General features: G+C 40.6%; 1 protein-coding gene across 1 annotated transcript; it reads left to right on the top strand.

Annotated features, from left to right (window-relative positions):
* The first annotated feature begins 48,373 nt into the window (after positions 1 to 48,373).
* Positions 48,374 to 48,778, top strand: LOC138871879 (uncharacterized). Its single transcript, XM_070149797.1, has one exon. The coding sequence runs from the start codon at positions 48,374 to 48,376 to the stop codon at positions 48,776 to 48,778; it is 405 nt and encodes a 134-aa protein (XP_070005898.1).
* The last annotated feature ends 23,311 nt before the right edge of the window (positions 48,779 to 72,089 follow it).

Raw genomic sequence — 72,089 nt, 5'->3', positions numbered from 1 at the left:
TTTTATCTCTTTCAAAAAAAAGAAAAAAAAAGAATAAATAGTTTAGATTTAGTTACAAATAACTCACAAAATTTTCCTAGTGAAAACTGTGACAGAAAAATTTCGTTCGTTTGATTGTTTCGGTGTTTGAGCAGGTTTGGCCTCAAGGAACACGGTCCGAGACGACCAAAAGAATGAGTCTCAATCCAAATAAAGAAAAGAAGAAAAAAAGTAAAAGAAATGAACTCAAAGTGTTGAGGTTGAGAAGGATGCAGACTGCTCAAGATATGATTGAAGTCATAGGCTTCGCATGTCCTGTCTGGATCCAAAGCTGAAGAAAGAACCAGCACCTACGGCTGATGAGCATCAAGATTCAGATTAGAGTTTACAGCAAGAACCAGCTAAGACTCAAGATCAAACTTCAAGAGGTCTATAGATAGGAATCTTGTAACTCGTAGTTGATAGGTTTAACTAGTTTAGCTTTTTATTTTTTCCATTTTTCAGTGTAATAAGGAGCTCAACAAGCAGAAACAGCAACAACAACAGTGAAATCATAGCTTCCTGGTAGTTCCAGCTACCGAAACTTTCAAAACTACATTGACCTGATTCTTTTATAGCCAGGGATATATAGGCAACCTTTGAAGCAAGGTTCGGTCAGGCTTTTTTCCAAAAAATGCTTCCCATAGAGTTTCAAACGGGCAAAAATCCCTTATAATTGCTCATTTTATCTTTGCCCGAAAATTCTTCATGTCTCCGAGCAAAGAGAGGTAGTTGTGAGAACATGATTTTTGCCCTATACGAATTACTCCTATAAAATCCCAAGAAAATAGATTTTTTCCTAATTATTTGCCATTTTTAGGAATTTTTGTAGAATTTTATTAATTGTTTACACTTTCTATGCATGTTTAATTTTTATTTAAATCAGGAAAAAAATGCCAAAATATCATGCATCGCATTTAGGATTTATTTTTACATTTTTAGAATTAATCAGTAACTATTTGCTTTATAAAAATTTGAAAATCATAAAAAATAGCTCTTTTTTACATTTTTTTGTCTTTTAATTTTACTTTATCGATTTTTCTCTTTCAATTTAGAATTATGTATTGTTTATAATTTTATAATTAGTGAATTAGTTTAATTTCACATTTTTAGATAATCTAGGATTTTTAATTAAAGAAGAAGAAAAAGAAAAACAAAGGAAAATGAATGAAAGAAGGGTTTTAATATGAATTGGGCTACTTCTTGTACCCAAATCAGGCCCAAATCCCAGCCTAAAAACTACCCAAACCCGTCCAAACCACCTAGGCCCAAAAACCGACCCGCCTGGCCTGGCCCAATAACCCATTCCCATCTCATTAAATCCCAACCCTAAAGACTTTACCCATCAGATCCCTTCCCCATTTTTGGAGACCTAGCGCAGCTTTCCCTTTTTTCTTCACTACAAAGAATCAGATCCCATGCACAAGAGAAGGAGAATTTTCCCTCTTTAGAAAAATGAAAAACAACGGCTCTCTCATCTTGAAGGAGGCCGAGCAGAACCTCTGACTCCTCTCTTCTTCAGCAACAGACGAACCGAGTTGTTACCTTCCATCCCCAATTTCCCATATAAGTGAGACCATTTCCCTTCTACAACCAAAATCGAGCAGCCCCATTCTAAAAGAAAGGAGCAATAGAGTTTGAATGAGATAGTTATATGGTTTCTCAAGTTATTGGGCTATCAAGGCTACTGTGTTAGGTTCAAGGAATTTTCTGTGCGATTTCATTTAAGTTGAAAACTGAGTTCAAAATTGGCTGCTTCTGCTGGAATTTGCTGAGCTCCTACCCACTGGTGTCGTTGCCTTTATTTGGCTTCCCTTTGCTTTCCAGATTTAATCTTTGTACCATTAAGTATGTCTTCTATGAACTATCTTATATTTGTTTTTGTTATGGAGTTGTAGTTGATGTTTAATCGCCTTTTATTATAAAGATTGAGGGGGTGTTTAATTCGTCTGCTTTGTTATTACAATTGATGGTTGGCTTATCTACTATTGTCATATGGATCTATTAGTTACTTGAGCCTTCGGCAGTTTCAAAAAATCGATCCTAGGGCTAGTGTTATAATTGATCTCATGTGTTTAATTAGCATTCAATCCGTATATCCTAGCATCAAAGTTTGGCGCATGGTATGACGAGATGTTTTCCAACAGTTATAGTTTGGAATTTTGCGAGAAGTTTGGAGCTTCTTTTCCAGAGATTTCATCTTCTGCCTTTTGTTTTTGAGATGAGCAGTAGATTGTCTAATTTATGAGTTACAAGAATCATAAGCATGAAGAGCTATTAATTATTTGATTTTGAGTTCTATCCTTGTAATATATTTCATTTTTAAAAATTTTAAGACGTTCCATGTTCCCAGGTTCTCATTTTTGAAGGTTCACAAGCTTTAATTAATATTTTTATATATACCTTACCAAACACATGAATTACGTAGTTCTTGTACTTCCACATCAAACAATGATCCATACATTAGTACTCGAATTAGTTCAGAAAGATGATTTATAAACACATGTAACATGAGTATGGGTGTATGTTAATTATAGGTTGTGCTAACATAGCTACTGAGTTGGAAGATGATACGGAGGCAAGTTTTCTTGGCATCTTGACTAGTATTTTGTTTCTTTCGCTACTTGTAGAGTAGCTTAATGCTTTCATGTTAATGTGCAGTGTTGTGTATTTTTCTCAAAATGTAGTCAACAGGAATCAGTTTGGGTTTGGAATTTGATTGCTTAAATAATAGTCCTAAAATCGAGGTGTGTCATTAGTTGAATTTCCATGGCCCTCGCAAACTTGAAAGTGCGTAGTTGCTTTAGGCGTGTTATTTAAATTAATTTCCTTAAACTCGGGTGTGCATTTCATGTGACCCAACTCCAATTCTCAACAATTTTAAATAAAATATGTCGTGGATTGCGGGTGCATTTCATGTGGCGTGGTTCAAGGTGTGTTTCAAATAACGTTGAATCTTCCTAAAAATAATTAAGAGCGATTTAATAAGTTAAAATATACTATAGAAAAAAACATACATTAAAATCAGATAATAAGCCAATTGTAATAGTTTAAGCGACCGTGCTAGAACCACGAAACTCGGGAATGCCTAACACCTTCTCCCGGGTTAACATAATTCCTTACTTAGAATTTCTGGTTCGCAGACTTCAAAAGGAAAGTCAAGTTTTCCTCGATTTGGGATTTAAAATAAACCGGTGACTTGAGACACCAATAAATATTCCAAGTGGCGACTCTGAAGAATTAAATAAATTAATTTAATTTCGAATAATGTCACTTAAAGTGGAAAAACTCCCCTTATATACCTTCGGGTGTGTAAAAAGGAGGTGTGACATAGTCTGGCTTCACATCCGTACTTCACAAGGTCAAAAGGAAGTATTAAAATGTCTTCGGAAAGTCATCTGCCAACAGATCCTATTTCGGAGGATAGCCCGATCTAGGCCATCCCAACTTCTGAGTCAGCAACTGCTGAGGAAAATAGAATTCTGCGTCTCCGCATGATGGAAATGTGGGACGCTTGGGCCAACGGTAGGGAATTACCAAGTGCGATACCTGGATTCCCTGAGCTATTTCCCAGGGCAAATGGGACTTCCAACATCCCCATAAGTTATCCAAACAGCCCACTGGGATATCCTACCATCTCAGCCCACTTTGCTGGAACACCTTCTAAGGCTCTCCCCCAGATGTCAATGTCAGGTGCGGCCTCAAGCATATTCACTGCGCTACCTTGTTCAGCTACGGCACAACCCACTCTACCCAGGCCTAGCTTTGATCCATCATCTTTCACCTTTCAAGCACCATCTTTCCCAATGGAACCAGCCCAGTTCACTACTAATTCTTACCCTCAGCCACCCTGGTACGAGTTTACCATGGGGCAGGAGAAAACCACAAAAAAACCCTAAACAAGAGGAAATTACCAGAAAGATGAGGAGCATAGAGCAGAGTCTCAAAAATATACAGAGTTTGAGCAGGAAAAAGAGAGTGTCCTACACTGACATGTGTATTTTCCCACACGTGCACTTACCCTTGGGTTTCAAAACCCCGAAGTTTGAAAAGTATGATGGGCATGGGGATCCCATAGCCCACCTCAAGAGGTACTGTTGTCACACCTCCTTTTTGCGCGCCCCGCCCCGAGGGGTAAAATGCGCGGGTGGAGTTTTTCCAATTTAAGTGACAATATTCGAAATGAGATTATTTATTTAATTCAGAGTCGCCACTTGGGAAAGGTTTGGCTTTTGGTGTCCCAAGTCACCGGTTTATCTTGAATCCCAAATCGAGGAAATTTTCGACTTTTCCAAATGAAGTCTGCGAACCAGAAATTCTAAGTAAGGAATTCTGTTGACCCGAGGGAAGGTGTTAGGCACCCTCGAATCCCGTGGTTCTAGCACGGTCGCTTAAATTGTTATAATGGCTAAATATCTGATTTAAATACATGTTGTGACTTATGTGCTTTTATTAAGTTTAAACCGCTTTTATTATTATCATTTATTTTTATAGAATTGCAACGTCGTGAAAATGCATCTCGAACCACGTCACAATCAATGCACCCGTGGTCGTCGACACATTTTGACTCCGTTGAGATTCGGATTTGGGTCACATCAATGTGCACCCGTGTTTAAGAAGGTTAAATTATTAAAGGTGCGCCTAAAGCAACTAGCGTATTGTTATTTTGGGAAGGCCGTAAAATTCGCTAAACGGCCTGTCCCGAATTCTAAGTATTTTAATATATACATTTAGAGGGCCCCGCAGCTTGTGCATTTTTGTTTGTCGAGGCTCGTCTCATTTTTATTTAAAAGGATAAACCTACAGTGACTATATTTTCCTATTAAGTTCGTCTCTAAAATAAAAGAAAATCTCTTAATTAATTACATGCTAAAAACGTAACTTATTAATTATTAGTTTACGGCTAATGCGAATGGAAAATTGCGACCGAGTTTGTACAAAGAAAAACTGCTTTCATTCTATATTCTATTATTCAATAATACTAAAACGTGAGATTGACACACCATAATATCAAAACAGATTAACTATTCTTTGATTAATTTAAACTAACATTATTAGATGAAGAAGTTATACATATGTGACATCGTTACTAATTTAATCAATCAACTACATTTTTATACAAAGAAAAGAAAATTATATTCAACCACAAATCTAAACAGGAGGAATTCAACAGGAACAAAGCTAAAACACAAAAGGGTAAACTCTGTCGAATATTAGTACATACTTTCGAACCGTTGAATAAAACTGATCAATTTTCACAGGCCTGTTAATGTACTATGAGTATTACAAAAAATACTTAAACTTCTTCAACCTTTTTCATTTCATGCTTTCAAACTGATTCAATTACATCCGTATGGGACTTGAAATGTGTACCTGGAAATGCTGAAAATGCAAAGGAGAAGAAGAAGAAGATGTGGAAATCAGCAGCAAAAGAAACAGGACTAGCAATAGCAGCAGGACAGGGCAGCAACAAACAAAGCAACACAGCAGGACAGGCTCAAACACAGAAATGCAACTATGGCCGATAGAAAGAAGCAGCCAAATGACAGCAACACCCAGTGGAGTAGAATCAGAACTCCAGGCAAACCAAACCAGTAGTAAACCAATGAAAAACACTCGACTAATAGACATAACTGGAACTCCAAAGAATCAGAATTGATTTAACAAGTTGAACAACTGAAAAAGCCCAAATAACAACAGGAAGAAACAGTTTCTGAATGTTGATTGTATACTTGCTATCTCTTAACCTCCCTCTATCTGTGCTTTCCTAAAATCAATCCTATCCTTTTTCAATCCCCTCAGTCTAGGTATCCCTCTCTGTCTGTATCTCTTTGGATGTATTTCAAACTCTCTCTCTCAAAACTCCTCACTGTGTGTGTATATTTTCTTTCAGCTCCTCTTCTGTATCTCCCCTAATTCTGTATATCTATCCCTTTATAAGCCTCAAAACTATCTCTTTTAACAGCCTGTTTTCAGAATATCACAGTACCCTCCCATGTGCCTTCCATTTTCAATTCCAACTTTAGCTAATTAAGTATTAAACCCCATCAACATTCCCTGGCAGATTTAACTTTTAAAAGGTTTAAATACTTCTTTAAACTAAAGCCAAGTATGGGCAGTAGAATGTATCTGACAGCATATGCTGTCAAATTGTTTAAAACTTAACAAAGACCTTTATGCAGGCCACAGGCTGTGCACAAAGCACATGAGGTGCACCAATGCACATGCTGTGCACGAGTGCACATGCCTCCCAATTCAGAATTTAAACCAAACATCCCTTTTTACATTACTGATCAATTCAACAGCTATAAGTAAACAAAAACTGGTTCTTAATTGACTCAACACATGCTTAGCAGAAGTAAGTCGATTTGTTATTGTTCGGATAGTTGAAACTAATTGACGACACATGTCGACTCGACTATATTAGCATTAACATACACAATCGTAGCCAAAAATCAGACATTTAAAGTATGGGACACATGACTCGACTTATACTGATTAAACAAAATTATACTTCGAGGAATCAGTTAATCAATACAAATTTGGAACACAACCAATACACATGCCTTATCAGAATAGGAGGGGTTCAAACAAACACAGTGGTTCAGGCAAAGTGGACAAACAGAAGTTGGTAAAATTAAAACAAATATGAACAGACTTTTAAAAACAAATCACACGGACTAAAACAAAAATAAAGAAAAGAAAACAAGACTCACCTCAAATCTTTGAAAAATCAAAACCTTGACTCGGATTCGGACAGACCTTTCTTAAGGCTGAATGGACTTTAATCGAAGTGTTTCTCAGATGAGAAACACTTTGATTAAAGTCCATTAGACCTTAATCTCTTCGGTTGAACCGGTATGAACCAGTGACGAAGAACTACAAAAATTTCCAAAACTCAGATCCGGGATTCATGCTTCCCTGGTCAGATTCGGACCAAACCAAGTATGGTTTGGTCACGAGGGGGGTCTGGGGAGTGTCTGGTGTGAAGCTGGTGTTAAACTGTGTAGATCGAGTTTTGACTCGAATCTTCAAATGAAGATTCGAGAAGGTGGGGAGGGATTCGAACTACAGGGTTAACAGATTCATGTTCAGGAAGGCAAGGGGATTCTAGGGTGTTAAGGGGAAGGTCACCGACGTTCATGCCGCCGGTTTTCATGGTGGGGGATACAGGGGCGGCTCTAGGGTTTGAAGGGGATGAGGTTGAAGACGAAGGCTGGGGTTCGGATAGGGGGGGGGGGCAGGGTAGGATTATGGGCTTATATAGTTAGTGGGTTGACGAATCTCGACCGTTACATCAATTTAGATCTATGGTCTGGATCTGATGGTTAAGTGGAACGGTGTCGTTTCAAGTGTTGAGGGTTTGGGTTCGGTCCGGGTGTAAACGGGTCGGGTTCCTCAGTGGGTTGTGGGGAAGTGATCTTGGCCGTTGATCAATCTGAGATCAACGGCCCAGATCACACTGGACCAAAACGTCGTCGTTTGGACGTCCTGGGTATCAGGTGGTGTTGGACCTGGGCAGGCTTGGGTTTTGGGCTGTTTGTTTGGGCCAATTTTAACAAATTGGCCCAAGTCCGGGAGGGAAGGGACCTTTTCTTATATTATTTTTTTTCTTTTTCTTTTATTATGAAAAATACAAAAATAAGTAAAATCAAATTAAAAAATAAACACCTAGTACAATTATTTGCACACACATTAAAATAATTCAAAACAGGTAAAATTAAACAAAACAAAAATCACGGACAAAGATGCTTGTTTTATGCTTTTCTATTTAAACCGTGTTACGGTTCAGATTATGCATGACCCGTACACACATTTTTTGAATTTTGTTTTAACAAAGTAAATAAATAAAAATGGGCCAAAGTCACAAATAAATCAACAAAGTGCCGCACAAAAAAAAATCCAAAAATTGTACAGCAGGACCAATTTTTATTCTTTTGGAGCGACTGTCGCGCAAAAACAAAAATCACGTGCTCACAGCTGCCCCTCTTTGTTCGGAAACACGAAGAGTTTTCGTGCAAAGATAAAGTGAGCGTATATGAGCGATTTTTGCCTATGGGCCACTCCGTATGAAGCATGTTTTTGAAAGATCTGACCGAATCTTGCTTCAAAGATTTCCTACATATCCTGGGCTAAACAGGAATCAGGTCAATGTAGTTCGAGAAGTTTTGGTAGCTGGGACTACCATGGGACTGCAATGCTTGCTGTTACTGCTGCTGCTGTTGTCACCGCTACGTCACTGACCGCCTTATTACAACCAAACGAAAATTGGAAACTGAACTAACTACTTATATGCATGTCAACTGCTAGTTACAAGATTCCTATCTATGATTCTTTTACGACTTGATCTTGGGTCTTAGCTGATTCTGCTTGTAGACTCCGATCTGAATCTTGATGCTTGCGAGTTGCGGCGACTTGTTTAACCTCGGGGATACTGAGTGAGACGCGATTGGCAGGGTTCAGGCCCTTAATTAAACGTTGGAGTCAATCCTCCTTGCATTTACTCCGATATCTCGGGACATCTTCTCTTTTTTTTCTTTTTTTCTTCTTTGGTTCCGAACTGGGATTCATCTCGTGGGTCATTTCGATCCATGTGGCTCGAGGTCAGACCTGCGGGAGGGTTTAAAACCCTAATGCTGACTAAAAGGAAAATTCAGTTTAGGGTTTAAAACCCTAATGCTGATTGCATGGAAAAGCTCAGTTTAGAGTTTAAAACTCTAATGCTGGCTGAAAGGAAAAAGTTCAGTTTAGGGTTTAAAACCCTAATGCTGACTAAAAGGAAAATTCAGTTTAGGGTTTAAAACCCTAATGCTGATTGCATGAAAAAGCTCAGTTTAGAGTTTAAAACTCTAATGCTGGCTGAAAGGAAAAAGTTCAGTTTAGGGTTTAAAACCCTAATGCTGACTAAAAGGAAAATTCAGTTTAGGGTTTAAAACCCTAATGCTGATTGCATGGAAAAGCTCAGTTTAGAGTTTAAAACTCTAATGCTGGCTGAAAGGAAAAAGTTCAGTTTAGGGTTTAAAACCCTAATGCTGACTAAAAGGAAAATTCAGTTTAGGGTTTAAAACCCTAATGCTGATTGCATGAAAAAGCTCAGTTTAGAGTTTAAAACTCTAATGCTGGCTGAAAGGAAAAAGTTCAGTTTAGGGTTTAAAACCCTAATGCTGACTAAAAGGAAAATTCAGTTTAGGGTTTAAAACCCTAATGCTGATTGCATGGAAAAGCTCAGTTTAGAGTTTTAAAACTCTAATGCTGGCTGAAAGGAAAAAAGTTCAGTTTAGGGTTTAAAACCCTAATGCTGACTAAAAGGAAAATTCAGTTTAGGGTTTAAAACCCTAATGCTGATTGCATGAAAAAGCTCAGTTTAGAGTTTAAAACTCTAATGCTGGCTGAAAGGAAAAAGTTCAGTTTAGGGTTTAAAACCCTAATGCTGACTAAAAGGAAAATTCAGTTTAGGGTTTAAAACCCTAATGCTGATTGCATGAAAAAGCTCAGTTTAGAGTTTAAAACTCTAATGCTGGCTGAAAGGAAAAAGTTCAGTTTAGGGTTTAAAACCCTAATGCTGACTAAAAGGAAAATTCAGTTTAGGGTTTAAAACCCTAATGCTGATTGCATGAAAAAGCTCAGTTTAGAGTTTAAAACTCTAATGCTGGCTGAAAGGAAAAAGTTCAGTTTAGGGTTTAAAACCCTAATGCTGACTAAAAGGAAAATTCAGTTTAGGGTTTAAAACCCTAATGCTGATTGCATGAAAAAACTCAGTTTAGAGTTTAAAACTCTAATGCTGGCTGAAAGGAAAAAGTTCAGTTTAGGGTTTAAAACCCTAATGCTGACTAAAAGAAAAATTCAGTTTAGGGTTTAAAACCCTAATGCTAATTGCATGAAAAAGCTCAGTTTAGAGTTTAAAACTCTAATGCTGGCTGAAAGGAAAAAGTTCAGTTTAGGGTTTAAAACCCTAATGCTGACTAAAAGGAAAATTCAGTTTAGGGTTTAAAACCCTAATGCTGATTGCATAAAAAAGCTCAGTTTAGAGTTTAAAACTCTAATGCTGGCTGAAAGGAAAAAGTTCAGTTTAGGGTTTAAAACCCTAATGCTGACTAAAAGGAAAATTCAGTTTAGGGTTTAAAACCCTAATGCTGATTGCATGAAAAAGCTCAGTTTAGAGTTTAAAACTCTAATGCTGGCTGAAAGGAAAAAGTTCAGTTTAGGGTTTAAAACCCTAATGCTGACTAAAAGAAAAATTCAGTTTAGGGTTTAAAACCCTAATGCTGATTGCATGAAAAAGCTCAGTTTAGAGTTTAAAACTCTAATGCTGGCTGAAAGGAAAAAGTTCAGTTTAGGGTTTAAAACCCTAATGCTGACTAAAAGGAAAATTCAGTTTAAGGTTTAAAACCCTAATGCTGATTGCATGAAAAAGCTCAGTTTAGAGTTTAAAACTCTAATGCTGGCTGAAATAGAAGATAAGAGGGAGTTTCGTGGAAGCTTACCTTTTGAGTGAATTCATCATTGCCGAAGTACTTCCTGTACCCGTGTACCTTCTTCTTTGGGCGACACCTGCTTCTTGCACGGTTGTCTTGGATTAGACCTGTTTCAACCTTTCAAACAAAGAATCGTTTGTTAGTTCGGAAATGACGGTCGGTTTGGTGACCTTGATCGTTCCCAGTTGCTTTCTTGCGTCTTTATTCCTGTTGTGAAGTTCCGCCATTGATTTGATTCGAATGGCGAAACCCTTCTAGGCTGTTCAGGCTTGTATTTCTAGATTCCGCGATGATTTGCCTCGTAAGGCCTTTTTTTTTGTCCCGTTTTGATTGAAGGTTCTCAACGGGGATTTTATTGGAGGTGTTCTGTGGGGATTTGTACAAAAGGAAGCTCTGTGGGGGGAATATTTACAAAGGGACTCGCTGGGGACGTGCTGAGGATTTGTTTCAAAGCGGGCTTTCTAGGGTTCGTTGGAGTAAGCTTGTTGGGGAATGTTTACAAAAGGACTCGCTGGAGATGTGCTGGGGATTTTTTTTTTTTTTTAATTATTGGGGGAGACCCTGCGGGAGATTGTTCAAAAGGGGAGACTCTGTGGGGATTTGTACAGAGGGAGACTCTGTGGGGGTTTGTCCAAAGGCGGACTTGCTGGGGAAGATTTCAAGATTTCTCTCTTTCCTCTTTACTCTGAAACGCCATCAAACGTCATGATTCATCATGCTTGGGCAATCATACCAACGAGATGAGGCACTTTCCTTCATGAGACGGGATTCCGTGCAAACAAACCATGCCACCTGTCCTTTCCGGTGTGTCCTGAACTTGGGGTTAAAATGCAAAAAGGGATTCGAAAAGAAACAAAGAAAGGGGAAAACAAATCAGAAAAGGAATACCCTTTTCGGGACGAGAAAGACTTATCTGAGGGAGATAACGTTGGCTTTAAATGACATGACATGCTCTTTGGACTGGACGTCCGACCTTCCATGAACTTGCGTTTTCCTGAACCAGTACAAATCTGTGATTCCAAAACCGGTGGAACTTTTGCCGAGACCTTCTTGGGGTAGAGTCATTCTTTTTCGGCCAACAGCGCCCTTTGCGGGTTTTCGCTGGCTGACCTCTCTCATTTCTCTTCCTGTCATCGCTTGATAGCACTCTTTGCGAGTTTCTACTAATCAAACTCTCTCTCATTTTGGTTTCTCTACTCCCGTCGCCTCGTGGTGCCCGAAGGTTTTCACCGCCGAGACTCTCTCATTTTATCTCTCTCAATTCAGAGTGTGATGGTCTTCATTTGTGACCCTTATTGATTCCCCACCATATTTGGTAATTGATTTGAAAGCTTGTGCTTGGTAAAGAGAGGTAGTGATACTAACTTCTCAACTGCTCGACGTGCCCCGGTTTTCAATTTCAGGGTGAATGGGATTTTATTGTTGATGTGACTGAACCTCAGGGAGAGGCTGCCTACGTATCCTTTCGGAATCAAGTCAAACGTAGTTCAGGCCTCAATCAATGTTTTGTTTTTGCTGCTGTTTTTTTTTTGTGTTTTGTAAGTGGCTCAAAAATTGGTGGAGAGAATTGGGTAGTGTTTGGGGAGTAGTGGGGAATAAAACCTTTGCCATTTTCAAGCGTGTCAGGACCATTGGAGTACGATTTAGACGTAGTATCTCTTGACTGCATCTGCATTTACTGCTGTGTCGGGGTCATTTCCTTCGATATCACCTAAATACAATGCTCCTCTCGGCAATATCTTCCTTACGATGTACGGGCCTTTCCAATTTGGGGCAAACTTTCCTTTTGCTTCTTCATGATGCGGCAGAATACGCCTTAGTACCAGCTGACCTACTTCGAAATTCCGGGGTCGGACTTTCTTGTTATAAGCACGGGCCCTCCTTTGTTGGTATAACTGTCCGTGACAAACTGCGGCCATTCGCTTTTCATCAATCAACGTCAATTGCTCCAGTCGAGCCTTGACCCACTCGCTGTCTTCGATTTCTGCTTCGACAATAATTCGAAGCGAAGGAATTTCTACCTCTGCCGGTATTACAGCCTCGGTCCCATAAACCAAAAGATAAGGAGTCGCTCCCACCGATGTGCGTACCGTAGTGCGGTACCCCAATAATGCAAAAGGTAACTGCTCATGCCACTGTCGGGAACTTTGGATCGTTTTCCTCAAAATCTTCTTGATGTTTTTGTTTGCCGCTTCCACAGCACCATTGGCTTTCGGCCGATAAGGAGTGGAATTTCTGTGCGTTATCTTGAATTGCTCGCATACATCTCCCATCAAGTGACTGTTCAAGTTCGCTGCGTTATCTGTAATGATAGTCGCAGGAATACCGAAGCGACAGATAAGATTTGAGTGTACAAAATCCACCACAGCTTTCTTAGTGACCGACCTGAGAGTGACAGCTTCTACCCATTTTGTGAAGTAATCGATGGCAACCAGTATAAACCTGTGTCCATTCAAGGCCTTTGGTTCAATTGGTCCAATGACGTCCATGCCCCAGGCGACAAATGGCCAAGGCGCAGACATGGGATGCAGTTCTGTGGGAGGTGCATGAATCAAATCACCGTGCACCTGACACTGATGACATTTCCGAACGAAGCTGAAGCAATCCTTTTCCATGGTCATCCAGTAATAACCTGCTCTAAGGATTTTCTTCGCTAAGACATACCCGTTCATGTGAGGTCCGCACACACCTGCGTGTACTTCGTGCATGATCTTTCTCGCTTCCTCGATATCGACACATCTTAGGAGATTGAGGTCCGGGGTCCTCTTATACAACAATTCGCCGCTCAGAAAGAAACCACTTGCATGTCGCCTAATGGTCCTTTTTTGATCTCCAGTAGCGTGCTCGGGGTATTCTTGTGTCTTCAGGAATTTCTTGATGTCATGGTACCAAGGCTGCGTATTTGATCCCGCCTCGATTACACTGCAGTAACCGTGTCTTTCCTTGATTTGGATTTCCAAAGGATCGACGTGGGCGTTGCCCGGGTAGGGTAACATTGAAGCCAAAGTAGCAAGTGCATCTGCCAGTTCATTGTGACACCTCGGAATATACCTGAACTCTATTGAGGTAAAGCGCTTGCTGAGGTCCTCCACATGTTGTCGGTATGGGATAAGTTTGACATCCCGAGTTTCCCATTCACCTTGGACTTGCCGGATAATCAAGTCAGAATCTCCCATAATCAGTAAGTCTTCAACATCCTGATCGATTGCCATATGCATGCCCATGATGCAGGCTTCATACTCAGCTGTATTATTTGTGCAAAAGAAACGAAGTCTAGCTGTGGCGGGATAATGCTGACCGGAAGGCGAGATCAAAATTGCCCCAATCCCTACACCCTTGGCGTTCACGGCTCCGTCAAAGAACATCTTCCAAACATGTGCTTCCTCCGAGATCGCTTCTACGGTGTTTACCTCTTCATCTGGAAAGTAGGTATCCAATGGTTGGTATTCCTCATCAACCGGATTTTCGGCCAAATGATCCGCTAACGCCTGAGCCTTCATCGCCGTGCGGGTGACATAAACTATGTCGAATTCCGTAAGCAAGATTTGCCATTTAGCCAGTCTCCCAGTAGGCATTGGTTTCTGAAATATATACTTCAAAGGATCCAACCTGCTTATGAGGAATGTAGTGTGGGCTTGGAGATAATGTCTCAGCTTTTGTGCAACCCATGTGAGAGCGCAGCATGTCCTTTCCAGCAGAGTGTATTTGGCCTCGTAGCCGGTGAATTTCTTGCTCAAGTAGTAGATTGCTTGCTCCTTCTTTCCGGTTACGTCGTGTTGCCCGAGGATGCAGCCGAAAGAGTTCTCCAAGACTGTCAGATACAAGAAAAGTGGCCTCCCTGGTTCTGGAGGGACCAAGACTGGGGGATTCGAAAGGTATTCTTTGACTTTATCAAAGGCTTCTTGACACTCAGGTGTCCATTTGATCGCCGCATCTTTCCTTAACAGCTTGAATATGGGCTCACACGTGCTTGTCAGCTGGGCGATGAACCGACTGATGTAATTCAACCTGCCCAACAGACTCATCACGTCTTTCTTTGTTCTCGGGGGAGGCAGATCTCTGATGGATTTTATCTTAGTTGGATCTAGCTCGATACCTCTCCTGCTTACAATGAAGCCCAAAAGTTTGCCCGACGGAACTCCGAAAGCGCATTTGGCTGGGTTTAAGCTTCAAGTCATACTTCCTTAATCTCTCGAAGAATTTCCTCAAGTCTTGGATGTGATTATCCTGCGTCCTGGACTTGACTATCACGTCGTCCACGTACACCTCTATTTCCTGATGCATCATGTCATGGAAAATGGCAGTCATGGCCCTCATGTAAGTAGCCCCCGCATTCTTCAAACCAAACGGCATAACTCGGTAGCAGTAGGTGCCCCGAGGCGTGGTGAAGGCAGTTTTCTTGGCGTCCTCTTCATCCATCAGTACCTGATGATACCCGGCATAACAATCTACAAAAGACTGTATCTCGTGCTTGGCGCAATTATCAACGAGGATGTGGATGTTGGGCAGCGGGAAATTATCTTTAGGACTTGCTCTATTCAGGTCTCGGTAATCTACACATACCCGAGTTTTCCCGTCCTTTTTTGGTACTGGAACCACATTTGCCAACCATGTTGTATATTGGACTACCCGGATCACTCCTGTTTTCAGCTGCTTGGTGATTTCCTCTTTAATCTTGTCGCTGACCTCAGTTTTGAACTTTCGTTGCTTTTGTTGAACCGGAGGACAGTCAGGATGAATCGGCAATTTATGAACCACCAGATCAACACCTAGTCCCGGCATGTCATCATATGACCAAGCAAACACATCTTTGAATTCAAAAAGAAGTTGAATTATCGCCTCTCGCGTTTTCTTGTCCGTGTGAATGCTTATCTTGGTCTCCCGGATTTCTTCCGGGGTTCCCAAATTTACCGGTTCAGTGTCATTTAGATTTGGCTTAGGTTTATTCTCGAAATATTCCAACTCTCGATTTATTTCCCTAAAAGCCTCCTCCGCATCATATTCTGGTTCTGGGTTCGTTAATTCGCAGTTAAATAGCTCATTGTGATCTGGGCGTGAAGTCCGCAAGCATGTCATATTTAAAGCCGCATTATTAGGACTGAAAAGAAAGATAAAAGGAAAAAATAACAAAAAATTAGAACAAAAGAATGAATGGGAAAGCAATGACGATTTTTTTTTTATTTTCTTTGGAAAATTGGAAGACAACAATGTTTACAACTAGGAATTCAAAACAACAATTGAAAAGAAGAAAACGTTCAAGTTATGTCCCGGAGATAACTTGTGATACATGAAAGGTGGCAGGACAGGTCTACCCGGACTTCCGTCTAGTCGGGAATGGCGTGGCCTCCCAGTTTTGAAGTTGGGCGTTCGGTCCCATGTACAGCATCTCAGCAGTGCTTGTGCCTTCACCTGGTTGAACCATGTGGACCTCGTAGAGCATTTCTCTCATCGCCCCACATATTTCCTCGATTTCCTCAGCTGTGAAGACCTCATCATCTTCTTCTTCAGCGTACCTTGGCCTGACGAAAGTCGCATATAAATCCGGCAGTGGTTGAGGCAACTTCGAGCCCTCATCTCTCCTTTTCTTTGCCCATTTTTCGTCTGCTGGAGTAGGTTTGAAACCTAGTCCAAAAGGTTTCTTGATGACTGGCAAAGTAATGGGTTCTGTTATTCCCTGAAGGGTTCGTCCAAGTCCCTTCCCTGGCCTAAATCCGTGCCGGATCATCTCTTTGGCCACCATGACCGAGGCGTTAGACAAGAAAGGCTGGGGGCAAGGTATTCCCTCTTCGTGCTGCTCTGCCAGTACAACCTCGAAAGCTTGATAGACCGTATGTTCGCTCCCTTCTCTTGGTTCAAGATACGGGATGGATGGGTCCCGATAAATGGCATGCTCATCTTCCCCATGGACCACGATCTCTCGGTCTTCGTACTCGAACTTCACCATCTGGTGAAGAGTGGAAGGCACGGCTCCTGCCGCATGGATCCAAGGTCTGCCAAGGAGAAAATTGTAGGATGTGTCCATGTCGATCACCTGGAAGGTTACTCGAAATTCGACTGGTCCTATGACCAACAACAGGTCTATTTCTCCCATGGTATCTCTCTTGATGCCGTCGAAAGCTCTCACGCAGACGTTGTTGGGTCGGATTCTTTTGGTCTCAATTTCCATTCTTTGCAGCGTGGAGAGCGGGCAAATGTCAACGCCTGAGCCTCCATCCAACATTACCCGCTTGACATAATAGTCTTCGCATTTAACTGTTAGATGCAAAGCCTTATTGTGTGCCGCTCCTTCCGGGGGTAAATCATTCTTGCTGAAAGAGATTTGGTTGACGGCGAAGAATCTTTCTGTCATCCGCTCTAGTTGCTCCACCGAAGTTTCGACCGGTACATATGCTTCATTCAGGGTTTTCAGCAGGATCTTTTGATGCTCGGTTGACCTCATTAATAATGACAGCATGGATACTTGCTCAGGGTGCTTGCGCAGCTGATCTATCACTTCGTAATCCGGCATCTTCATTTGTTGGAAGAACACTTCCGCTTCTTCAACACTCACGGGCTTCTTTGGAGGGAAGCGCCTTTGCGTGGCGTTGTTCAGTTCTTGGGTATTTGAGTACCCTCCAACGAAAGTATTTTCTGGAAGTTCTCCCGTGACCTCTTTACCTTTGTACATTACCAAAGTCTTTTGATAATTCCACGGTACCGTGGACGGGTTGGTCATTGGCTTTTGTGGCACGCGTCCGATAACCACTGGCTCATTCAGCCGAGGTGGTTGAATCGTCCCCCGGACCACATAGGCTCCTTTTGGCACGTACATAGGTTTTGTCTTTTTGATCCCGAAGTTCTGCGCCTTCTCAGCTCGACCTCGTGGTATGTAAAGAACTTCATTTTTTACAGGTACCACTTTCTTCTCTACCTTCTTTTCAAGCTTGTTCTTTATAGCCTTGACCTCTTCCCCCTTTTCTGGTTTCTGGTCCATTTCAGGCCTCTTCCCCGTGTCGACAATGTCAATTATAGCTTTCAAAGCAGGGTCAAACTCTTTGTCTTCGCAAATCATTCCGATCAGCGGCCCATTATTGTGAGCAGGTAATAGATTGTTAGTTACGTTCGGGATTTCCTCGTCCCTTAGCACTATTTTCCCTTGCTCTATCAAATTTGCGACCACTCTCTTCAATGACCAGCGGTCGTTTGTATCATGTCCCTCGGCCCCTGAATGATAGGCGCATCTGACTCCGGCTTTGTAAGAAGGCGATGTTGGGTTTTGCCTCGTTTGGGGAATTGGTTGCAAGAAACCCAACTGGACTAGCTTAGGGAACAAAGTAGAGTATTGTTCACCGATGGGCGTGAAAGTCCGCCGTCGAGGTGGCTCCTGGGGGCGGTAGTTATTCTGCGGGGGTTGTGGGTTATAGTGGTTGCGGTAAGGAGGCTGATTTCTGGGAGGTGGAGCTGGGCCTCGGTTGGCTTGTTGTGGTGGATGGTTATAAGGTTGGGCATTCATGACCATATAAGGTTGATGAGCATATGCCAAATTTGAGTGGGGGTAGTAGTGTTGTGGGGCTCTTTCCGGAAAATGGGGCCTGGGATGACGATACTCCCTTGCTTCAGAGGCTGCCATAGTCGTTTCTTCTTTCTTCTTCCCCCTTGTCGTTCCTCCAGACCCGCTTTGGACGGCCTGGGAAGTTGCCCTTATGGCTGCTTGACTCAGAATCCTACCCGTTTTCAAACCATTTTCCACCATCTCTCCAATCTTGATCGCTTCCGCGAATGGCTTACCCATGGCCGACATCATGTTTTGGAAATAGTCAGACTCTTGAGCCTGGAGAAAGGTAGTGACCATTTCCACTTCATCCATGGGAGGCTTCACTCTCGACGCCTGTTCACGCCACTTAATAGCATACTCTCTAAAGCTTTCCGAAGGCTTCTTCTTCAAATTCGACAGAGAGTTTCGGTCTGGCGCAATGTCGATGTTATACTGGAATTGTTTTACAAAATCTCTGGCGAGATCATCCCATATATGCCATCGGGACATTTCCTGATCCATATACCATTCCGAAGCTATCCCTACTAGGCTTTCCCCAAAATATGCCATTAGCAGTTCTTCTTTTCCGCCGGCTCCCCGCAATTGGTTGCAGTATTTCCTAAGATGCGCAATGGGGTCACCGTGCCCATCGTATTTCTCGAACTTAGGGGTCTTGAAACCCGTTGGCAGGTGCACGTGAGGGAACATGCACAGGTCGGCGTAAGAGACGCTCTTTTGTCCGCTCAATCCTTGCATATTCTTCAAACTTTGTTCAAGGCTTCTCATTCTCTTGGCAATCTCATTTTGTTCTACAACTCTGGGGTTCTGATCCTGTCCTGGTGCGAGCTCGCACTGAGGCGGTAGAGGATTAGTACTGGTAGCGAACCTAGTTGGTTCCATTAAGAACGATGGTGCTTGGAATGTAAAAGAGGATGAGTCAAAGCTTGGCTTGTACGTGGCAGGCTGTGCCGTAACTGGGCAAGGCGATGCAGTAAAGATGTTCATGCTTGCATCAGTGGCCGACATTCGGGGATGAGGCTCAGAAGGTGATCCGGCAGAGAAAGCGGAGGTGGCTGGGTACCCAAATGGGGTAGCAGGGTAATTTATGAGGACATTAGAAGTCCCACTTGACCTGGAGAATAATTCAGGGAATCCGGGGACGACACTTGGTGGCTCTTTCCCATTGTTCCAATCATCCAGCATTTCCAACATGCGGAGCCGTAGGATTCTATTTTCCTCCGCAGTTGCAGATTCAGGTGTGAGGACGGCTGAGATTGAGCTCTCCTCAGAAACAGGGATCGTTTGTAATGGAATTTCTGAAGACATTTCCACACTTCCTTTTGACCTGGTGAAGTAAGTGTGAGTACTGCTTCTGGCCCTAACCACAGGTAGTTGAACACTTCTCTTTGACCTCGTGAAGTATGAGTGCGAGGCCAGACTTTCACCAAACCAACCGTCTTTTCAAAAAACCCTGGGATGCTCAATGACAAACACACGGTTAATTTGCAGCAAATAACAGATAGTTAATCTCACGTTGGGCATGATGCACCTATTCAGTTAAGTGGATCACCATATGTTTGCTGCGAGAGCATGCGTCATTCCGGCGTTTTTATTAGTTCTTTTTTTTATTAGTTTTTTTTTCTTTCTTTTCTTTTTCTCTTTTGTTTTTCTTTTATGTGTTTTTTTTATTTTGCAGTAAAAGAAATGTGACCGGATCCGATGAGGATTGCCTACGTATCACGATGCCTACGTGAATCAGATCATTACGTAGTTCGAAATACACAAATGAGCGTAAAAGAAACAAACTCTTTATTGTTGAAACAGTCTATTACATTTTTCAAAAGAAAAAGCAAACTTTGAAAATAAACCTAGACTCAAAATAGACTGAAAATCACCTTGATGAAAAAACAGGCAGAAGATGCTAAAATACAGATTTGACCTATGAATGCATTATGGTTTTAAAAATTGGTTTCCGCGGGGCATCGTTCGGCCTCGCCGCGGTCCTAGGCGTGAGATCCCTCTCAAGTTGCTCCAGCTCGTGCATAGTCTGCTTGACATAACCCATTACTGCCGAGAGGACGGTAGCGCTGGACATGTTCTCACATCGTAGACATCGTCTGGTGATGGCATGGGCAATGGCCTTGATCCTATCTCTGGTTTGCTTCTTCTCTATGAGTAGGCGTTTTATCTGATCGCTGCATATCTTGAAAACTTGAGCATCTTGTACATGCTGATGCTTCAGTCGCCATACTTCCAACTTCATCTGGGCTATTGAGTCGTACCAGTATCTGCTCTCAATTTGGAAATCCTTGGCCTGATTAACTGCTTTGATCTCAAGTGCAGCCATCTCTCTCTTTATTTTAGCAACAGTTTTCTCGTGGTCGCCTTCCAATTGATTCAGGTATCGACGATGCTTATCTGCTCTTGTATCCCACTGTGCTTTGAGCCCTGCTATGACGTTTTCAGACTTCTCCAAACCATCTTGCCATTCTCTGATCTTGCTTCTTAGCCTTTTTATCAGGTGCTCGTCTGATCGACGTCTTGGTTGTTTATCTGCATCCAACCTTATCTGTTTGATCTGGGCTCTGAGCATTTCATTTTCTTGAATTAACCTGTTCCGCTCTCCCAGATCGGTGGCAATTTGCACGTTGTGCTCGTATTTCATGCCTTCTACTTGTTGCTTTAATCTGCTGATTTCGGCACAATAGCCTCTTTCCTTTGCTAACCAATCCCAATGCCTTTGCGATGACTCGGTGAAATCCCGGATGTGGGGTCTCTTAGCTGGCCTTTCATGCTCGAGTTCCCTTCTATACCATGCAAGGTAACCTGGCGCCGTTTCTCCCTTGGCTCGATCCCGCACGCAAGTATCTGATTTCAAATATTGACCCTCATTCCAGATTTGGCGAATCCTTGCTTCCGGGAACTGTCCGTTAGGACTTATCTCAACTGCTTGAGCGTTAAGATCTTCCTCATGAGGTACTGTCTGGCATCTTCCGAACTGTCTCAAAACTCGGCAGGGTGCGTAAGGTTGAATGCTCTTAAGCCCCATCAGTAAGAAATGAGTTTTAGCTGCAGACATATATAGGATCTCATCAACAGGCAACCATCCCAACGTCCATTGTATTTGGCTGGCAGTAAGAGCTTGAAAGAACGAGGTCCATGCCAGGACTCCTTTGGGCAACATGATCTCTTTGGTTCTTGTGTAAGATTCTTCTATGCGGGTCTTTTCCGGGGAACCATGGCTTAAAATCTCGGAATGACGGCAGAGGTGCTCGGTCATCCATATTTGTAGGAGCAAGTTACAACCTTCGAAGAAACTTTCCCCAACTTTACAAACTGTAAGAGCCCGAAAGATGTCAGATACCACCATCGGTGCGAGAGTACTGTCACTTTGCGTGAGTAAAGTGCTGACGACCCCAGATATCTTCAAATCAATGTTTCCATCTTTCCTTGGAAATACCAGAAGGCCCAGGAACATTATCATGAACGCTACCCGTCTGTGCTCGTCCCACTTCTGACGAACTCCTTTGCTGCATAGTTTGTTGATCGGATTATTGAATCCCCCCTCATGACCGTATCTATCATATATGAAGCATGGAGTACAAAATCCGGCTGCCAGATCCGGATTGTGGACTGTCCTAGGTATCTTCAATGAATCTAGGAACCGATGTACCGTGACGACCCTTGGGGCGACCAAGTATTTTTCCCTCAAGGGAAGCTCAGTATTCCCGATGTACCCAGCCATTTCTTACAAAGTCGGGGTGAGTTCAAAATCAGAGAAATGGAAAACGTTGTGCGCCGGGTCCCAATAGGTAACCAAAGCTCTTATGATATCTCCCCGGGGCTGGATTTCCAACAGGCCCACAAGACCTTTCAAATATTTCTTAACCTCATTTTGTCTTCAACACCTAGATCATTCCACCATAGCCGTAACTTGACAGAGATTTTGGTCATTATTGAAAAATGTTCATTTTGCACCGTACTCATCCTGCACATTTATTAAGGTGATTTTAACAAAATGACTGACTCAAAAAATATTTTTACAGGGAGGATCAAGTTTTGAACACGGCCTTAAAACACTTTGGGGACGAAGATTTTAAGGCTGTGCGAGTCTATTGGAAAAAAACGCTAAACAAGACACAAAGGTGGCTGTTTATGCAAAATCAGCCTTCCGGCGTCCCTTTTGGGAACATTCGGCTATTTATGATAAAACAACGTCACCTGACTTATTTACGACTCTTTTAAAAATTTGACACGTCTTTTATTTATTTGTTGATTTTTGGCTATTTTAGCAAAAGGTGGGGTTGGACCCGATGAGGGTTGCCTACATATCTCACATCCGGTGAGAATCAAACCGACGTAGTTCGGGCCTATCATGAATAGAGAAAATTAAATAAACCTAGAAATCAAGAATAAGTATTTTTATTATTGTTTGAAAAAAGATAAAGACTAAAGAAAAATATTTTTTGCAATATTTGGACTATCAGTCTGAATTTATAAAAGGGTACTACAAAAGAAACAACACATTTTTTTGAATTATGAGTTTTCCATTTTTTTTTACTTTTAAAATAAATACCTTTTTTTCTTAAAAAGAAAAGAACAATTTTTATATGTTTTTTTAATAAATCAAACTAAAAGACAACTTTTGGTTTTATTCTGTTTTTTTTAGAAAAATTCCGGCGAGGTTTCGACACTACTTGGACATTGGTTTTATTTTTCCAAAATAAGTAATTATCTCCCTACGCTGCTATTTTTCTTTTTTTTTAGAAACCGGTCAGCATGCGGAACCGAAGCAAATAAATGCGCAAAACAAATAGGATGCAGTAGGGTGGTCTTTTCATTTCAGGTTGCTTGTCCTAGACGGACCCAACCCCTGTGTTGAGCCCCCTAAGTCAAATGCAACATGATGCAAATAAGCGTTCCTACTAGGGATCCGGCATGAAGTCGAGTTATACTAGGTTCGTAACCTGGGTATTTGTTCTAGACTGTGTACCCGAGCGGACAACTCGAGTCGAGGAGGGGGCTACGTACCGGGGACCCGCGAGATCGTCCGGCTTTGTAACTTGTCCGACCTCTTTCTTATTTAAGGTATTGACACTAACAGAATAGGGAGTCTCGACCATCGAGCTTCTCCCCGGAGGTAAGAAGAGAAGGGTTTCGGCACAGTTTATATACAGTTCAGATAATATCAAAGCGGTAAAAGACAACATTTAGCACGTTATGCAAAAACATGTAATAAAGATCAGATAATAAAGCCAAATATAACAATTATTCTAAGCTCGAATTCTTGAACCCTAAACCAGAGATTCTGGGTTCGCTTCCCCAGCAGAGTCGCCAGAGCTGTCACACCTCCTTTTTGCGCGCCCCGCCCCGAGGGGTAAAATGCGCGGGTGGAGTTTTTCCAATTTAAGTGACAATATTCGAAATGAGATTATTTATTTAATTCAGAGTCGCCACTTGGGAAAGGTTTGGCTTTTGGTGTCCCAAGTCACCGGTTTATCTTGAATCCCAAATCGAGGAAATTTTCGACTTTTCCAAATGAAGTCTGCGAACCAGAAATTCTAAGTAAGGAATTCTGTTGACCCGAGGGAAGGTGTTAGACACCCTCGAATCCCGTGGTTCTAGCACGGTCGCTTAAATTGTTATAATGGCTAAATATCTGATTTAAATACATGTTGTGACTTATGTGCTTTTATTAAGTTTAAACCGCTTTTATCATTATCACTTATTTTTTATAGAATTGCAACGTCGTGAAAATGCATCTCGAACCACGTCACAATCAATGTGCCCGTGATCGTCAACACATTTTGACTTCGTTGAGATTTGGATTTGGGTCACATCAATGTGCACCCGAATTTAAGAATATGATTTAATTGAGCCGCGCCTTAAGAGTCTAACGCGTTATTATTTTTTGAAAAGGCCATGAGATTCACTAAACGGCCTAGCCCAGATTCTAAGTGTTATGATTAGTTATTGAGGGCCCCGCGATTTGCATCTTTATTTGGCGAGGCTCGTCTCATTATTTTAGAAGGGTATCCTACAATGGCTACATTTCTATATTTTTTTCAGAGATAGAAGAAAGAAAATGTATTCTAATTGAAATATATACTTTGGCCTAAACCAGACTCCTATCAATTTCTGATTAATTACTTATAAAGTGAGAAAACGTCATGCCTTACGAGAATGCTTTGGTCGAACAAAAAGATTACATATGAGATTGATGAAATGCAATACTTAATCCGAACATTTCTTAAGTTGAACTTACTAAACTTATTTGGACTAAGTTAAAGGATATACTGGCAAAGTAAAATGCTTTATTTTGACAAGGAATCATGTATGAGCTAACGAAATACAACACTTAATCCGAACATTTCTTGAGTTGAATTTAACTAAACTTATGTGGACTAGTCTTAACTAAAAAAAAACTAAATGAAACAGAAACAGTATTGTATGAGATCGAAGTGTACATGCCCATACTAACCAACAACTAACGAGCTAAAACACAAAAGGGTAAACTCAGTCGAATATTAGTACATACTTTCGAACCGTTGAATAAAACTGATCAATTTTCACAGGCCTGTTAATGTACTATGAGTATTACAAAAAATACTTGAACTTCTTCAACCTTTTTCATTTCATGCTTTCAAACTGATTCAATTACATCCGTATGGGACTTGAAATGTGTACCTGGAAATGCTGAAAATGCAAAGGAGGAGAAGAAGAAGATGTGGAAATCAGCAGCAAAAGAAACAGGACTAGCAATAGCAGCAGGACAGGGCAGCAGCAAACAAAGCAACACAGCAGGACAGGCTCAAACACAGAAATGCAACTATGGCCGATAGAAAGAAGCAGCCAAATGACAGCAACACCCAGTGGAGTAGAATCAGAACTCCAGGCAAACCAAACCAGTAGTAAACCAATGAAAAACACTCGACTAATAGACACAACTGGAACTCCAAAGAATCAGAATTGATTTAACAAGTTGAACAACTGAAAAAGCCCAAATAACAACAGGAAGAAACAGTTTCTGAATGTTGATTGTATACTTGCTATCTCTTAACCTCCCTCTATCTGTGCTTTCCTAAAATCAATCCTATCCTTTTTCAATCCCCTCAGTCTAGGTATCCCTCTCTGTCTGTATCTCTTTGGATGTATTTCAAACTCTCTCTCTCAAAACTCCTCACTGTGTGTGTATATTTTCTTTCAGCTCCTCTTCTGTATCTCCCCTAATTCTGTATATCTATCCCTTTATAAGCCTCAAAACTATCTCTTTTAACAGCCTGTTTTCAGAATATCACAGTACCCTCCCATGTGCCTTCCATTTTCAATTCCAACTTTAGCTAATTAAGTATTAAACCCCATCAACATTCCCTGGCAGATTTAACTTTTAAAAGGTTTAAATACTTCTTTAAACTAAAGCCAAGTATGGGCAGTAGAATGTATCTGACAGCATATGCTGTCAAATTGTTTAAAACTTAACAAAGACCTTTATGCAGGCCACAGGCTGTGCACAAAGCACATGAGGTGCACCAATGCACATGCTGTGCACGAGTGCACATGCCTCCCAATTCAGAATTTAAACCAAACATCCCTTTTTACATTACTGATCAATTCAACAGCTATAAGTAAACAAAAACTGGTTCTTAATTGACTCAACACATGCTTAGCAGAAGTAAGTCGATTTGTTATTGTTCGGATAGTTGAAACTAATTGACGACACATGTCGACTCGACTATATTAGCATTAACATACACAATCGTAGCCAAAAATCAGACATTTAAAGTATGGGACACATGACTCGACTTATACTGATTAAACAAAATTATACTTCGAGGAATCAGTTAATCAATACAAATTTGGAACACAACCAATACACATGCCTTATCAGAATAGGAGGGGTTCAAACAAACACAGTGGTTCAGGCAAAGTGGACAAACAGAAGTTGGTAAAATTAAAACAAATATGAACAGACTTTTAAAAACAAATCACACGGACTAAAACAAAAATAAAGAAAAGAAAACAAGACTCACCTCAAATCTTTGAAAAATCAAAACCTTGACTCGGATTCGGACAGACCTTTCTTAAGGCTGAATGGACTTTAATCGAAGTGTTTCTCAGATGAGAAACACTTTGATTAAAGTCCATTAGACCTTAATCTCTTCGGTTGAACCGGTATGAACCAGTGACGAAGAACTACAAAAATTTCCAAAACTCAGATCCGGGATTCATGCTTCCCTGGTCAGATTCGGACCAAACCAAGTATGGTTTGGTCACGAGGGGGGTCTGGGGAGTGTCTGGTGTGAAGCTGGTGTTAAACTGTGTAGATCGAGTTTTGACTCGAATCTTCAAATGAAGATTCGAGAAGGTGGGGAGGGATTCGAACTACAGGGTTAACAGATTCATGTTCAGGAAGGCAAGGGGATTCTAGGGTGTTAAGGGGAAGGTCACCGGCGTTCATGCCGCCGGTTTTCATGGTGGGGGATACAGGGGCGGCTCTAGGGTTTGAAGGGGATGAGGTTGAAGACGAAGGCTGGGGTTCGGATAGGGGGGGCAGGGTAGGATTATGGGCTTATATAGTTAGTGGGTTGGACGGATCTCGACCGTTAGATCAATTTAGATCTACGGTCTGGATCTGATGGTTAAGTGGAACGGTGTCGTTTCAAGTGTTGAGGGTTTGGGTTCGGTCCGGGTGTAAACGGGTCGGGTTCCTCAGTGGGTTGTGGGGAAGTGATCTTGGCCGTTGATCAATCTGAGATCAACGGCCCAGATCACACTGGACCAAAACGTCGTCGTTTGGACGTCCTGGGTATCAGGTGGTGTTGGACCTGGGCAGGCTTGGGTTTTGGGCTGTTTGTTTGGGCCAATTTTAACAAATTGGCCCAAGTCCGGGAGGGAAGGGACCTTTTCTTATATTATTTTTTTTCTTTTTCTTTTATTATGAAAAATACAAAAATAAGTAAAATCAAATTAAAAAATAAACACCTAGTACAATTATTTGCACACACATTAAAATAATTCAAAACAGGTAAAATTAAACAAAACAAAAATCACGGACAAAGATGCTTGTTTTATGCTTTTCTATTTAAACCGTGTTACGGTTCAGATTATGCATGACCCGTACACACATTTTTTGAATTTTGTTTTAACAAAGTAAATAAATAAAAATGGGCCAAAGTCACAAATAAATCAACAAAGTGCCGCACAAAAAAAAATCCAAAAATTGTACAGCAGGACCAATTTTTATTCTTTTGGAGCGACTGTCGCGCAAAAACAAAAATCACGTGCTCACAGCTGCCCCTCTTTGTTCGGAAACACGAAGAGTTTTCGTGCAAAGATAAAGTGAGCGTATATGAGCGATTTTTGCCTATGGGCCACTCCGTATGAAGCATGTTTTTGAAAGATCTGACCGAATCTTGCTTCAAAGATTTCCTACATATCCTGGGCTAAACAGGAATCAGGTCAATGTAGTTCGAGAAGTTTTGGTAGCTGGGACTACCATGGGACTGCAATGCTTGCTGTTACTGCTGCTGCTGTTGTCACCGCTACGTCACTGACCGCCTTATTACAACCAAACGAAAATTGGAAACTGAACTAACTACTTATATGCATGTCAACTGCTAGTTACAAGATTCCTATCTATGATTCTTTTACGACTTGATCTTGGGTCTTAGCTGATTCTGCTTGTAGACTCCGATCTGAATCTTGATGCTTGCGAGTTGCGGCGACTTGTTTAACCTCGGGGATACTGAGTGAGACGCGATTGGCAGGGTTCAGGCCCTTAATTAAACGTTGGAGTCAATCCTCCTTGCATTTACTCCGATATCTCGGGACATCTTCTCTTTTTTTTCTTTTTTTCTTCTTTGGTTCCGAACTGGGATTCATCTCGTGGGTCATTTCGATCCATGTGGCTCGAGGTCAGACCTACGGGAGGGTTTAAAACCCTAATGCTGACTAAAAGGAAAATTCAGTTTAGGGTTTAAAACCCTAATGCTGATTGCATGGAAAAGCTCAGTTTAGAGTTTAAAACTCTAATGCTGGCTGAAAGGAAAAAGTTCAGTTTAGGGTTTAAAACCCTAATGCTGACTAAAAGGAAAATTCAGTTTAGGGTTTAAAACCCTAATGCTGATTGCATGAAAAAGCTCAGTTTAGAGTTTAAAACTCTAATGCTGGCTGAAAGGAAAAAGTTCAGTTTAGGGTTTAAAACCCTAATGCTGACTAAAAGGAAAATTCAGTTTAGGGTTTAAAACCCTAATGCTGATTGCATGGAAAAGCTCAGTTTAGAGTTTAAAACTCTAATGCTGGCTGAAAGGAAAAAGTTCAGTTTAGGGTTTAAAACCCTAATGCTGACTAAAAGGAAAATTCAGTTTAGGGTTTAAAACCCTAATGCTGATTGCATGAAAAAGCTCAGTTTAGAGTTTAAAACTCTAATGCTGGCTGAAAGGAAAAAGTTCAGTTTAGGGTTTAAAACCCTAATGCTGACTAAAAGGAAAATTCAGTTTAGGGTTTAAAACCCTAATGCTGATTGCATGGAAAAGCTCAGTTTAGAGTTTTAAAACTCTAATGCTGGCTGAAAGGAAAAAAGTTCAGTTTAGGGTTTAAAACCCTAATGCTGACTAAAAGGAAAATTCAGTTTAGGGTTTAAAACCCTAATGCTGATTGCATGAAAAAGCTCAGTTTAGAGTTTAAAACTCTAATGCTGGCTGAAAGGAAAAAGTTCAGTTTAGGGTTTAAAACCCTAATGCTGACTAAAAGGAAAATTCAGTTTAGGGTTTAAAACCCTAATGCTGATTGCATGAAAAAGCTCAGTTTAGAGTTTAAAACTCTAATGCTGGCTGAAAGGAAAAAGTTCAGTTTAGGGTTTAAAACCCTAATGCTGACTAAAAGGAAAATTCAGTTTAGGGTTTAAAACCCTAATGCTGATTGCATGAAAAAGCTCAGTTTAGAGTTTAAAACTCTAATGCTGGCTGAAAGGAAAAAGTTCAGTTTAGGGTTTAAAACCCTAATGCTGACTAAAAGGAAAATTCAGTTTAGGGTTTAAAACCCTAATGCTGATTGCATGAAAAAACTCAGTTTAGAGTTTAAAACTCTAATGCTGGCTGAAAGGAAAAAGTTCAGTTTAGGGTTTAAAACCCTAATGCTGACTAAAAGAAAAATTCAGTTTAGGGTTTAAAACCCTAATGCTGATTGCATGAAAAAGCTCAGTTTAGAGTTTAAAACTCTAATGCTGGCTGAAAGGAAAAAGTTCAGTTTAGGGTTTAAAACCCTAATGCTGACTAAAAGGAAAATTCAGTTTAGGGTTTAAAACCCTAATGCTGATTGCATAAAAAAGCTCAGTTTAGAGTTTAAAACTCTAATGCTGGCTGAAAGGAAAAAGTTCAGTTTAGGGTTTAAAACCCTAATGCTGACTAAAAGGAAAATTCAGTTTAGGGTTTAAAACCCTAATGCTGATTGCATGAAAAAGCTCAGTTTAGAGTTTAAAACTCTAATGCTGGCTGAAAGGAAAAAGTTCAGTTTAGGGTTTAAAACCCTAATGCTGACTAAAAGAAAAATTCAGTTTAGGGTTTAAAACCCTAATGCTGATTGCATGAAAAAGCTCAGTTTAGAGTTTAAAACTCTAATGCTGGCTGAAAGGAAAAAGTTCAGTTTAGGGTTTAAAACCCTAATGCTGACTAAAAGGAAAATTCAGTTTAAGGTTTAAAACCCTAATGCTGATTGCATGAAAAAGCTCAGTTTAGAGTTTAAAACTCTAATGCTGGCTGAAATAGAAGATAAGAGGGAGTTTCGTGGAAGCTTACCTTTTGAGTGAATTCATCATTGCCGAAGTACTTCCTGTACCCGTGTACCTTCTTCTTTGGGCGACACCTGCTTCTTGCACGGTTGTCTTGGATTAGACCTGTTTCAACCTTTCAAACAAAGAATCGTTTGTTAGTTCGGAAATGACGGTCGGTTTGGTGACCTTGATCGTTCCCAGTTGCTTTCTTGCGTCTTTATTTCTGTTGTGAAGTTCCGCCATTGATTTGATTCGAATGGCGAAACCCTTCTAGGCTGTTCAGGCTTGTATTTCTAGATTCCGCGATGATTTGCCTCGTAAGGCCTTTTTTTTTGTCCCGTTTTGATTGAAGGTTCTCAACGGGGATTTTATTGGAGGTGTTCTGTGGGGATTTGTACAAAAGGAAGCTCTGTGGGGGGAATATTTACAAAGGGACTCGCTGGGGACGTGCTGAGGATTTGTTTCAAAGCGGGCTTTCTAGGGTTCGTTGGAGTAAGCTTGTTGGGGAATGTTTACAAAAGGACTCGCTGGAGATGTGCTGGGGATTTTTTTTTTTTTTTAATTATTGGGGGAGACCCTGCGGGAGATTGTTCAAAAGGGGAGACTCTGTGGGGATTTGTACAGAGGGAGACTCTGTGGGGGTTTGTCCAAAGGCGGACTTGCTGGGGAAGATTTCAAGATTTCTCTCTTTCCTCTTTACTCTGAAACGCCATCAAACGTCATGATTCATCATGCTTGGGCAATCATACCAACGAGATGAGGCACTTTCCTTCATGAGACGGGATTCCGTGCAAACAAACCATGCCACCTGTCCTTTCCGGTGTGTCCTGAACTTGGGGTTAAAATGCAAAAAGGGATTCGAAAAGAAACAAAGAAAGGGGAAAACAAATCAGAAAAGGAATACCCTTTTCGGGACGAGAAAGACTTATCTGAGGGAGATAACGTTGGCTTTAAATGACATGACATGCTCTTTGGACTGGACGTCCGACCTTCCATGAACTTGCGTTTTCCTGAACCAGTACAAATCTGTGATTCCAAAACCGGTGGAACTTTTGCCGAGACCTTCTTGGGGTAGAGTCATTCTTTTTCGGCCAACAGCGCCCTTTGCGGGTTTTCGCTGGCTGACCTCTCTCATTTCTCTTCCTGTCATCGCTTGATAGCACTCTTTGCGAGTTTCTACTAATCAAACTCTCTCTCATTTTGGTTTCTCTACTCCCGTCGCCTCGTGGTGCCCGAAGGTTTTCACCGCCGAGACTCTCTCATTTTATCTCTCTCAATTCAGAGTGTGATGGTCTTCATTTGTGACCCTTATTGATTCCCCACCATATTTGGTAATTGATTTGAAAGCTTGTGCTTGGTAAAGAGAGGTAGTGATACTAACTTCTCAACTGCTCGACGTGCCCCGGTTTTCAATTTCAGGGTGAATGGGATTTTATTGTTGATGTGACTGAACCTCAGGGAGAGGCTGCCTACGTATCCTTTCGGAATCAAGTCAAACGTAGTTCAGGCCTCAATCAATGTTTTGTTTTTGCTGCTGTTTTTTTTTTGTGTTTTGTAAGTGGCTCAAAAATTGGTGGAGAGAATTGGGTAGTGTTTGGGGAGTAGTGGGGAATAAAACCTTTGCCATTTTCAAGCGTGTCAGGACCATTGGAGTACGATTTAGACGTAGTATCTCTTGACTGCATCTGCATTTACTGCTGTGTCGGGGTCATTTCCTTCGATATCACCTAAATACAATGCTCCTCTCGGCAATATCTTCCTTACGATGTACGGGCCTTTCCAATTTGGGGCAAACTTTCCTTTTGCTTCTTCATGATGCGGCAGAATACGCCTTAGTACCAGCTGACCTACTTCGAAATTCCGGGGTCGGACTTTCTTGTTATAAGCACGGGCCCTCCTTTGTTGGTATAACTGTCCGTGACAAACTGCGGCCATTCGCTTTTCATCAATCAACGTCAATTGCTCCAGTCGAGCCTTGACCCACTCGCTGTCTTCGATTTCTGCTTCGACAATAATTCGAAGCGAAGGAATTTCTACCTCTGCCGGTATTACAGCCTCGGTCCCATAAACCAAAAGATAAGGAGTCGCTCCCACCGATGTGCGTACCGTAGTGCGGTACCCCAATAATGCAAAAGGTAACTGCTCATGCCACTGTCGGGAACTTTGGATCGTTTTCCTCAAAATCTTCTTGATGTTTTTGTTTGCCGCTTCCACAGCACCATTGGCTTTCGGCCGATAAGGAGTGGAATTTCTGTGCGTTATCTTGAATTGCTCGCATACATCTCCCATCAAGTGACTGTTCAAGTTCGCTGCGTTATCTGTAATGATAGTCGCAGGAATACCGAAGCGACAGATAAGATTTGAGTGTACAAAATCCACCACAGCTTTCTTAGTGACCGACCTGAGAGTGACAGCTTCTACCCATTTTGTGAAGTAATCGATGGCAACCAGTATAAACCTGTGTCCATTCAAGGCCTTTGGTTCAATTGGTCCAATGACGTCCATGCCCCAGGCGACAAATGGCCAAGGCGCAGACATGGGATGCAGTTCTGTGGGAGGTGCATGAATCAAATCACCGTGCACCTGACACTGATGACATTTCCGAACGAAGCTGAAGCAATCCTTTTCCATGGTCATCCAGTAATAACCTGCTCTAAGGATTTTCTTCGCTAAGACATACCCGTTCATGTGAGGTCCGCACACACCTGCGTGTACTTCGTGCATGATCTTTCTCGCTTCCTCGATATCGACACATCTTAGGAGATTGAGGTCCGGGGTCCTCTTATACAACAATTCGCCGCTCAGAAAGAAACCACTTGCATGTCGCCTAATGGTCCTTTTTTGATCTCCAGTAGCGTGCTCGGGGTATTCTTGTGTCTTCAGGAATTTCTTGATGTCATGGTACCAAGGCTGCGTATTTGATCCCGCCTCGATTACACTGCAGTAACCGTGTCTTTCCTTGATTTGGATTTCCAAAGGATCGACGTGGGCGTTGCCCGGGTAGGGTAACATTGAAGCCAAAGTAGCAAGTGCATCTGCCAGTTCATTGTGACACCTCGGAATATACCTGAACTCTATTGAGGTAAAGCGCTTGCTGAGGTCCTCCACATGTTGTCGGTATGGGATAAGTTTGACATCCCGAGTTTCCCATTCACCTTGGACTTGCCGGATAATCAAGTCAGAATCTCCCATAATCAGTAAGTCTTCAACATCCTGATCGATTGCCATATGCATGCCCATGATGCAGGCTTCATACTCAGCTGTATTATTTGTGCAAAAGAAACGAAGTCTAGCTGTGGCGGGATAATGCTGACCGGAAGGCGAGATCAAAATTGCCCCAATCCCTACACCCTTGGCGTTCACGGCTCCGTCAAAGAACATCTTCCAAACATGTGCTTCCTCCGAGATCGCTTCTACGGTGTTTACCTCTTCATCTGGAAAGTAGGTATCCAATGGTTGGTATTCCTCATCAACCGGATTTTCGGCCAAATGATCCGCTAACGCCTGAGCCTTCATCGCCGTGCGGGTGACATAAACTATGTCGAATTCCGTAAGCAAGATTTGCCATTTAGCCAGTCTCCCAGTAGGCATTGGTTTCTGAAATATATACTTCAAAGGATCCAACCTGCTTATGAGGAATGTAGTGTGGGCTTGGAGATAATGTCTCAGCTTTTGTGCAACCCATGTGAGAGCGCAGCATGTCCTTTCCAGCAGAGTGTATTTGGCCTCGTAGCCGGTGAATTTCTTGCTCAAGTAGTAGATTGCTTGCTCCTTCTTTCCGGTTACGTCGTGTTGCCCGAGGATGCAGCCGAAAGAGTTCTCCAAGACTGTCAGATACAAGAAAAGTGGCCTCCCTGGTTCTGGAGGGACCAAGACTGGGGGATTCGAAAGGTATTCTTTGACTTTATCAAAGGCTTCTTGACACTCAGGTGTCCATTTGATCGCCGCATCTTTCCTTAACAGCTTGAATATGGGCTCACACGTGCTTGTCAGCTGGGCGATGAACCGACTGATGTAATTCAACCTGCCCAACAGACTCATCACGTCTTTCTTTGTTCTCGGGGGAGGCAGATCTCTGATGGATTTTATCTTAGTTGGATCTAGCTCGATACCTCTCCTGCTTACAATGAAGCCCAAAAGTTTGCCCGACGGAACTCCGAAAGCGCATTTGGCTGGGTTTAAGCTTCAAGTCATACTTCCTTAATCTCTCGAAGAATTTCCTCAAGTCTTGGATGTGATTATCCTGCGTCCTGGACTTGACTATCACGTCGTCCACGTACACCTCTATTTCCTGATGCATCATGTCATGGAAAATGGCAGTCATGGCCCTCATGTAAGTAGCCCCCGCATTCTTCAAACCAAACGGCATAACTCGGTAGCAGTAGGTGCCCCGAGGCGTGGTGAAGGCAGTTTTCTTGGCATCCTCTTCATCCATCAGTACCTGATGATACCCGGCATAACAATCTACAAAAGACTGTATCTCGTGCTTGGCGCAATTATCAACGAGGATGTGGATGTTGGGCAGCGGGAAATTATCTTTAGGACTTGCTCTATTCAGGTCTCGGTAATCTACACATACCCGAGTTTTCCCGTCCTTTTTTGGTACTGGAACCACATTTGCCAACCATGTTGTATATTGGACTACCCGGATCACTCCTGTTTTCAGCTGCTTGGTGATTTCCTCTTTAATCTTGTCGCTGACCTCAGTTTTGAACTTTCGTTGCTTTTGTTGAACCGGAGGACAGTCAGGATGAATCGGCAATTTATGAACCACCAGATCAACACCTAGTCCCGGCATGTCATCATATGACCAAGCAAACACATCTTTGAATTCAAAAAGAAGTTGAATTATCGCCTCTCGCGTTTTCTTGTCCGTGTGAATGCTTATCTTGGTCTCCCGGATTTCTTCCGGGGTTCCTAAATTTACCGGTTCAGTGTCATTTAGATTTGGCTTAGGTTTATTCTCGAAATATTCCAACTCTCGATTTATTTCCCTAAAAGCCTCCTCCGCATCATATTCTGGTTCTGGGTTCGTTAATTCGCAGTTAAATAGCTCATTGTGATCTGGGCGTGAAGTCCGCAAGCATGTCATATTTAAAGCCGCATTATTAGGACTGAAAAGAAAGATAAAAGGAAAAAATAACAAAAAATTAGAACAAAAGAATGAATGGGAAAGCAATGACGATTTTTTTTTTATTTTCTTTGGAAAATTGGAAGACAACAATGTTTACAACTAGGAATTCAAAACAACAATTGAAAAGAAGAAAACGTTCAAGTTATGTCCCGGAGATAACTTGTGATACATGAAAGGTGGCAGGACAGGTCTACCCGGACTTCCGTCTAGTCGGGAATGGCGTGGCCTCCCAGTTTTGAAGTTGGGCGTTCGGTCCCATGTACAGCATCTCAGCAGTGCTTGTGCCTTCACCTGGTTGAACCATGTGGACCTCGTAGAGCATTTCTCTCATCGCCCCACATATTTCCTCGATTTCCTCAGCTGTGAAGACCTCATCATCTTCTTCTTCAGCGTACCTTGGCCTGACGAAAGTCGCATATAAATCCGGCAGTGGTTGAGGCAACTTCGAGCCCTCATCTCTCCTTTTCTTTGCCCATTTTTCGTCTGCTGGAGTAGGTTTGAAACCTAGTCCAAAAGGTTTCTTGATGACTGGCAAAGTAATGGGTTCTGTTATTCCCTGAAGGGTTCGTCCAAGTCCCTTCCCTGGCCTAAATCCGTGCCGGATCATCTCTTTGGCCACCATGACCGAGGCGTTAGACAAGAAAGGCTGGGGGCAAGGTATTCCCTCTTCGTGCTGCTCTGCCAGTACAACCTCGAAAGCTTGATAGACCGTATGTTCGCTCCCTTCTCTTGGTTCAAGATACGGGATGGATGGGTCCCGATAAATGGCATGCTCATCTTCCCCATGGACCACGATCTCTCGGTCTTCGTACTCGAACTTCACCATCTGGTGAAGAGTGGAAGGCACGGCTCCTGCCGCATGGATCCAAGGTCTGCCAAGGAGAAAATTGTAGGATGTGTCCATGTCGATCACCTGGAAGGTTACTCGAAATTCGACTGGTCCTATGACCAACAACAGGTCTATTTCTCCCATGGTATCTCTCTTGATGCCGTCGAAAGCTCTCACGCAGACGTTGTTGGGTCGGATTCTTTTGGTCTCAATTTCCATTCTTTGCAGCGTGGAGAGCGGGCAAATGTCAACGCCTGAGCCTCCATCCAACATTACCCGCTTGACATAATAGTCTTCGCATTTAACTGTTAGATGCAAAGCCTTATTGTGTGCCGCTCCTTCCGGGGGTAAATCATTCTTGCTGAAAGAGATTTGGTTGACGGCGAAGAATCTTTCTGTCATCCGCTCTAGTTGCTCCACCGAAGTTTCGACCGGTACATATGCTTCATTCAGGGTTTTCAGCAGGATCTTTTGATGCTCGGTTGACCTCATTAATAATGACAGCATGGATACTTGCTCAGGGTGCTTGCGCAGCTGATCTATCACTTCGTAATCCGGCATCTTCATTTGTTGGAAGAACACTTCCGCTTCTTCAACACTCACGGGCTTCTTTGGAGGGAAGCGCCTTTGCGTGGCGTTGTTCAGTTCTTGGGTATTTGAGTACCCTCCAACGAAAGTATTTTCTGGAAGTTCTCCCGTGACCTCTTTACCTTTGTACATTACCAAAGTCTTTTGATAATTCCACGGTACCGTGGACGGGTTGGTCATTGGCTTTTGTGGCACGCGTCCGATAACCACTGGCTCATTCAGCCGAGGTGGTTGAATCGTCCCCCGGACCACATAGGCTCCTTTTGGCACGTACATAGGTTTTGTCTTTTTGATCCCGAAGTTCTGCGCCTTCTCAGCTCGACCTCGTGGTATGTAAAGAACTTCATTTTTTACAGGTACCACTTTCTTCTCTACCTTCTTTTCAAGCTTGTTCTTTATAGCCTTGACCTCTTCCCCCTTTTCTGGTTTCTGGTCCATTTCAGGCCTCTTCCCCGTGTCGACAATGGCAATTATAGCTTTCAAAGCAGGGTCAAACTCTTTGTCTTCGCAAATCATTCCGATCAGCGGCCCATTATTGTGAGCAGGTAATAGATTGTTAGTTACGTTCGGGATTTCCTCGTCCCTTAGCACTATTTTCCCTTGCTCTATCAAATTTGCGACCACTCTCTTCAATGACCAGCGGTCGTTTGTATCATGTCCCTCGGCCCCTGAATGATAGGCGCATCTGACTCCGGCTTTGTAAGAAGGCGATGTTGGGTTTTGCCTCGTTTGGGGAATTGGTTGCAAGAAACCCAACTGGACTAGCTTAGGGAACAAAGTAGAGTATTGTTCACCGATGGGCGTGAAAGTCCGCCGTCGAGGTGGCTCCTGGGGGCGGTAGTTATTCTGCGGGGGTTGTGGGTTATAGTGGTTGCGGTAAGGAGGCTGATTTCTGGGAGGTGGAGCTGGGCCTCGGTTGGCTTGTTGTGGTGGATGGTTATAAGGTTGGGCATTCATGACCATATAAGGTTGATGAGCATATGCCAAATTTGAGTGGGGGTAGTAGTGTTGTGGGGCTCTTTCCGGAAAATGGGGCCTGGGATGACGATACTCCCTTGCTTCAGAGGCTGCCATAGTCGTTTCTTCTTTCTTCTTCCCCCTTGTCGTTCCTCCAGACCCGCTTTGGACGGCCTGGGAAGTTGCCCTTATGGCTGCTTGACTCAGAATCCTACCCGTTTTCAAACCATTTTCCACCATCTCTCCAATCTTGATCGCTTCCGCGAATGGCTTACCCATGGCCGACATCATGTTTTGGAAATAGTCAGACTCTTGAGCCTGGAGAAAGGTAGTGACCATTTCCACTTCATCCATGGGAGGCTTCACTCTCGACGCCTGTTCACGCCACTTAATAGCATACTCTCTAAAGCTTTCCGAAGGCTTCTTCTTCAAATTCGACAGAGAGTTTCGGTCTGGCGCAATGTCGATGTTATACTGGAATTGTTTTACAAAATCTCTGGCGAGATCATCCCATATATGCCATCGGGACATTTCCTGATCCATATACCATTCCGAAGCTATCCCTACTAGGCTTTCCCCAAAATATGCCATTAGCAGTTCTTCTTTTCCGCCGGCTCCCCGCAATTGGTTGCAGTATTTCCTAAGATGCGCAATGGGGTCACCGTGCCCATCGTATTTCTCGAACTTAGGGGTCTTGAAACCCGTTGGCAGGTGCACGTGAGGGAACATGCACAGGTCGGCGTAAGAGACGCTCTTTTGTCCGCTCAATCCTTGCATATTCTTCAAACTTTGTTCAAGGCTTCTCATTCTCTTGGCAATCTCATTTTGTTCTACAACTCTGGGGTTCTGATCCTGTCCTGGTGCGAGCTCGCACTGAGGCGGTAGAGGATTAGTACTGGTAGCGAACCTAGTTGGTTCCATTAAGAACGATGGTGCTTGGAATGTAAAAGAGGATGAGTCAAAGCTTGGCTTGTACGTGGCAGGCTGTGCCGTAACTGGGCAAGGCGATGCAGTAAAGATGTTCATGCTTGCATCAGTGGCCGACATTCGGGGATGAGGCTCAGAAGGTGATCCGGCAGAGAAAGCGGAGGTGGCTGGGTACCCAAATGGGGTAGCAGGGTAATTTATGAGGACATTAGAAGTCCCACTTGACCTGGAGAATAATTCAGGGAATCCGGGGACGACACTTGGTGGCTCTTTCCCATTGTTCCAATCATCCAGCATTTCCAACATGCGGAGCCGTAGGATTCTATTTTCCTCCGCAGTTGCAGATTCAGGTGTGAGGACGGCTGAGATTGAGCTCTCCTCAGAAACAGGGATCGTTTGTAATGGAATTTCTGAAGACATTTCCACACTTCCTTTTGACCTGGTGAAGTAAGTGTGAGTACTGCTTCTGGCCCTAACCACAGGTAGTTGAACACTTCTCTTTGACCTCGTGAAGTATGAGTGCGAGGCCAGACTTTCACCAAACCAACCGTCTTTTCAAAAAACCCTGGGATGCTCAATGACAAACACACGGTTAATTTGCAGCAAATAACAGATAGTTAATCTCACGTTGGGCATGATGCACCTATTCAGTTAAGTGGATCACCATATGTTTGCTGCGAGAGCATGCGTCATTCCGGCGTTTTTATTAGTTCTTTTTTTTATTAGTTTTTTTTTCTTTCTTTTCTTTTTCTCTTTTGTTTTTCTTTTATGTGTTTTTTTTATTTTGCAGTAAAAGAAATGTGACCGGATCCGATGAGGATTGCCTACGTATCACGATGCCTACGTGAATCAGATCATTACGTAGTTCGAAATACACAAATGAGCGTAAAAGAAACAAACTCTTTATTGTTGAAACAGTCTATTACATTTTTCAAAAGAAAAAGCAAACTTTGAAAATAAACCTAGACTCAAAATAGACTGAAAATCACCTTGATGAAAAAACAGGCAGAAGATGCTAAAATACAGATTTGACCTATGAATGCATTATGGTTTTAAAAATTGGTTTCCGCGGGGCATCGTTCGGCCTCGCCGCGGTCCTAGGCGTGAGATCCCTCTCAAGTTGCTCCAGCTCGTGCATAGTCTGCTTGACATAACCCATTACTGCCGAGAGGACGGTAGCGCTGGACATGTTCTCACATCGTAGACATCGTCTGGTGATGGCATGGGCAATGGCCTTGATCCTATCTCTGGTTTGCTTCTTCTCTATGAGTAGGCGTTTTATCTGATCGCTGCATATCTTGAAAACTTGAGCATCTTGTACATGCTGATGCTTCAGTCGCCATACTTCCAACTTCATCTGGGCTATTGAGTCGTACCAGTATCTGCTCTCAATTTGGAAATCCTTGGCCTGATTAACTGCTTTGATCTCAAGTGCAGCCATCTCTCTCTTTATTTTAGCAACAGTTTTCTCGTGGTCGCCTTCCAATTGATTCAGGTATCGACGATGCTTATCTGCTCTTGTATCCCACTGTGCTTTGAGCCCTGCTATGACGTTTTCAGACTTCTCCAAACCATCTTGCCATTCTCTGATCTTGCTTCTTAGCCTTTTTATCAGGTGCTCGTCTGATCGACGTCTTGGTTGTTTATCTGCATCCAACCTTATCTGTTTGATCTGGGCTCTGAGCATTTCATTTTCTTGAATTAACCTGTTCCGCTCTCCCAGATCGGTGGCAATTTGCACGTTGTGCTCGTATTTCATGCCTTCTACTTGTTGCTTTAATCTGCTGATTTCGGCACAATAGCCTCTTTCCTTTGCTAACCAATCCCAATGCCTTTGCGATGACTCGGTGAAATCCCGGATGTGGGGTCTCTTAGCTGGCCTTTCATGCTCGAGTTCCCTTCTATACCATGCAAGGTAACCTGGCGCCGTTTCTCCCTTGGCTCGATCCCGCACGCAAGTATCTGATTTCAAATATTGACCCTCATTCCAGATTTGGCGAATCCTTGCTTCCGGGAACTGTCCGTTAGGACTTATCTCAACTGCTTGAGCGTTAAGATCTTCCTCATGAGGTACTGTCTGGCATCTTCCGAACTGTCTCAAAACTCGGCAGGGTGCGTAAGGTTGAATGCTCTTAAGCCCCATCAGTAAGAAATGAGTTTTAGCTGCAGACATATATAGGATCTCATCAACAGGCAACCATCCCAACGTCCATTGTATTTGGCTGGCAGTAAGAGCTTGAAAGAACGAGGTCCATGCCAGGACTCCTTTGGGCAACATGATCTCTTTGGTTCTTGTGTAAGATTCTTCTATGCGGGTCTTTTCCGGGGAACCATGGCTTAAAATCTCGGAATGACGGCAGAGGTGCTCGGTCATCCATATTTGTAGGAGCAAGTTACAACCTTCGAAGAAACTTTCCCCAACTTTACAAACTGTAAGAGCCCGAAAGATGTCAGATACCACCATCGGTGCGAGAGTACTGTCACTTTGCGTGAGTAAAGTGCTGACGACCCCAGATATCTTCAAATCAATGTTTCCATCTTTCCTTGGAAATACCAGAAGGCCCAGGAACATTATCATGAACGCTACCCGTCTGTGCTCGTCCCACTTCTGACGAACTCCTTTGCTGCATAGTTTGTTGATCGGATTATTGAATCCCCCCTCATGACCGTATCTATCATATATGAAGCATGGAGTACAAAATCCGGCTGCCAGATCCGGATTGTGGACTGTCCTAGGTATCTTCAATGAATCTAGGAACCGATGTACCGTGACGACCCTTGGGGCGACCAAGTATTTTTCCCTCAAGGGAAGCTCAGTATTCCCGATGTACCCAGCCATTTCTTACAAAGTCGGGGTGAGTTCAAAATCAGAGAAATGGAAAACGTTGTGCGCCGGGTCCCAATAGGTAACCAAAGCTCTTATGATATCTCCCCGGGGCTGGATTTCCAACAGGCCCACAAGACCTTTCAAATATTTCTTAACCTCATTTTGTCTTCAACACCTAGATCATTCCACCATAGCCGTAACTTGACAGAGATTTTGGTCATTATTGAAAAATGTTCATTTTGCACCGTACTCATCCTGCACATTTATTAAGGTGATTTTAACAAAATGACTGACTCAAAAAATATTTTTACAGGGAGGATCAAGTTTTGAACACGGCCTTAAAACACTTTGGGGACGAAGATTTTAAGGCTGTGCGAGTCTATTGGAAAAAAACGCTAAACAAGACACAAAGGTGGCTGTTTATGCAAAATCAGCCTTCCGGCGTCCCTTTTGGGAACATTCGGCTATTTATGATAAAACAACGTCACCTGACTTATTTACGACTCTTTTAAAAATTTGACACGTCTTTTATTTATTTGTTGATTTTTGGCTATTTTAGCAAAAGGTGGGGTTGGACCCGATGAGGGTTGCCTACATATCTCACATCCGGTGAGAATCAAACCGACGTAGTTCGGGCCTATCATGAATAGAGAAAATTAAATAAACCTAGAAATCAAGAATAAGTATTTTTATTATTGTTTGAAAAAAGATAAAGACTAAAGAAAAATATTTTTTGCAATATTTGGACTATCAGTCTGAATTTATAAAAGGGTACTACAAAAGAAACAACACATTTTTTTGAATTATGAGTTTTCCATTTTTTTTTACTTTTAAAATAAATACCTTTTTTTCTTAAAAAGAAAAGAACAATTTTTATATGTTTTTTTAATAAATCAAACTAAAAGACAACTTTTGGTTTTATTCTGTTTTTTTTAGAAAAATTCCGGCGAGGTTTCGACACTACTTGGACATTGGTTTTATTTTTCCAAAATAAGTAATTATCTCCCTACGCTGCTATTTTTCTTTTTTTTAGAAACCGGTCAGCATGCGGAACCGAAGCAAATAAATGCGCAAAACAAATAGGATGCAGTAGGGTGGTCTTTTCATTTCAGGTTGCTTGTCCTAGACGGACCCAACCCCTGTGTTGAGCCCCCTAAGTCAAATGCAACATGATGCAAATAAGCGTTCCTACTAGGGATCCGGCATGAAGTCGAGTTATACTAGGTTTAAACCTTGGTATTTGTTCTAGACTGTGTACCCGAGCGGACAACTCGAGTCGAGGAGGGGCAACTTACCGGGAACCAAAAGGCCGTCCGGCTTCGTAACTTGTCCGACCTCTTTCTTATTTAGGGTATTGACACTAACAGAATAGGGAGTCTCGACCAGCGAGCTTCTCCCCGGAGGTAAGAAGAGAAGGGTTTCGGCACAGTTTATATACAGTTCAGATAATATCAAAGCGGTAAAAGACAACATTTAGCACGTTATGCAAAAACATGTAATAAAGATCAGATAATAAAGCCAAATATAACAATTATTCTAAGCTCGAATTCTTGAACCCTAAACCAGAGATTCTGGGTTCGCTTCCCCAGCAGAGTCGCCAGAGCTGTCACACCTCCTTTTTGCGCGCCCCGCCCCGAGGGGTAAAATGCGCGGGTGGAGTTTTTCCAATTTAAGTGACAATATTCGAAATGAGATTATTTATTTAATTCAGAGTCGCCACTTGGGAAAGGTTTGGCTTTTGGTGTCCCAAGTCACCGGTTTATCTTGAATCCCAAATCGAGGAAATTTTCGACTTTTCCAAATGAAGTCTGCGAACCAGAAATTCTAAGTAAGGAATTCTGTTGACCCGAGGGAAGGTGTTAGACACCCTCGAATCCCGTGGTTCTAGCACGGTCGCTTAAATTGTTATAATGGCTAAATATCTGATTTAAATACATGTTGTGACTTATGTGCTTTTATTAAGTTTAAACCGCTTTTATCATTATCACTTATTTTTTATAGAATTGCAACGTCGTGAAAATGCATCTCGAACCACGTCACAATCAATGTGCCCGTGATCGTCAACACATTTTGACTTCGTTGAGATTTGGATTTGGGTCACATCAATGTGCACCCGAATTTAAGAATATGATTTAATTGAGCCGCGCCTTAAGAGTCTAACGCGTTATTATTTTTTGAAAAGGCCATGAGATTCACTAAACGGCCTAGCCCAGATTCTAAGTGTTATGATTAGTTATTGAGGGCCCCGCGATTTGCATCTTTATTTGGCGAGGCTCGTCTCATTATTTTAGAAGGGTATCCTACAATGGCTACATTTCTATATTTTTTTCAGAGATAGAAGAAAGAAAATGTATTCTAATTGAAATATATACTTTGGCCTAAACCAGACTCCTATCAATTTCTGATTAATTACTTATAAAGTGAGAAAACGCCATGCCTTACGAGAATGCTTTGGTCGAACAAAAAGATTACATATGAGATTGATGAAATGCAATACTTAATCCGAACATTTCTTAAGTTGAACTTACTAAACTTATTTGGACTAAGTTAAAGGATATACTGGCAAAGTAAAATGCTTTATTTTGACAAGGAATCATGTATGAGCTAACGAAATACAACACTTAATCCGAACATTTCTTGAGTTGAATTTAACTAAACTTATGTGGACTAGTCTTAACTAAAAAAAAACTAAATGAAACAGAAACAGTATTGTATGAGATCGAAGTGTACATGCCCATACTAACCAACAACTAACGAGCTAAAACACAAAAGGGTAAACTCAGTCGAATATTAGTACATACTTTCGAACCGTTGAATAAAACTGATCAATTTTCACAGGCCTGTTAATGTACTATGAGTATTACAAAAAATACTTGAACTTCTTCAACCTTTTTCATTTCATGCTTTCAAACTGATTCAATTACATCCGTATGGGACTTGAAATGTGTACCTGGAAATGCTGAAAATGCAAAGGAGGAGAAGAAGAAGATGTGGAAATCAGCAGCAAAAGAAACAGGACTAGCAATAGCAGCAGGACAGGGCAGCAGCAAACAAAGCAACACAGCAGGACAGGCTCAAACACAGAAATGCAACTATGGCCGATAGAAAGAAGCAGCCAAATGACAGCAACACCCAGTGGAGTAGAATCAGAACTCCAGGCAAACCAAACCAGTAGTAAACCAATGAAAAACACTCGACTAATAGACACAACTGGAACTCCAAAGAATCAGAATTGATTTAACAAGTTGAACAACTGAAAAAGCCCAAATAACAACAGGAAGAAACAGTTTCTGAATGTTGATTGTATACTTGCTATCTCTTAACCTCCCTCTATCTGTGCTTTCCTAAAATCAATCCTATCCTTTTTCAATCCCCTCAGTCTAGGTATCCCTCTCTGTCTGTATCTCTTTGGATGTATTTCAAACTCTCTCTCTCAAAACTCCTCACTGTGTGTGTATATTTTCTTTCAGCTCCTCTTCTGTATCTCCCCTAATTCTGTATATCTATCCCTTTATAAGCCTCAAAACTATCTCTTTTAACAGCCTGTTTTCAGAATATCACAGTACCCTCCCATGTGCCTTCCATTTTCAATTCCAACTTTAGCTAATTAAGTATTAAACCCCATCAACATTCCCTGGCAGATTTAACTTTTAAAAGGTTTAAATACTTCTTTAAACTAAAGCCAAGTATGGGCAGTAGAATGTATCTGACAGCATATGCTGTCAAATTGTTTAAAACTTAACAAAGACCTTTATGCAGGCCACAGGCTGTGCACAAAGCACATGAGGTGCACCAATGCACATGCTGTGCACGAGTGCACATGCCTCCCAATTCAGAATTTAAACCAAACATCCCTTTTTACATTACTGATCAATTCAACAGCTATAAGTAAACAAAAACTGGTTCTTAATTGACTCAACACATGCTTAGCAGAAGTAAGTCGATTTGTTATTGTTCGGATAGTTGAAACTAATTGACGACACATGTCGACTCGACTATATTAGCATTAACATACACAATCGTAGCCAAAAATCAGACATTTAAAGTATGGGACACATGACTCGACTTATACTGATTAAACAAAATTATACTTCGAGGAATCAGTTAATCAATACAAATTTGGAACACAACCAATACACATGCCTTATCAGAATAGGAGGGGTTCAAACAAACACAGTGGTTCAGGCAAAGTGGACAAACAGAAGTTGGTAAAATTAAAACAAATATGAACAGACTTTTAAAAACAAATCACACGGACTAAAACAAAAATAAAGAAAAGAAAACAAGACTCACCTCAAATCTTTGAAAAATCAAAACCTTGACTCGGATTCGGACAGACCTTTCTTAAGGCTGAATGGACTTTAATCGAAGTGTTTCTCAGATGAGAAACACTTTGATTAAAGTCCATGAGACCTTAATCTCTTCGGTTGAACCGGTATGAACCAGTGACGAAGAACTACAAAAATTTCCAAAACTCAGATCCGGGATTCATGCTTCCCTGGTCAGATTCGGACCAAACCAAGTATGGTTTGGTCACGAGGGGGGTCTGGGGAGTGTCTGGTGTGAAGCTGGGGTTAAACTGTGTAGATCGAGTTTTGACTCGAATCTTCAAATGAAGATTCGAGAAGGTGGGGAGGGATTCGAACTACAGGGTTAACAGATTCATGTTCAGGAAGGCAAGGGGATTCTAGGGTGTTAAGGGGAAGGTCACCGGCGTTCATGCCGCCGGTTTTCATGGTGGGGGATACAGGGGCGGCTCTAGGGTTTGAAGGGGATGAGGTTGAAGACGAAGGCTGGGGTTCGGATAGGGGGGGCAGGGTAGGATTATGGGCTTATATAGTTAGTGGGTTGACGGATCTCGACCGTTAGATCAATTTAGATCTACGGTCTGGATCTGTGGTTAAGTGGAACGGTGTCGTTTCAAGTGTTGAGGGTTTGGGTTCGGTCCGGGTGTAAACGGGTCGGGTTCCTCAGTGGGTTGTGGGGAAGTGATCTTGGCCGTTGATCAATCTGAGATCAACGGCCCAGATCACACTGGACCAAAACGTCGTCGTTTGGACGTCCTGGGTATCAGGTGGTGTTGGACCTGGGCAGGCTTAGGTTTTGGGCTGTTTGTTTGGGCCAATTTTAACAAATTGGCCCAAGTCCGGGAGGGAAGGGACCTTTTCTTATATTATTTTTTTTCTTTTTCTTTTATTATGAAAAATACAAAAATAAGTAAAATCAAATTAAAAAATAAACACCTAGTACAATTATTTGCACACACATTAAAATAATTCAAAACAGGTAAAATTAAACAAAACAAAAATCACGGACAAAGATGCTTGTTTTATGCTTTTCTATTTAAACCGTGTTACGGTTCAGATTATGCATGACCCGTACACACATTTTTTGAATTTTGTTTTAACAAAGTAAATAAATAAAAATGGGCCAAAGTCACAAATAAATCAACAAAGTGCCGCACAAAAAAAAATCTAAAAATTGTACAGCAGGACCAATTTTTATTCTTTTGGAGCGACTGTCGCGCAAAAACAAAAATCACGTGCTCACAACTGTAACCAATTGTGGGGAGCAGTGGAAAAGAGGAGGTTTTCATGGCTTATTTTGGGGAAAGCATGGTCGGTATTGCTTCTGAATGGTACTTGGATCGGGATATATCTCGGTGACATATTTGGGACAACCTGGCTCAGGATTTTGTTAGGCAATTTCAATACAACATCGACATTTCTCCTGACAGGAATTCGTTATCGAACCTCAAGAAGAAGTCCTCAGAAAGCTTGCGAGAGTATGCTGTCAAATGGCGCGAACAAGTGGAGAGAGTCAAACCTCCAATGGACGAAATAGAGATGGTTAGTGTTTTTCTTCAAGCCCAAGAGGCTAATTATTATTAGAATATGATGTCTGCAATATGGTCGAGAATGGATTAAAGACAGGGTGCATCTTGAGTCAGTCTGCTATAAGGGTTACCTCCCAAGCAATTCAAGGTGGGTCTGGAGGTGTAGCAAACCGAAAGAAGAACGAAGAAGCGGCAATGGAAACTTCAAGTGTAAGAAAACCTCGTCCACCCAGACCTTATTTCCCTGAAAGAACGCCACAACATTACTATCCCCATCAGGATGTGGCCTATGCTATGGTTCCTCAGCCATACGCAGTGATGAATGCCCAACCCTATGTTAGGCCACAACAATAATTCAGTCAAAACGGAGCTCCATTTCCTAGAAATCAACCTCCTCACCAAGCTTAGTATAATCCCCGACCTCCACAGAACAACTTCCCTACAATGCCCGTGCCTGGGAACTACCTAATATGGAAAACTTCATACCAATTAGTGAGTCATATTCCAGCCTTTTCCCCAAACTTGTCTAGATGGGTTTGTTGCAGCCTGTACCCCAAACCAGACAGAACCCAGCGTCGCCCGGTTACAAAGCCGGTACTCGATGTGCTTACCATTTAGGGGCGGAAGGGCATGATACAAATGACTGTTGGACCCTGAAAAGGGATGTGGAAAATCTCATAGAACAAAAGTGAATAGTGCTAAAGGACGAAGACGTTCCTAATGTAACCAACAATCCATTACTAGCTCACAACAACGCGCCGGTTATTGGAATGATTTGTAAAGTTAGAGAGTTTGACCCAGCTCTAGAAGCTATCATTTCCATAGCAGATATGGAAAAGAAGCCAAAGGCCGTCGCAAAATAAGACAAGGAGGAAAAGAAGAGTAAACCCACCCCTCACAATACAAAAAAAGAAAGTGGAAACCAAAATTGGGGCAGCGCCCTCAAAAGATGTCGTTCTCTATGTTCCCCGGGGCCACAAGAAAGAACAGATGTCATTGAGCCCTCCAAGAAGGTTTGAGCTAAACAAGGGGTTTAAAATGTATGTGCCTAAAGAGACCTACGTGGTGCGGGGCTAGTAAATTCACCAACGCTGAATGAGCCCGTGGTTATTGGCCGCACACTACAGAGGCCCATGATAGATCCCACTGCCGCTCCATGGAATTACAACAAGGCGGTAGTAACTTACAGGGGTAAAGATATCTCGGGAGAAGCAAAGGAAAGTAGCCTGGCTGAGAAATACCTCAATCTAGAGGAAGTGAATAATGCCACGAAGAAGCGTTTCCCACTCAAGAAACCAGTGAGTGTTGAGGAAGCAGAAGAGTTTTTTCGAAAAGTGAAAATGGCGGACTACGAGATAATTGACCAACTCCGGAAGTCTCCTGCTCAAGTCTCTTTGTTGTCTCTGCTAATGAATTCAACTGAACATCAAAAAGTGTTAATCAAAACTCTCAATGAAGTATACGTACCCATTGAAACCACTGTGGAATAGCTAGAGAGGATGGAGGAAAGGTTTTTTACATTCAATCAAATCTCTTTTAGCAAGAATGATTTGCCCCCAGAAGGGGCTGCCCACAACAAAGCCCTTCATCTAACAGTTAAATGCGAGAGATATTATGTGAAAAGGGTCATGCTGGATGGTGGTTCCGGAGTAGATATTTTCCCTCTCTCAACCCTGCAACGAATGGAGATTGGTACTGAGAGAATCAGGCCCAACAACGTCTGTGTGCATGCCTTTGACGGCATCAAAAGAGATACCATTTGTGAGATTGATTTTGTTCTGACTATTGGTCCGGTGGATTTCGAGGTGACCTTGCAGGTCCTGGATATGGATACTTCCTACAATTTCCTCTTGGGAAGACCTTGGATTCATGCAGCAGGGGCTGTACCTTCTACTCTCCACTAGATGGTAAAATTTGAATATGAAGATCAAGAGATTGTAGTCCATGGAGAAGACGAGCAGTCGATTTACCGGGACCCGTCAGTCCCATGTCTCTAAGCTAGGGAAGGAAGTAAACACATTTATCATGCTTTCGAGGTTGTGGTCGTAAACCAATGTGAAGAAGGAAACCCTTGTCCTCAACCTTTTCTCTCAAATGCGTCAATTATGGTTGCCAAGGAAATGATCAGGCATGGTTACAAACCCAAGAAGGGGCTCAGGACGACCTTGCAAGGAATCACTGAACCTATCACTCTGGCTGCTATCGAGAAGTTCTTTGGGGTAGGTTTCCAACCCATGCCAACTGATGAAAAATGGGCAGATAAACGAAAGAATAATGGTTGGGTCTTGCCTCAGCCGATTCCGCATCTTTATAGAACCTTTGTCAGGCCTAAGTACAATGAGGAATAGGAAGATGAGGTCTTCACGACCAAGGAAATTGAAGAAATTTGTGGGGCTATGAGGCAGATGGTGTATGAAACCCACATGGTCCAACAGGGAGAAGGCTCGAGCACCGCTGAGGTGCTGTATATAGGGCCCAATGCCAAATTACAAAATTGGAAGGCTATTCCATTCACAATCAGGCAGGAATCCTGGTAGTCCAGTCCTGCCACTTTTTCTGTATCACGAGTTGTTTCGGGGTGTAACTCGTATGTTTTTTTAGTTTCATGTCATTAATTTCCAATGTAAACCCCGTTATCTTCAAAATTCAATGAAATGAAATCAATATTTCATTGTTCATCTCTCTTTATTCTTTCTGATTTTGTTACTTTTTCTTATTTCTTCTTTCAGTTCTAATAATGCGGCTTTAAATTACATGACATGCTTGCGGACTTCATGCCCAGATCCAAACACGTTGTCTAATTGAGAAATAATAAACTAAGACCCAGAATATGATAAAGAAGAGGCTTTTAGGTAATTAAATCGAGAATTGAAACAATTGAGAATAATCCTAAGCCGAACTTAAATGATACAGAGCCATTTAATTTGGGTAGTTCTGAAGAAGTCAAAGAAACCAAGATAAGCATTTACACAGATGAAAAAAATCGGGATGCATTGATCCAACTTTTGTTTGAATTCAAAGATGTGTTTGCTTGGTCATACGATGACATGCCAGGACTAAGTATTGATTTGGTAGTTCACAAGTTGCCAACCTACCCCGATTATCCCCCTGTCCAGCAAAAGCAAAGGAAGTTCAAAACTGATATCAGTGACAAGATTAAAGAAGAGGTCACAAAACAGTTAAACGCGGGGGTGATCCGAGTGGTTCGATACACCACATGGTTAGCCAATGTAGTTCCAGTGCCAAAGAAAGATGGGAAAACATGAGTGTGCATGGACTACAGAGATCTGAACAAAGCAAGTCCCAAGGACAACTTCCTCTTGCCGAACATCCACATCTTTGTTGATAACTGCGCCAAGCATGGCATACAGTACTTTGTGGATTGTTATGCAGGATATCACCAGGTGTTGATGGATGAAGAGGATGCGGAAAAGACAGCTTTCACCACACCCTGGGGGCACCTACTATTACAGGGTCATGCCTTTTGGTTTGAAGAACGCCAGGGCAACCTATATCAGGGCCATCACTGCCATTTTCATGACATGATGCACCAAGAATTGAGGTGTATGTAGATGATGTGATCATCAAATCCAGGACCCAGGATGACCACGTTCGGGACTTGAGAATTTTTTTTGAGCGGCTGCATAAATATGATTTGAAGCTAAATCCGGCCAAATGTGCATTTGGGGTTCCATCCGGCAAACTCTTAGGATTTATAGTCAGTCGAAGGGGCATAGAGTTAGATCCAACAAAGATAAAGTCTATTCGAGAGTTGCCTCCTCCAAGAACCAAGAAAGAGGTTATGAGCCTGTTGGTAAGACTGAACTACATTAGCCGATTCATTGCTCAGTTGACTTCTACATTTGAACCTATCTTCAAGCTGTTAAAGAAAGATGCAGCAATCAAATGGATGGATGAGTGTCAAGAAGCCTTTGACAAAATCAAAGAATATATGTCGAACCCGCCAGTCTTGGTCCCACCTGAACCTGGGAGGCCTTTGTTCCTGTATTTGACAGTCTTGGAGAATTCTTTTGAATGTGTCCTCGGACAACATGACGTGGCTAGGAAAAGAGAGCAGGAGATTTACTATTTGAGCAAAAAGTTCACAAGCTATGAAGCCAAATATACCCTGCTGGAAAGGACTTGTTGCGCCCTAACTTGGGTCGCTCAGAAGCTTAGGCATTACCTGCTGGCCTATACCACTTACCTCATCGCTAGGTTGGACCCTTTAAAGTACATAATCTAGAAGCCAATGCCCATAGGGAGGTTAGCAATATGGCAGATCCTGCTCATTGAATTTGACATAGTCTACGTCACCTGCACGACAATGAAAGCCTAGGCTTTACCAAACCACTTGGCTGAAAACCCTGTTGACGATGAATACCAGCCTTTAATCACCTACTTCCTAGATGAAGAGGTAAATTCAGTTGAGATAACATCAAAAGACACCAATGCTTGGAAAATGTTCTTTGATGGAGCTGTGAACGCAAAAGGCGTTGGAATTGGGGCAATCTTGATCTCACCTACTGGTCAGCATTATCCAGCCACAGCCGGGCTTCGGTTTTTCTGCACAAACAACACTACCGAGTATGAATCCTGCATTATGGGTATGAATATGGCAATCAACCAAGATGTCGAAGAATTGTTAATCATGGGAGATTAGGATCTGATTATCCGTCAAGCTCAGGGAGAATGGGAGACCCGGGACGTCAAGCTTATTCCCTACAGGCAACATGTGGAATATCTTAGCAGGCGGTTCAAATCAGTAGAGTTCACGTACATTCCTTGTTTTCATAATGAGTTAGTCGATGTGCTCGCTACTTTGGCCTCAATGCTGCCATACCCAAGCAATGCCCACATTGACCCATTGGAAATCCAAATCCGAGAAAGGCATGGTTACTGCAACACGGTTGAGGCAGAACCAAATATTCAGCCATGGTATCATGATATCATGAGATTTTTGAAAACTAAAGAATATCCCGAGCAAGCCAGTGGAGACCAAAAGAGAACCATTAGACGGCTCACAAGTGGTTTCTTCTTGAGTGGTGAGGTCTTATACAAAAGGACTCCAGATCTCAACTTGTTAAGATGTGTGGACGCTGAAAAGGCTGGAAGAATCATGTATGAATTGCATGCAGGAGTGTGTGGACCCCATATGAATGGGTATGTTTTGGCAAAGAAGATCCTTAGAGCAGGCTATTATTGGATGACTATGGAAAAAGATTGCTTCAGTTTTGTTTGGAAATGTCATCGTTGTCAGGTGCACGGCGATCTAATTCATGCACCACCTACAGAACTGCATCCCATGTCAGCACCTTGACCATTTGTTGCTTGGGGTATGGACGTCATTGGGCCGATTGAGCCAAATGCTTCAAATGGGCATAGATTCATATTGGTCGCTATCGACTACTTCACAAAGTGGGTTGAAGCAATTACTCTCAAGTCTGTCACCAAGAAAGCTGTGGTAGACTTCATGCACTCCAATCTCATTTGGCGTTTCGGTATTCTTGCAACTATCATCACGGATAATGCTGCAAATTTGAATAGTCATTTGATGAGGGAGATATGTGAGCAGTTTAAGATCACGCATCGAAATTCTACTCCTTATCGGCCCAAAGACAATGGTGTCGTCGAAGCAACAAACAAGAACATTTAAAAGATTTTGAGAAAGATGATTCAAATTTCCAGGCAGTGGCATGAAAAATTGCCGTTTGCATTATTGGGATATCGCACTACTGTGTGCACATCAGTCAGAGCAACCCCGTATCTTTTGGTTTATGGCACTGAAGCCATGATACCCACAGAGGTTGAAATCCCTTCTCTTCGGATCATTGTTGAAGCTGAAATTGAAGACAGTGAGTTGGTAAAAACCTGCCTGGAACAGTTAACCCTGATCGATGAAAAACGAATGGCCATAGTCTCCACGGGCAGTTGTATCAACAAAGAATGTTCCGTGCCTACAACAAGAAAGTGTGGCTTAGAAACTTTGATGCGGGGCAAATAGTTTTAAGGCGTATTCTCACCTATCATCAGGAAGCAAGAGGAAAGTTCGCTCCTAACTGGAAAAGACCATACATTATCAGAAAGTTGTTGCCAAAAGGGGCGTTATACCTGGGAGACGTCGAAGGGAATGACCCCGAAACTGCTATAATGCAGACGTAGTCAAAAGGTACTATGTTTAATCCTTCTGCAGCAACAGCATTACCCGATTGGGATGACGAAGGCTTTCATTCTCGCTACCCCAAACACTTTAATCCTTTTCTAACCCTTTGAGCAGGTTACCTTTCTTTCATTACCCTCTTTCGACCTTGAAGACGTTTACTAAGAAAGAAAAAAACAACAAAAACAACAAAACAAAATGTTCCCTAAACTACGTTCGACTTGATTCCGAAAGGATATGTAGGCAGCCTCTCTCTGGGGTTCAGTCACACCAAAACAAAAATCCAATTTTCCCCAAAAAGTGAAACTGGGGCAGATGTTATAATGGTTCAGCGACGATCTCACTTGAACGGTTCCAAAGTTGTAATTCGATCCAAGTTCTTTTACCCAAACCTTGTTCAAGTCCTTCCGATCAATCGGTGAAAGGTTTTCAAAATTAGAGAACGTAGTTGTTTGGATCTGATGCAATCAAAGATGAGAGAAATAAAATGACAGAGTCTTATTGGTGAAAACCTACGGGCACCGTAAGGCAATGGTGAGCAGAGAAACTGAAAAATGAGAGAGTCTTGTTAGTGAAAACTCGTAAAGAGCACTATAAGGCGATTGTTTAAAACCCGCAAAGTGCGCCGTTGATCAAAAAGAAGAAATCCCTTACCACCATTGGCACTGAAAGAGTCCTGGCAATGTTTCTCGATTTTAAAGCATGGGTCGCAATGGGTTTATGAGAAGTTGGATAGTTGTGCAGATCGGGTATCCAGTCCAAGAAGCATGTCATGTCTATTGAAGTCTGCATACACTCCAGATAAGTCCTTTATTCCTCCCCAAAAGGGACACTTCTCCTTAAATTCACTTTCTTGTCTTTTGTTTACTTTTCTTTGAATCCCTTTCGGCCTAACTCTGTTCCGAAACTAATACAAAGAAAAGGTGACAAGATTGGTTTTACAGGGGTTCTGCTTAATAAAAGCCAAGTCCAAAGAAAAATACCCAGCCTCAGCGGGTGCATCAAATCGATCCCGACTGGCCATGATGGCCGTAACTCTGAAATCAAAGTTATTGAAAATGAAGAGAAATCCAAAGTCAGAAGCTCCTAGAGGCAGAATAAGGTGAAAGGGCCAAAGCCCCACACGGGTGAACCACCATGTGAAAGTTTGGAAAGTTGAGTTCCTCGGTTTTAGGAGAGAGATTAATCTTCAGAAAAGACAGCAAATAGTAGAGGTTTTTCACCAAAAGAGTTGGGCCGAGAACAAGTGATCAAAAACAATCAAGGACACAAAACCAACCACCGTTTTAAACTAACAATTGTTCTTTGTTGGAAAATTTGAAACATGTGCAATCTAAAGCAACAGTGCAAGAAGCAGGTGCAACCCAAAAAGAAAAATCCGCAAGTGGTAGAAACAACTTTGCAGCAACAATCCATAAAAAGGGAAGTCCCCTCCAATGTTTCTTTCTAGCATTTACTCATTCCTTGAAATAATTAAAAAAAGAGAAAGGAAACAAATTGAAAAAGAGGCCAGAAGAAAAGAAAATGGTAGTATAGGATCTCCAATCTCAATCTTTTACGTTTTTCCAACATAGGGTCCCCACTCCCTAGTTGAGATTATTTTTAGACATACAGTCTCCACTCCCTTGTCTCCTTTGGCCAACATAGGGTCTTCAATCCCTAGTTGAGATTAGTTTAGACATAGAGTCTCTACTCCCTAGTCGCTTTTTGCCAACATAGGGTCTCCTATCCCTAGTTGAGATTACTTTTAGACATAGGGTCTCTATCCCCTAGTCGCCTTTTGCCAATAGGGTCTCTAATCCCTAGTTGAGATTATTTTTAGATATAGGGTCTCTATCCCCTAGTCGCCTTTTGCCAACATAGGGTATCCAATCCCTAGTTGAGATTTTACACATAGGGTCTCCACTCCCTAGTCGTATTTTCCAACACAGGGTCCTCACTCATTTGTTGAGTTTTTATAGATATAGGGATCCATTCCCTAATCTCTTCTTCTTAAAGACACACAATCCTTATTTTATCTTTTTTCAATAGAGAAATAGTGTAGGATTTGTTACAATAACTCACGAAATTTTCCTAGTGAAAACTGGGGTAGAAAAATTTCGTTCGTTTGTTTGTTTTGGTGTCTGAGCAGGTTTGAACTCGGGGAACAGAGTTCGAGATGACCAAAAGAATTAGTCTCAATTAGAAATAAAGAAAAGAAGAAAAAGAGAAAAAAAAGTGAACTCAAAGTGTTGAAGCGGATAAGATGCGGACTGCTCAAGATATGATTGAAGACACAAGCTTCGCATGTCCCGCTTTGATCCGAAAAGTTGACGATGAAAGAACCAACACCTACAACTGATGAGCATCAAGATTTAGATTGGAGTCTGCAGCAAGAACCAGCTAAGACTCAAGATCAAGCTTCAAGAGATTTATAGATAGGAATCTTGTAACTCGTAGTTGATAGGCTTAGCTAGTTTAACTTTTTACTTTCCATTTTGGTGTAATAAGGAGTTCAGCAAGCAGTAACAGCAGCAGCAACAGTGAAATCACACCTTCTTGGTAGTCCCAGCTACCGAAACTTCTAGAACTACATTGATCTGATTTCTTTATAGTCAAGGATATGTAGGCAACCTCTGAAGTAAGGTTCGGTCAGACTCTTTCAAAAAATGCTTCCCATGGAGTTTCAAATGGGTAAAAATCCCTCATAATTGCTCATTTTATCGGTGCCCGAAAACCCTTCGTGTCTCCGAGCAAAGAGGGGCAGCTGTGAGCACGTGATTTTTGCCCCACATAAATTACTCCTACAAAATCCCAAAGAATTAGATTTTTCTTTTAATTGTTTGTTATTTTAGGAATTATTGTAGAATTTGCTTAATTATTTGCATTTTTCTGTGCATGTTTAATTTTATTTAATTCATGAAAACTTTAAAATACATTGCATTTGCATTTAAGATTTATTCTTACATTTTTAGGTTAATTAGTAAATTAGTTGTTTTACAAAAAATAGAAAATATCACAAAAAATAACTCACTTTGCATTTTAACTTTTAATTTTTGAAGTTTATAGCTTTTTTCTTCAATTTAGGAGTTACTTAATTTTTTATATATACTTTAACTAGTAATTAGACTAATTTGGTAAGTCAATTTAGTTTAGGAATTAAGTTAGGTTTTTATTTTAATTTGAAAAGAAAAGGATTTGAAATTTAAAAGAAAGGAAAGGAAATAAAAGAAATTTGATGTTTGGGCTATTCCAATTAAATCTCCCTAGCACAATTAAATTCCACCCATTACCCGTTCAATCCAGCCCAGTTCTATCCCAACCCGGTCTGCCCTTACTCGAACGACATCGTTCAGAGTTCTCTGAGTTTAAAATGATTTGAGCCCTCCGTTCCATCATATCCAACGGCTCCAAATTATTTCCCATTCCCTTTAAAACTGTCCGAATCCCCTCATTAACCTAGTATATTATACTACTTCACTTCATCTTCTCCTTCTGAGACCCAAACCTTAGCGCTGCCCCAAATCCCCCACCTTCTCCGGTGCCGGCACCACCTCAAACCACCACCAAATTCACACCCCAAGATCCTCACAACCACCCCTTTCCCAATTCCTAACCAGTTTCCCTAGAAGCTCTCGAATCTTCAATCGAAACAGTCAGGCCCCAAACCCTAAAACCCCAAACATCTCGAATCGGCAAGTTTCATTAATGGATTGGGGTCGAGTTTGATTTTATTCGTGTGTTCTCAATGTCAATTTCGGCTAAAATCGAAGGTGTTGAAGAGCTTTTCAACTTCCACTGTCCAACCGCCTTCTTAGGTACTTTTTTTGTTTGCTTTTCTTTCCTTCATTTTTCATTTTATTTTTCACCTCATCTTCTTCTGTTTCTTTCCTTTTCTTTCTTGTTTTTCTATTTCTTAAATCATCGCTGCATGCATGTTAATTTTAGTTTATTTCATTCAGCATCTCTATTAGCATGTTTGATTCTTTTGTTTTAGTTTTTGCTCAAATTTCCCTCCTGTTTTTGTGTTATTTGGAATCTTTGGTTCCAGGAGTTCATATAAATCCGAGTTGCCCTTTTCTTGAATTTTTCCGTTGGGTTCTCGATTGAATTGAGGCTCTATGAATTAGAGGCCCAAAGAGAGGGATTAATCCGGGTTTTGAAAGCCCATGTCTGGTTTGTCTTGGGTCAGAATTGACCCATGTAGTCTATTGAGGTAATTAGGAGGGATTTAAAGGGTAGTTTAGGGAATTTAAGTAAGGAAATCTCTCATAACTGATTTAGGAAGCTACTACGAAGGTGGGTTTGGGACTGTTTTAACAAATTGATTTTAAAATTAAGGACATGCTAGCAAAAACGAAAATTAACTAAGGAGTAAAGGGCAAAAACTGAAATCATTTCTGCTTCCCTAGAGCTTCTCTATAAAAGGTTGTTACTTCCTAATCAAGTGAGATTGTTAGTGACTAAAAAATACTGAAAATTTTAGAAGCGGCTGAGCTCTCTTTCAAATTTCAAAATACTGAAAATTACTTGAATTGTGCTTGGTTTTTCGGTTATCTGATTCCCATTGTTAGTTAGAATTTCTAAAAAGGCTCCAAAATCGTGCACTTGGGTTGAAAAATGGCTTAAGTTGGTTCTAAAGTTTGGTCTGATTTGCTGCCTTAGTACTGTTTCATTGTTGTTGGAGTACTGCTGCTGTGACTGAACTCCTCATTTTGCTGACTCTTAAGCACAACTTCTTCTTTTGTTTTGATTGTTGTATCTAGGTACATATTCCTGGACTTTACTGAATGTGAAGCTCGATTTGAAGTATGAAATGGAAAAATGGAGTTTAAAGCATAACATCAATTCATCTGTTTATGATTCAGCTATATTTGCTGCATTACATTGTGTTTTATTACCTGATTCATTGTATCTTAACTGATTTCTGGTTTTGATAGATGAACTCTTATCATTGTATTCAATCTTGGACTATTATGATATGGATATAACTTAGGTAAATAACATCTAAGCCATATGGTAGTGTTTTTGTTCGTGGTCAATTTTTCTGGCTTTGTTTGTCTTGGTTTGGGTTTTCGAATGACTTCAGGTTTCTTTGTTTGATTTGTAAATGTCATAGGCAGAGTTTGGAAGCCTTTACTGTTTAGATATTCTGTTGAAAGCGTCAATGATGAACCTTAAATCAGTTTTCTGGGTTTCATTTGGTTCTTTCTTTAATGAAATTAGCAAATATTTGTTTTAGTTTCAATGTATGGAGTCAGACAACTTTATGTCCTTGTTAATAAATGAAGTCTTTTTGAAATTATGATTGGCTTTTGCTGGAAATTCGAACTTGTGATGTTAAAACAATCTGTGTACGAGTTGTTGTCACATTAGGAATTGTATTTTCATTGTAAAATGTATGTTGGCCTCAAAAATGTGCTTTGCATTTGCTTAAATATTGTCAGTATTTGTTCAAACCCTAGATTTTCATGAAAATGTAGTCTGCCTCAAGTGTTAGTACTGAATCACGAAACTGGGCGGTTAGTGTTAGCCCAGTTGTGCCCAGTTTTTCCCTTTGTCGATTTTGCTCTTGATTTGGGCTTCACGTTGGGTTAACTGCTTCATGTAATTGTCATAAGTAGCTTTGCACATGACAATTAGGCCTGTCGCCGGTTTAGGCTCCATTTAACAACCAAATGCCTGATTTTACTTATTGTCAATCCACTAGTTACTAAAATTTAGCTTAAACATTTGCTTAAAATAAATTAGAAATTCCTTTAGTCTTTTAATCAATTAACTAGGTCCTTTTAGAGTTATATTAGAGGCGTGCCATATTAAGCAAGCAATAATTTATGGCTCGCAAAAGATTAGTTCGAACATCCTTTAAAATTAGACTCGAGGTCTGCCATAGTGCAAAATTAGATAACCTATGGCCCTCACTTAACTATTTTAACTCTTTAAAATTGAGGTGTGCCATCAATTGAATTTTTCATGCCCCTCGCAAACCTTGTTTAAATTCAAAATTTTGTAGTTGCTTTAGGCGCACTATTTAAATCAATTTATTAAATTCGGGTGTGCATTTCATGTGACCCTATTCCAATTCTCAACAACGTTAAATAAAATGTATCATGGACCGCAGGTGCATTTCATGTGGCGTGGTTCATGATGTGTTTTAGATAACGTTGAATCTTTCTAAAATTAATTAAAAGCGGTTAATTAGTTAAAATATACCATAGGCTAAAACATGTATTAAAATCAGATAATAGGCCAATTATAATAGTTTAAGAGACTGTGCTAGAACCACGGAATTCGTGAATGCCTAACACATTCTCTCTGGTTAACAGATTCCTTACTTAGAATTTCTTGTTTGAAGACTTTAGACGAAAAGTCGATTTTCCTCGATTGTGATTTTAAAATAAACCGGTGACTTGGGACACCTACTAAACTATTCCAAGTGGCGACTCTAAATTATATAAATAATCCCATTTCGAATAATGTCACTTAAGTTGGAAAAACTCCCTTATATACCCTCGGGTGTGTAAAAAAAGAGGTGTGACAATCACAATCACACATAGTTATTTATATGTATATACACATATATACAAGGGTTACAGAAGGTATACACATGGATACCCATACACACATGAATACAAAAGGTATACACATGCACACACACAAATCTCTATCAAGTCGTCCCAACATTGAGACTCATTCCTTAAGATATTTCTAATATAATCCAGTAACACCCAATCAGAATAAAATATAATTACAACAATCCAAAAATTCTAACCCAAGCTCCAAGTTTTTTTAATTTCTTTTCATGAAGTTTTAGTTTCATCTTCATCACTTTAAAGTAACCAAACAATGTTGTATGCATAAAATTAACTCTAGAAATCAACAATATTTCAAATTCTATTCGAATTCAACAATATTACTCCATCGTTTTATCAAAAATAACTAATTCCAAAAATTTCCAAGTGAATTGAAAGCTCAAATCTATGTTCAAGCTCAGGTTCGACTTTTCTCCGATGAAGAAAGTCTTGTCATGTCACATTCCGAACCTGGGCCTAGATGTAGAACGACACCCGGTGCCTGACTACATGAGACACAACAAACTAACTAGATGACTGAATCAATATGTGATATTATACGATAGTAAATACGAAAGATAAACTAACACGTGTTGATATACTGAAAGTCCAAATGATATAAATCAATGTGCAGAAATACTAACATAAGTCTGAAATATATCTGTAGCCGACATTACTTAACATGAAAACTATGCGACTCTATCTAATTGTTACACTAGTTTATGAAACATCTAATGACATACTAAAAACACTTTCTATCTGCATATACTGAAAGACTACAAAGTGATGATAATTTCTCGAAAGAAGTAGGGCTCACCAAATAGCTGGTACGTGAATCATAGAGTTGTGAATCATCAACCTGTAAATCATTACCTGCATCGTGAGATGCTAGTCTCATGACCCAAATTGGAGGGCTGCAACGGGCACCCGCTGCCTTACCCAACTGAGTACCAACGTAATGTATCCTTCTTACCATACCATTATGAGTAAATGGGACGGAAGGGTCGTCATGATATAACCAGAATAAAACATAAGGGAATACTTGACATAGGATGACCCAAGATGTAAAACAAGCTTATACATGGGACATACAGTCCTATAAGACCCAAAATAAACACTCGTACACTAAACATAGGCCGACAAGGCCATACAATATTTCATATATATGACATCTGTCTACAAGCTTCTAAGAGTACATACACATCTTAAAGGTCGAGACAGGGCTCCATCATACCAATCAATACATATCCAAATCATACTGACAAAATAGGGAACTTCGGAGCAAGTGGAGTGCACCAACACCTTCCGGTGAGCTGATAGCCTACTAGGAGGAATATCAACCTATCTATCGGGTCCAGCGAGCATGAAATGCACCATCCCCAGGCAAAAGGGACGTCAGTACGAATAAGGTACCGAGTATGTAAGGCAGGAAAGCATAAACAAGAACAATAATGTAAATGAGAGGAGATACAACCTGTAACATCTGAGTGCCTCTGGGGGATACTGACATGAAATGCATAATACATATATATACATAAACTTTTAAAAACATTCGCCTCTATGGGCATCATCATCATCATAACGTACCCGTCCTCAAAGAGGACTCGGTAAAGATGTACCCGACCTTCATAAGGCTCGGTAGAATTGTACCAGGCCACGTGGAGCTCGGTAAACCTAACTGATCAATGGTTTCACAATAGGTTTCGTACCCAGCAGACTATAGCGTGGATCGGTAGAGTAAAATAGATACTATATATAATGCATTCTAGACTCATGGAATCACGTTCTAAATCTTTCGGAGTGACTTAAGGTCGTTGCACCTTCGTTTAACATTATGGACATCCATAACCTTAATATTATCCTCATTAGGATTTAAGAATTATTCACACTTGCTTAGAATAATTTTATAATGAAAGAACAACATTGACAACCTTGGTTGCTAGGAGTAGATCCTTTATGAAATAGCGTATTTATTTCACTTTAGATCATGCCAAAAGAAAGAAGGAAGTGCCTTAACATACCTTAAACCCGTTGAGTCCTTAATACCTTCCAAGAAACTCTTAAAAACATCAACTCAATCTATCATAGTATAAGGAGGTTCAAAATCAGTGCTGAGCAAAGGCTAAGTCTGTAACTTAAGCTAGTAGCTCATTTACTTAAACTCGGGGAGCATATCCCCTGTAACAAGGGCCTCCTCCAATACCATATACCACCAACAACAACTATAAAAATCCATCAACATATAAATATCAATAACAAGATACCATATAACAACAACAAGTTACAACTACTTCACGAAGAGCGGCAAGCTCTGATTGGAATCCGTATAACCCATATCACCCCTTATAGAATTCATACATTAACTTAACAGTATCATTAACATGATAATGAAGTTATTCATTAATGATTTCATCCTTATACCATATATTTATAACAAAGGAAACAATCCTTAATTCCAACTATCTTCAATTAGTAACTTTATTCACTAGTCCATATCTACTCCATCCATTTAACTTAATCAACATCAAGATAACCTTAAGCACATTCAAGAACACAAAACACATACCTCCTATAGTAACTTCAAGTTGAAATCCAAGTTATAGTCAGCTTATAACAACTCTCATTGGCAATACCATACCATAGAAGTGACTTAAGCTAATCCAAGTATTATCTTGTAGTTTTTCATCCTAACAACTTATCCAACATACAAGCAAGCTTAAGAACAATTAGTAGGCTGTTATACTAACCTTAGCCAGTAGCAACAACTTGGAATTTCAGAAAAACACAGCCCACAACAATCCTTAATGACAACACAACCTCAAAGAGGTGTTGTTCTTCACTAGAACTAAGTTTTGATGTTGAAATATGGTGTAATCACTTTGGAATCACTTCAAACCCTTGTGGTATCTGTTTATAAGGGTTAGGAGAAGTTTGGAGAAGAAGTTAAGCTGAAAATGAGTTAAAAATAGGCGTCCACATTGTTTATAAAGTGAAGTAGGTTGACCACCGCCTAAGTGGGTCCCATTGGGAGTTGCTTGCGCGGTCTCGTAAAAATGCAAATATCTCTCTACTACGATGTCATATCATTGAATGGTTTAATGAGTTAGAAACTAGACTCGTAGATCTTCAATTTGGTAGGTAGATCACCCCATAATTCCAAGTATATTTTCAAAAAAGCTCAGCTACATTTGACCTAATGTTCAGCAAATTTATGAATGTAACTTGTGATGACCTTTGCCAACTCTTGTTCCACAACTTGCTTGCCTTCAAAACGTAGCAAATGACTATCATACAACTAAAATAACTCATAGCATAACCTCCTTATCATGTTAAGAACCCTAGTCTCACCCCAAAGTACATGTTATAACATTCCAAACTTGTCGACTTTCGACGAAACTTATTTTTTCAATTGGTTTAGCTTTTAAGATTTTCAACCCTCTTTGGTACTCGTTATTCATGATCTTATATATTTGTAACATCCAAGGTAACATGATTAACTTAATTTATTTGCTTCAAAATATGATCTCATTTCCGATCTTACATCAATTGCTTACGACGTATTCTCACGTATGAAAACATGGGGTGTAACATCATTCCCTCATTTGAAACATTCGTCCTCGAATGTTGACTGATGCACTTATCTGTCTCTCAAGAAATATCTCTTATGAATACTTTTATATTGTCTTTTCCATCTAGGGAGCTATTCGCGCGAATAATTCTAAAGGCTAAGGAATTCCCCCTTCAGGCATCTTTCTCACACCACGACTTGTGGTCGAAATTCTTCCAATCTCGTAACTATTTCTACCTTCTTTCATGCATCCTATATAATTCTAACCTTGTATGTGCGCTTATGCGACTCTTCTCTCCTTTTTTCCCCTCAGCTTTTATCCAATCTCTAGGCCTCACTTTGTGAACATATATAGTACTATGATAAGTTGTCTCTCTTGGCATCTATAGGCGTACTAAAGTTCTTTGCTTGGCACTTTGTCGAACTTATGATTTTTGCTATATCTTGGTTCATAGCCTCAGTTATTTATGCTTATGGATTTACTACAACGAAGTAGGTCATACTATACCATACCTCTTACTTTGGTTTATTATTACCGAGGTCTGCCACCCAACTCCAGGTTACTCTCTCATCGCGTATCCTGTATGTATAAATCTAAGTCCATTAAAACATCCTCATTATTGTTCATCTTAAGAATGATAACCTAATATCCTCTCATACTTTTTAACTTTTATCCATCTATCGTTGATCCAGCTTAATGTTGATCTTAATCTACCACTCATAACATGAAACCTCTTACGTAATACATCGTCACTAGGGATCACGTCTCATCAGGGAACATCTTAAGTGATTTTCCTGATCCACCTAGGGATAATACTACACATCAATACCTGTATTTCATAGCATCCCAATGCGATTCATCTTATGGGGGTATTCTAATCCCGTGCAATTCATGAAATCCCTTTCTTGTTAAATCATTGCTCAATCAAAGGCCTAAGTGTCATCCTCTTATCTATCATAATTACACCCTCATTCTACCACTAGAGCAGCATTTCATCTCTTCTAATTGCACGTAGTCTTAGACTCCTCTGAGTTCATTCAGGTTGTACCGAGCTTTCTATTACTTACGGAAACCATCATCTCTCATGTATTTTGATGGGTTTAATCTCGAGGACTTACCTATTCTCGTCAGCTTCTCACTCATCTTTTCTTATCCTTACTCATATCTACCTAAAACTTTGTCGCTCTATGATACATTATCTTGCGACCTACACATATCTATTTGTAATACTATCAACCTTCTTTTAACTTGCTAGAACCACAGATTTCCTTTCCTGCCCTCTTAGATGTATTTAAATGTAAGCAGTTACTTTTCCTGGTCATTCTTCCACTTGTTGCATGAATACTTGGCTTATCTTAGTGCCCGTGAATACCGTAATATCTTGTAACTCATATGATCTCAACTATCATCTTTTTATTTTTACTTCCCATTCATTAGCCATGATACATACCACTTTCTTATGGAGTGTATATAACGTTGTAGTGAGACTGTTGTTACAAGACCACATCTTCTTCAAGTTACTAGGCTTAGGTTGAAGCCTTCTTCCTTATTTACTTAGCTAGCTTTTGTTGTAGTACATAGGAGAGTTTCTAATTCTTGTAAAGCTACAAGCTTATTAAATTTTATACCCGAAGAAATTTTTGATGTTCTTACTCGCCTATAATTATCCTTACATACCTACCTCCGTGCCTTTGTGCTCATAGAGTTACTTCTGAACTGAAATTTCGACTATCTCCCTGGTGGCACTTTCTTTTATCTCCGTAATACTTATACGGTACATTTAACTACCCCAAATCATATCCGAATATTTCTCAAGGAACACGATATTATTATATCTGCGAGAACGAATTCATTATATTGGGGTTCACTACGCTTACCTTGCACAATTTGTATGATTTGTCTGTGTCCTTTTGTCTAGCCATAAGTAGGAACTTCCTGAATCAACTAATAACTACTCATTGGTCCATTATCCTATCTATACTCCACGTAATCTCTATTTGTATATGTCTTTTGTCTTAACTTACCTCTTGCACTGGCTCCTGATTTATCAAGTGTCTATTCGCACTTATTTATCAACAATATCCTAGCTGAGAACTCTTACTGCCTCTCCCCGGCGTCGTGCTTGTATAACTTTCTGGACTCGCGACATATCGGTAGGATCTGAATAAAGACAATCTCATTCATTTCGCCTTTCTACCACATTCTTCCTTTATTAGTTCATAATTACCTGAACCAATAACTCCGATTTAATATCATATCACACCATCTTCCCCCCTTTAGGAGAGTACTAAGATTTAATGCTATGAAGATCTACCTATAGATGTTTTACCTCTTCATCTTTGGCATCTTTTCGCATCATCAATGGCCCTTATTCGCCTTATGGTAACCATTTTGTACCAGGGATAACTGAATTTCTTTTGTACGAAGGTGACACCTAGTATAACTGGCACACTTAGTCCCTTAAGATTAACTCTATTTAGAATGTTTGTTTTAGGGAAGCGTCTTTCTAAATGACCTTTAAAGTTTATTCTTTTGTTGTCTTTTCTATTATTGCTGGAATGCAATCTCTGAAATTTTGAGGATGTCGACTATTATCAAATATTTTGATACCTAATTCATGTTAAATATATCTTGTTCACTAGCCCATGTTGAGTTATATTACTCAGGGGGTTTAACATTTCCTTTCGGTAATCACGTTCGAGTTACCAAGTCATTTCTTGAAGTGAAGGTATGACTTTATGACTTATGTTGTTTTATTTTCTCAAGGCCTGTTACCTCTTGTCTTTTTTTCCACTTGACTATAGACTCTATCATGTCATATTTTGATTTACCGTTATCATATATTTATCACATCTTACTCATAATACTTTATTTACTCTCTTCTTATTATCCAGCTAATATTTCTATCTATCACTTTATTCTAATAAATTCAACAAAACGTTATTTCACTTTTAGCTCCCTTTGCTTCATCTCACTATCTCTTCAGGATGCCAAACATACTCTCTCCTTCTTCTTTTTTTACTAGGGATAGGAATCATACTAAGGTAAATATTTATCCCTTTTAGGATTCAAGTGCCAATCTTCTAAATTTTTCCAAACATTCTAATATCATATCTAAATGTACTATTCTAGATTGCACCATCGGGGTGTCTCACAAGGAGAACTATTACCATATTTGCAATATCCTTTAGAAATGTTAGCTAATGATAATAGTCCATCTACCATTTTGGGTTACTCTAACCCCAACTGGATCTTGCTATCACCTTCTTCTCTTAAACTATATCTGCCAACTCCATAGGGCATAACTGAGATGGGTGTTGCCAATTGTACATACCTCTATTACTATTGAAGGTAACTCAAAATGCTTATACTTCTATACCTGAATTGCAAATACCGATAATCTTCATTAGCTGGGTACCTCGTAATCTTTTTCAAGTTGCTTCATTTACTTATTGAAACTTGTATCCACCTCCTAATTCTCTCATCTCTCTTTACCATATGGGTGGATAGATATTCATTCCTTGGGGATCCTTATCAAGAAGCTAACATATTTTGGCACACACATGATCTGCTGAAGACCTTACATTTACTCATCAAAAGCATGATGCAAAATTGAGTTCCTCTAAATCAGCCCTTCTAGAGGCAAATTCAATCTCTTACCAACTGTCTTTGTCGATGTAGGTATCGTTGTATTATGACTAAAGTCGAATTTAGGAGTTTGAATTCTTACAACTGAGCTCTACCACACGATCTAGAAGAAGAAAAAAGAGTGGCAATCCTAAATGCCCTGTAGCCTCCGGCTTATAAGTGTGGTGCACAACACACCCATAAACAAGACTCTATTAGACACAACTTGTAGACTCCCTAAGAAAAAACTCCTCTGATACCACTATTGTCACGACCCAAATCGGAGGGCCGCAACTTGCACCCGCTGCCTTACCCAACCGACTACCAACGTAACGTATCTTTCATACCATACTATAACGGGTAAATGGGCTGGAAGGGCCGTCATGATATAAACAGAATATAACATAAGGGAATACTTGACATAGGACGACCCAAGATATAATACAAGCTTATACATGGGGCATACAGTCCTAAAAGACCCAAAATGAACACTTGTACACGGAACATAGGCCGGAAAGGACATAAAATCTTTCATATATATGACATATGTCTACAAGCCTCTAAGAGTACATACACATCATAAAGGTCGGGATAGGGCCCAAACATACCAATCAATACATGTCCAAATCATACTGACCAAATAGGCAACTCTGGAGCAAGTGGAGTGCACCAACACCTTCCCCTGAGCTAATAGCCTACTAGGAGGAATGTCAACCTGTCTATCGGGTCCTGTGGGCATGAAACACAGTGTCCCCAGGCAAAAGAGATGTCGGTACGAATAAGGAACCGAGTATGTAAGGCAGGAAAGCATAAATAAGAACAATAATATAAATGTGAGGAGATACAACCTGTAACATCTGAGTGCCTCTGGGGTCTACTGACATGAAATGCATAATACATATATATACATAAACTTTTAAAAACATTCACCTCTGTGGGCATCATTATCATCATAACGTGCCTGTCCTCAAAGAGGACTTGGTAAAGATGTACCCGGCCATCATAAGGCTCGGTAGAATCATACCAGGTCACGTGGAGCTCGGTAAACCCAACTGATCAGTGGTTGCACAATTGGTTCCATACCCGGCCGACTATAGCGTGGCTCGGTAGAGTAAAATAGATACTATATATAATGCATGCTAGACTCATGAAATCGCGTTATAAACCTTTTGGGGTGAGTTAAGATCGTTGCACCTTCGTTTAACATTATGGACATCCATAACCTCAATATGAACCTCAATAGGATTCAAGAATTATACACACTTGCTTAGAATAAATTTATAAGGAAAGGACAATATGGACAACCTTGGTTGCTTTGAGTAGATCCGTTATAAAATAGCATATTCATTTCACTTTAGATCATGCCAAAAGAAAGAAGGAAGTGCCTTAACATACCTTAAACCCGTTGAGTCCTTAATACCTTCCAAGCAACTCTTCAAACAAGTCAACTCAATCTATCATAGTTTAAGGAGATTCAAAATCAGTGCTGAGCAAAGGCTAAGTCTATAACTTAAGCTAGTAGATCATTTACTATAAATTCGGGCAGCATATCCCCTGTAACAAGGGCCTCCTCGAATACCATATACCAACAACACCAACAACCATAGAAATCCATCAACATATAAATATCAATAACAAGACACCATATAACAATAACAAGTCACAACTACTTCACGACGAGCGACAAGCTCCGATTTGAATCCGTATAACCCATATCACCCCTTATAGACTTCTTACATTAACTTAAAAGCATCATTAACATGATAATAAAATCATTCATCAATAATCCCATCCTTATACCATATATTTATAACAAAGGAAACAATCCTCAATTCCAAATATCTTCAATTAGTAACTTTATTCACTAGTGCATGTCTACTCCATCCATTTAACTTAATCAACATCAAGATAACATTAAGCACATGCAAGAACACAAAACACATAGCTCCTATAGTAACTTCAAGTCGAAATCAAAGTTATAGTCAGCTTACAACAACTCTCAATGGCAATACCATACCATAGAAGTGACTTAAGCTAATCGAAGTATCATCTTGTAGTTTATCATCCTAACAACTTAACCAACATACAAGAAAGCTTAAGCACAATTATTAGGCTGTTATACTAACCTTATCCAGTAGCAACAACTTGGAATTTCGGCCAAACACAGCCTACAACAATCCTCAATGACAACACAACCTCAAAGAGGTGTTGTTCTTCACTAGAACTAAGTTTTGATGTTGAAATATGGTGTAATAACTTTGGAATCACTTCAAACCCTTGTGGTATCTGTTTAAAAGGGTTAAGAGAAGTTTGAAGACGAAGTTGAGTTGAAAATGAGTTAAAAATAGGCGTCAAAATTGTTTATAAAATGAAGTAGATCGACCACCGCCTAAGTGGGTCCCATTGGGAGCTTCTTGCGTGGTCTCGGAAAAATGCAAATATCTCTCTACTCTGATGTCGTATCGATGAACAGTTTAATACGTCAGAAACTAGACTTGTAGATATTCAATTTTGTAGGTATATCACCCCATAATTCCAAGTATATTTGAAGAAAAGCGCAGCTACATTTGACCTAATTTTTAGCAAATTTATGAATGTAACTTGTGATGACCTTTGCCAACTCTTGTTCCACAACTTGCTTGCCTTCAAAACATAGCAAATGACTATAATATGACTAAAATAACTCATATAATAACCTCCTTAACATATTAAAAACCCTAGTGTCACCCCAAAGTACATGTTATAACATTCCAAACTTGTCGACTTTCGACAAAACTTATTTTCTTCAATTGGTTTAGCTTCTAAGCTTTCCAACCCTCTTGGTACTCTTTATTCATGATCTTAAATATTTTTAACCTCCAAGGTAGCATGATTAACTTAATTTATTTGCTTCTAAATATAATCTCATTTCCGAGCTTACATCAATGGCTTACGACGTACTCTCACGTATGAAAACGTGGGGTGTAATAGCAGGCCCCGAGCAAAAAGGGAGGTCAGTACATTTGAATTGCACTGGTGTGTAAAGCAACTGGAAGAATGAATTATAAATGATTATACTGAAACTACGCTGATAATTGGGAACTGATAATTGATAACTGAAATGATAACTGCTGCAATTGAAACTTAAATTATAACTGATAATTAATAGTTGAAATGATAATTGATAACTGATTACTAAACTGAACAAAGGAAGTTAGGATATGAATACTACCTCTTCTAAATGATGAACCACATATTTATCCAATTATTAAACTGCGGCCTCAGGCCCAATATCTATATGCAGAAGCTACGGCCTCGGGCCCAAGTATACGTATACATATTACTCAGATGCATAAAGCATAAACTACACCTTTATGCCCAAATATAGGTGTTCATCATTCAGGGATTTAAAATCATGAATTGAGAATTATACTACAATACATGATATTGAAATATTGAATCATTTTGAGTTATATGATATATGAATACTGATAGGACTAAAAGGAGACATGTATTCATGAACTGATTATGAAAATTGAAACTTCAATAGTTTATGACATGCTGAGTAATATAGACTGAGACTCGTGGGCATCAAACCCAAGTCTATATTGATAGCACACTGAGCTCGCAACATTCAGAATGAAAGTTATGAACGAGTTACAAATCTAGAGAATAGGAATTCTGCAACTATTTAGGAATTGGCTTAACTATATTTCCGAGGTAATTAGTAACATCGTAAAAGAAACATAGTGTAGGCAAAATCATTAATATTCCAGACATAGAGAGTTATCCTTACATACCTTGACTCTAGCCTTTTTAAGCGTATCACAATAGTTGTCACCTCTTTAAACGAGAATATATGGCAATATATATCGAGAGGAATCAATATTAGCACTAATGCTCATGTTTTGGTAAGTGAAGTGTTGTATCAAACACCTAATGGCGTAAATCCTCATATCCCTTAGTAATTGTCCATTTCTTTACCAAATTTTCATTCTACTACTTCTAGCTGATTCTACAATCCTAAATAGATGTAACTAATACCATTTCTCATTACCCAAATATTTACAACAATCATAAGTCAGCAACCCAAAACCCTAGCATAGTTCATATTGATCTATTTATCAAAACCATTTACTATTCTCTCAAGAACTCATCAAATCACAACTATAAGTGATTAGGGAGTTGAAACATTATCTTTATTGACTTCAATTCTCTTTAATTCGAGTTCTAAAATTTCTTTTCTCAATAATAATGTCTTGATCGAATATCTTGGATGATGGAGGGACCGTGGGGAAGTTGGGTTCTTGATATTTCCCCTTTCAGGAGCAAATGTGTGTGTTTGGGATTGTAGGGAACGAGGTAGGGTTTAAATAAGTATACGCGTCCCGAAAATAGGAGGAAATAAAAGTAGCTCGGATTGTGCAAGGCGCCAGCAGAAGCGCCAAAACTCCATTTCCTTGCACTGTCAGGGGCGCTAAGGTTAATGACCTGGACAATGCCTTGCATTTTCAGGTTCGCGGAGGGTAATGCCATGGATTGTGCCTTGCACTATCTATGGCCGTGAGCTTTTATGGCCACTATCTAAGGCTGTAAATTTTTATGGCCTTGCACTGTCTAGGCTGTAAGACTGACCTCCCATAAACTTAGTCGATTCTATCGAATTTTGTGCACCTCACTCTCTGTCTTGATTCTAAAACAACTATTTTCATCCATACCTAATCCGAATTGACGGAGTGTTACAGGCCAAAACCATAATCTCAGGTGATTGAGTGACAAATAAGGAGAGAGCAGATACAAAGAGGAGAAGCTTGTAGTAGGTTGGGTTAAGAAGGTATTTAGGACTAAAGTAGGTAATATTTTGAGAGTTGGTCTAGAATAAATATTTATTTTGGAAAAATACAAAATTAGCTGATAGGCAGAAACTAATTACATTTGCTAGCCAAAAGTACATAAAATATTTACATTAGACTAACCGATATATTTTGTTGGCTTTTATTTTTTAAAGTGACTAAAAATATACATTTCCCAATTTACATTATATAGCTGCCCTCCAAAGTGCAATATATACATTTCTCAATATATGTTTTTTTTCTAAGTGATTGTAATTATTTTCGGCCGATGGCCAAATATGTTAAAAGCCCTATTTACTTTCTCATTCTAGCCATATTGTATAAAAAGTTCTTTTGATAAAGCCTAAACTACACTTAAGCCACTTTCTAAGAGGCTTTGATTTTTGTCAACGAATAATAATTTGTGTTATTCTTTGTAGACAAACAGAAAAATTCAATTAAAAAGGAAAAAATGTCAAATTTACTCGTGTACTATT

The sequence above is a fragment of the Nicotiana sylvestris genome, chromosome 1, assembly GCF_000393655.2.
Source record: "Nicotiana sylvestris chromosome 1, ASM39365v2, whole genome shotgun sequence".
Classification (NCBI taxonomy): Eukaryota; Viridiplantae; Streptophyta; class Magnoliopsida; order Solanales; family Solanaceae; genus Nicotiana; species Nicotiana sylvestris.
The sequence above is the reverse complement of the archived record's forward strand: the minus strand, read 5'-3'. Positions and strand labels throughout refer to the sequence as shown.

Bases quoted from the DNA above. Each gene is read 5' to 3' on its own strand.
- LOC138871879 (XM_070149797.1), top strand. From the start codon at position 48,374: ATGGAGGAAAGGTTTTTTACATTCAATCAAATCTCTTTTAGCAAGAAT.